The 72,089-nt window shown below is 36.6% G+C and overlaps 2 protein-coding genes across 6 annotated transcripts in view; one reads left to right on the top strand and one right to left on the bottom strand.

The window, feature by feature from the left end:
* The window catches only part of LOC145824510 (uncharacterized), a 23,972-nt gene extending 3,637 nt beyond the window's left edge, over positions 1 to 20,335 (bottom strand). For 4 of the 5 annotated variants that reach the window (XM_082924387.1, XM_082924386.1, XM_082924385.1 and 1 more), the window contains exon 1: positions 20,158 to 20,335. The gene's annotated coding sequence lies outside the window, so the exon portion shown is untranslated. The remainder of the gene's footprint in view (positions 1 to 20,157) is intronic. The other variant, XM_082924388.1, reaches the window with a different exon arrangement.
* A 30,957-nt stretch (positions 20,336 to 51,292) lies between these two features.
* Positions 51,293 to 55,742, top strand: LOC114304094 (uncharacterized). Its single transcript, XM_082924382.1, has 5 exons — positions 51,293 to 51,796; positions 52,906 to 53,068; positions 53,167 to 53,224; positions 55,163 to 55,271; positions 55,394 to 55,742. Exons 2-5 carry the CDS (start codon positions 53,012 to 53,014, stop codon positions 55,635 to 55,637), a joined length of 468 nt encoding a protein of 155 aa, XP_082780508.1. The 5' UTR covers positions 51,293 to 51,796; positions 52,906 to 53,011; the 3' UTR covers positions 55,638 to 55,742.
* The last annotated feature ends 16,347 nt before the right edge of the window (positions 55,743 to 72,089 follow it).

The raw sequence follows: 72,089 nt of genomic DNA, 5'->3' as shown, positions 1-72,089 counted from the left end.
TAACACTAACATATTATTCTAGTGCAAAATTCTATGTAGAAATTTTGTAGAATGGCATTTTCTTTTCTAAAACTAACAAGAGAAATGCTATAAAAGCACAATTCACCCACAATGACGTGGCAATTGAGTTGGCTTTAGAGCATCTCCATCAAATTAGTTAATTTTTTTGTTATATTTTAGCTTAAATGTTACACTCGCTTTTTTTTCATATTTTGATTATGTAATTTTTTAACACACCATCCAACAAACTCTATATTCATGCCATTATGGGTACATTAGGAGACTTTTTAGAGTTGTCATTCTTTTTTTTTTTTCCAATTAAAACATAGAAATAAATGGTTAACTACACATTCAAAGAGTACTATATTAGTTTAAGACAACTAAAAAATTACCTCCTAACATATGGAAGTTCAACAGTTGGGCACTACACAACCCATCTAGAAGAAAGGGGAGAAAAAAAAAATCCTAAAAACATAATTTACACATAAAAAGAACACATATTTTTATCTTTATTAAATAAAGAATTGTAATTCTATGGTCTTTTTTGAGTAAACAAGGTTCATCAATATACACTGTAATATTTACATATTTGGCTAACGAAATAGCCTTGGATAGAGTCGAGTGGAAAAGAAGAATTCATGCAGCCAATTCCATTTGATGGGACTTACGGCTTGGTTTGGTTTGATGATCACTATTTCCTAATTTATTTTGTAGTGACAAAACATGGGTAAGCATTTTTAAACTACATACTAGATGACTATATATATAGTCTCACTTTTTTAATGACCAAGCATTGATGCCTGTGTTATTTCTTTCTTCAAAGAGCAAATTTTGCCAAATGTGTACTGTACACTTTTTTTGTGAGATTTTCTTCAGAATAGAACTTTGAAGAAGAATACAATGTCACCTTTCACTATAAAGCCAATCAATTATAGATTACATATATACACCATTAATCCCTAATATATAGAAACAAAGCATTTCACATACAATATTGTGTTTTTTGTTTTTCCTTTCACAGAGGTCAATTTTACCATTCCCAAGTTTGGTTCCAGAGAGAGATCATAAAAAACTAGGGCAAAAGAAAACAAATTGAACACTCAAATAATCTACTCTTTCAGTTCAACATTTCAAAATCAATGTGGGATCCCTCGTTTCATATTTGAGAGAGGAAAAGGATGGAGGAGAAGAGAGAAATTAAGGGAGACCCAGAGAGAGAGAGAGACAGACAGAGAGACAGAGAGACATAGAAATTGCACCCACTGGAGAAGAAGAAAGTGATCTGAAGGAAATGGCAGAACAGAGAAAGAGAAAGTGAGGGAGATTGATATATATATATATATAGAGAGAGAGAGAGAGAGAGACAGACAGAGAGGAAGTGCTTACCCGCAGGAGGACAGTGGGCGGTGTTGGTGGTGCCAATGAAGATAGAGAGTCGGTGGTGCCGATGAAGAGTTACATGCTCGTTGATGAACCAAGATGGAATTTAGGGCAAAAAGAACAAAACAAAGGAAGGATATATATATATATATATATATATATATCAGGTTTTAAAACGATGACGTTTTAAATTTCTTTAATAACTTTTCGCGACGGCATACAATGTAGACGCAAAAGCAACATGAAACAGGCGCAAGAAAGAGGCGTGTGAGGGAAATTTAGAGCCAAAAAAATGATACAAAATTAAATAATTTTTATGAGACGGAAAAAATCTTGCCGACGTAACTAATATATTTTTGAGACAGTATAATCTACCGACTCAATAATAAATAGCAAGCAGATTTTTTTGGAGACAGTCCTATTTTGCCAACGCTAATAATACATTTTTGAGTTGGCAAGTGTTCCTTTCACGAATAATTCGACTCAAATAGTCCCTTTTCTTGTAGTGAAGCCTAATTATTTAAAAATCAATTTTCTAATCTAATTCACAAACAATGCATCCCGTGCATGTTATATAAATTTCTACAAGTTATATTAGTCACTGTTGCGGTGTTTGTGTTGGTTCTAATGCACATTCGTGACTATTTGAAAATGTTGCTCTTCGTTGGCCATTTTTCAAGCCTAAGTATAGGAAAAAAAACACATTTTTTTAGGTTAATTCACAAATGGTGCATCATGTGCATGTGCTGTAAGTTCCGACAAGTTACATTGGTCCCTCCTAAGGTTTTTTTGTCAGTTCTCATGCACATTCATGGTTGTTTGATAATATACCCCTCCAACGGACTTTTTCCAAGATTAATTACGGAAAAAGTGTTTTTAGGCTAATTCACAAATGGTACATCCCATTCATGTGCCGTAACTTCTTACAAGTTTTATCAGTCACTTCCAATGTGTTTGTGTTGATCCCATGCACATGCCTAGTTGTGTGATAATTTAGCCCTTCAACAGCCCCTTTTTGAAGCTTAAATTTGGAGAAAAAGCATTCTTTTGGCTAATTTACAAGTAATACATTATATTAGTCCATTTTGAAGTGTTTCTACAACTTTTTTTGGGTAATTAAGTCATAAAATAGAATAGCGAAAACCCTACTACACAGCTACCAAACTAACTAAACTTACAAGAAAAACAACTCACTAAAAGAAAGCCATACAAGGAAAAGCAACAAAGAATAAAGAAAAAACAAAGGGAGCCAAACCAAGCATAATGACAAAGCCAAGTATTTCGTATACACACACACACAAACACAAAAAAAAAAAAAATTGCCTCATCTATGAAATATAACTTTGTTTTATGCGGCTGGAATGCTTCAGTATCAATGCCAACAGAAGAACTCGTATTATCAAGGACTCTTTCCAGATTGGGTCCAGCAGTGTTGGAAGTAGTGTTTGTGAAATTCAGTCATCTAGAATTGAGACCAGAGTTCTAGCTTAATCTGGTTCTCTTTTTGCCTTTGTAACTAAATGTATTATTCTATTAATGCACCATTTGCATCACAATCTAATTGTACATAGACAGAAAAAAACGTTCTTTGCCCAAAACCAAGCACTAAAGAACTAAATCCAAGTGTAATAGGTGGGTCGCGTCATAAGTTCTCAGCAGCAAGCACTTCCACAGTCCAGAAAATCACTCTCCATAAATTTTCTTTTGCAAATATTACAAATTTGGTTTAGGGTGTTAATCTCTTCTATATCTTAAACGTTCAACTAATATTTATATCACATTGTCCACAAATTATAACTTGTCTTGCTGTGAAACTGACTTCCAAATATACCTTTAACTTTTGCTCACAAAATACCACTAGGGTTTCTAAAAATTCTCTCAATCAATATTCATTGAATCAAAGGTAAAAATCTACCTTTCACAATCCCAAATATATATGTTCCATAACCAAATTAGGAGATTGAGACAAAATGAGAAATAAATAAAATTATAAACTAAAAATCTCCTAAATTATTATTTGGCTTCCTATAGAAGTGGCTTGCACCTACAATAGGTCTTCAAACCTTCTCTTCCTTAATCCCCATAAAAAATCCTCATGTAAAATATCAAACCATGCACTGCATATAAAATTATTGCACTAGATTCTAACAGTAGTCAACTAAAAACGCATAGCTGTGTCATTCCTAAACCATCTAGAACAAAGCGAATGACATAAAAAGTTTAGATAAACTATTAATAATTCCTAATAGTTGGACTTAATTTTTATAAAATTTTATTGAAAATATGTCATAATAAAATCATGGCTAAAAATTATTTTTTGCGACGATTTTTAATATGTCATTAAAAATTGACAATTAGTGATTTTTTTGTCACGATTTTTATAAATTATCACTAAAAACTTACAATTATTGACATTTTTCTATGACGAATATTTCAAACTGTTACTAAAAATTAAAAATTAATTATATTTTTTTGTGATGATTTTTTTATACTATTGCTAATAATAAACATTTTTTATGATAATTTTCAAACTGTCGTTAAAAATAAACAATTAGTGACATTTTTTAATATTGTTTGATGAAAAACGTCATTAATTATCATAAGACCTATTGGACAATAAGTTCACCTATTAAGATCTACACGTAACTCTCCTAAAAAAATTTTGGTTTTTGTAATTATTATAATTATTATTTTTACAAATGACAAAATAGTTGCCAAAACAATAGATTAAATTACACTGTTCACATAGACTTGTAAGTCCAACCTTACGTACCATTTAAACATGTGTCCCTTTATAGTTTGGAGACTTACAACTACAGTAGCTAAATACTTGTTCTCGGAATCAAGCCAATACAAGCCAAGGCTTTTATTTGAAAACTACATTAAGAGTTTCTACATACAAACACACACCCCTACAAAGTTTCATATAAAAAAAATTCCTATACATTGGACACCATTGCATTAAACTTTGATTCTAAACAACTTCGTCGTTCACCAAATTTCTTCTCTCTCTCTCCTCTCCATTCCTATGGCTGCAGCAACTACAAGAATCAACAATGTTCTTTGATGACTTGTTGGCTTCAAGATTGAAAAGAAATTTCCCAGCAAGTATTAGCTATGAAACATGAACCTAAGGGTAGTCCAATAATAACCTTATATGCAAAGATGTATTCAACCTGCTTATGTCAACAAATTTAAAGAAATCATAGCATTGTAATCGATTACTAGCCCACAATATATGAATAAAACTAACCAGTGACTCAATCCAAAAGGCTTATAAATGCTTTTGGTCTTTATTACAATACACTAGAAACCATTTTATATAACTTGTAAATCAGGAAAAAGTACCAATGAAAATATCTCTAACTAGTTTACAGTTAAAATACCATAAATAGTTGTATGACAATCTCTGACATTGGCAACTGTGGGAGCCGAATATTTGGCGGAACCGGAAGCGCACTCTACAGGGGATTTACTCGGCTCAAACCTGTGCAATTACGGGGCCGAATACAATAATTATGCCGAACAGATATTGAGCTTTGGGGCCGAGTGAAAAGGAGGGTATTGAGCGAAAAGTGGGCCAGGTCCCGAGGTCCAAGAAACAAGTATAAATACAGGAACGACAGAGTAGGAAAGATATGTGAGAACCATTACACAAAACTTAAAGTAGAAGTAATCCAAAGTGTTGAGACTGATTAGACCGTCAGAGTGTTAGGTCCGAGACCCCAGACCGGAGTGTTGATTTCTCTTCAGGTGACGAGTAAAGTATCACGAGCGTCTCCCGGGATCGGAAGAGTATTTTCCAAACCACTTCCCCACAATTGGCGCCGCCTGTGGGAAATACTCAAGCACATCCATGGCGGGCGTAGCAGAAGACCCTCCACTAGTCACTGATGAAACCACGCAGAGAGACGACCACATCCCAACAAATGTGCTTGAACCAGGGACCGTCCCCGTAAGACGCGCGTTGAATTTCGCCTCACCATCGACCTCAGAACCTGAGGCAGTACAGGCGATCATAGAACAAGCACCGCGGAACGAACAAAGGTTGGAGAACATGATCGCTGAAAACCAGCGTCTCCATCAGGATTTGGCCTTAGAGGTGGCGAAGTCCAAACGAGCTGTCCGCCAAGAGCCGGAACACCCTGTGAGGACAGGAGGTCGACGTTCTCGAGCCTGACAGGAAGCCACCGAAAGTGACTCCGACTCATTATCTCCGGAACCCAAGAAGGGACGATCAGAAACTTCCAGTTCCTCCGAAGGCAGTCCGCGTGTAAGGCATAAGCGCAAACGCAACAACTCAGATAAGGAAGACCAACATGATCCCTTCATACGACGGATTGCAAAGGCAGTGCTACCTAAAAAATTCAAAGCACCGTCATTCACCTTGTACGAAGGTAAATCAGACCCCACCGATCATATCTGCCATTACAAGCAAGCCATGACGCTACACGCAAATGACGAGGCTTTGATGTGCAGAATATTTTCAAGCAGTCTGGGACCACTAGCTGTCAGGTGGTATTACAAACTGGAGCCAGCTTCGATTAAAAGCTTCCACCAACTTCAAAAATCCTTCAGGGCGAGATTTATCACTAATGAGATCCAGCCAAAATAGGCTGATTCTCTCTGGGCAATGCAGATTCAACCGGGGGAAACCCTTCGTGCCTATTCGGCGCGGTATTGGGAATGCTTCAATCTAGTAGACGATGCTTGCAACGACTCCATGGCCTGGAGCCAGCTTCGATTAAAAGCTTCCACCAACTTCAAAAATCCTTCAGGGCGAGATTTATCACTAATGAGATCCAGCCAAAATAGGCTGATTCTCTCTGGGCAATGCAGATTCAACCGGGGGAAACCCTTCGTGCCTATTCGGCGCGGTATTGGGAATGCTTCAATCTAGTAGACGATGCTTGCAACGACTCCATGGCCATCACCGCCTTCAAGATGGGGCTACATCCCGACAGCGCACTCTACAGCTCTTTGACCAGATGACCCCCCAAACCAGTTTGGTTGCTGATGAAGAAGGTCGAAGAATACTGTAAAGTGGAAGATGATGCCTTGAGGGTTAAAGTCGGAAATAAGACCACAAGTACGGCTCCTACCGAAACTGCTCAGCCGTTAAATTCGGTAGCACCCCAGAGCCCAGAACCACGGCATCGGACCAAGCGGGACGCGAGAAGGGACTCCTGCCGGTCAAGTAATCAAGGCTCCCACCGAGGAAATGAGCAACTACAAGTGGAGGGCAGGCGCATGAGGCGAGCCGACAAGAAGTATACAGAGTTGACAGAACCAATCAGTGCGGTTCTGTCCAAAATCCAGCACCTTTCGTTCTTCAAATAGCAGACGAAAATGATGAGGCCTCCCGACACGAGGAGGCGGGACAGACGGTGTGAGTATCACAAGGATCATGGTCATGATACTGATAGCTGTTACACACTGAAGGATCTCCTGGAAGAGTTGGTACAAGATGGCCGGCTACAACAGTATGTCCGAAAAAGCAACCCAACCAAGGCCATAGCCTTAAGGCAGGATTCACCTCCACTCGGCGTGATCCACATGATATACAGCCTACCAACGCCCCCAACCGTGCATGCAATTAAATCACATTCGGTATCCTCAAAACCACTCACCCCAGCGAAACGGCCACACGACGCTCCAAGCGTTACCTTTGACGATTCTGATCTTGTTGGCGTCACGGTCCCCCACATTGATCCACTTGTCATCGAACTACGCGTCAATCGATTTGCCGTTGAACGTGTTCTCGTAGACCAGGGGAGTACTTCAGAGATCATGGATTACAAGACCTTCGTCAAGCTCGGCTTCAACGAATCGAACCTGTCTCCAGCTCCGTATCCACTATTCGGCTTCAATGCGAATCCAGAGTATTCGTTAGGCAAAATCTCGCTGCCCGTTCGGGCGGGTTCTCGAACAGTGGATGTGGAGTTCCTGGTCGTCAAGCTTCCTTCGCCGTACAATCTCATCATGGGGCGAACTTGGTTGCATGCTATGCGGGCCGTGCCAAGCACCTATCACCAGCTGCTACGCTTCCCGACAGAACACGGCATCGAACAAATACGTGGCTCCCAGCAATCAGCACAGGCGTGTTACCTCATTTCTGAAAAGACGCCAAAGGGGATGCACGTCAATTCTATTGAGGTACCGGATCGAGACAGCCTCGATGACGTCGGGCGGCACCCAAATGAAAAGGCCACGGAAGACCTAGACCGAGTTGAAATTGCGGGTAATCCAGAGAGGTTCTTCATGGTCGGCGCCTCCTTGAATCAGGCCGACAGACAACAACTGGTCTCTTTCCTGCTCAGCAACCTTGATGTTTTTGCATGGACTCCATATGATATGCCGAGTGTGAACCCGTCCATTTCACAACACCGATTAAATGTCGATCCTAAGTGCAAGCCGATCATTCAGAAAAATCGACGGTTGGGCGCGGAGCACACCGCCACCGTTGTTGAGGAGGTTGACAGGCTGCTTGAAGCCGGGGCAATTAGGGAAGTGACCTACCCTACATGGCTCTCTAACACAATGGTGGTGAAGAAGAAAAACGGGACTTGGCGAGTGTGCGTCGATTTCACGGACTTGAACAAAGCCTGCCCCAAGGACTGTTTTCCCCTACCCAGGATTGACCAGCTTGTTGATGCAACGGCGCGCCATCAACGTATGAGCTTTCTCGATACTTATAGAGGTTACCATTAAATCGCCATGCATTCAGAAGACCAAGACAAAACTGCATTCCTTACCCCAAGAGGCACCTATTGCTACAAGATTATGCCTTTTGGACTGAAAAATGCAGGGGCAACTTACCAAAGACTGGTCACCGCCATGTTCAAAGAGCAATTCGACCACACTATGGAAGTATACATTGACGATATGGTGGTCAAATCCAAGGAAGAGCAGAATCATATGGCCAACCTGGAAGAGACATTTGGCATTCTGCGCAAATACAGGATGAAGTTGAACGCTTCCAAGTGTGCGTTTGGGATCGGCTCTGGAAAATTCTTGGGATATATTGTCAATCACTGAGGGATCGAGGCCAACCCCAAGCAAATCTCAGCAATCTTAAAACTCGGCTCTCCTTGATCGGTCAAGGAAGTTCGGAAGTTAATGGGGATGGTAGCTGCACTCAACAGGTTCATCAGTCGGTCCACTGATCGCTGCCTACAATTCTTTCATACACTACGGCGGGGCAAGGCTTTTGAGTGGACGGCCGACTGTGAAGCCGCTTTCAACGGCCTCAAGACCTACCTCTGCTCAGTACCACTCCTGACAACACCTGCTCTTGGTGACCCGCTCATCCTGTATCTGGCAGTTTCTAATAGGGCCGTCAGCGCCGTACTGATAAAGGAAGAACTAGGGACGCAACGGCCAGTGTACTATGTAAGCAAGGCAATGGTTGATGCCGAAACACGCTACGTTCCGCTGGAAAAACTCAGCCTAGCCCTGGTCATGGCGGCAAGAAAACTGATACATTATTTCCAAGGGCACAGTATTGGGGTGCTAATGGGTTATCCCCTCCGATCAACACTACGCAGTGCATAAGCATCTGGACGTGTATCAAAGTGGGCCCTTGAACTTGGCCAGTACGATATTCAGTTTTTGCCTAGAACCTCAGTGAAGGGACAGGTGCTTGCCAACTTCATGGCCGAGTTCACAGGTGGCCTTGCCGACTTCAGGTCTGATGAAATTCAACCGGAGCCGAACTGGAGGATTTATGTTGGGGACGTTTGGAAATTGTATTGTGATGGATCGTCCAATCAGCGGGGCAGTGGAGCAGGAGTGGTAATCATGGCTCCCGATGGCGCAATAGTAGAACAGGCCGTTAAGCTCGGCTTCAAAGCATCAAATAATGAAGCCGAATAAGAAGCCCTTCTGGCCGGTTTACGGAATACGCATATTATGGGTGCTCGGCGTTTGCTGGTGTTTTGTGACTCAAAACTGGTGATCAATCAACTAAAGGGAGACTACGCGGCAAGAAACGATCGTATGGCGGCCTACATGAAAATGACCAATTCCTTGCTGGCGAAATTTGACCATCATGAGCTGAACCAGATAACACACGATCAGAACACCCATGCAGATGCCTTGGCTTGCCTAGCCTCTGCCATCAATTCAGAAATTAAACGGACCATCGAAATAGGCTTCATCTCGGAGCCGAGTATTGGCCCTTCGAAGGAAGTCCAGATCAACGCTATAGCGTCTGCACTGCACCAAGCTGGATGGATCCCATTGTTGCATTCCTATCTTCTAAACAACTCCTAGAGGACAAAAAAGAGACGCACAAGCTACGAAATAAGGCCATGCGGTACTTCTTGGGCCCGCAGGGGAGGCTGTATAAAAAATCCCTCTCGGGTCCATATTTGGAGTGTGTGCACCCAGACAGAGTCAAGGAGCTTTTGACTGAAATACATGAAGGCAATTGTGGTGCCCACGCCGGCGGGCGCTCCCTGGCCCATCAAGCCATAACACAGGGGTATTACTGGCTGACAATGAGAACGAATGCTGAATGTTATGCGAAAAGGTGCGAACAGTGCCAGAGGTTCTCTCCATTAAATCATTTGCCTGCTAAAGCGTTGAACTCTATCACTAGTCCCTGGCCATTCGCTCAATGGGGGCTTGATATCATAGGACCGTTGCCAAGGGCCCTAGGAAATAAGCGCTACCTGATCGTCGCAACAGACTACTTCACAAAATGGGTCGAAGCAGAGGCATTAACAAATATTCGGGATGCCGATGTTAAGCGCTTTGAATGGAAGAACATCATTACACGGTTCGGCATTCCAAGAGCTCTGATCTCAGACAATGGGACCCAGTTCGATTGCGGCGTATATCGAGAGCTGTGCAGCAAGTACGGTATACGGCCTTACTTTTCGACGCCGACCTACCCTCAGAGCAATGGTCAAGCTGAAGCCTCTAATAAATCAATCTTGGACGGCATCAAGAAGAGGCTGGAGAACGCCAAGGGCAGGTGGGTCGAAGAATTACCAAGTGTATTGTGGGCTCATCGAACTACGCCAAGGAGGTCAACCGGAGAAACGCCGTTTGCCCTATGCTTCGGAACCCAGGCAATCTTACCACTGGAGATCGGCCACCCGACCCTCAAGTCGGATGTTTTTGATACGAGCTGCAACGACATGATGTTGGCCTTAGATTTGACTCTAATTGAAGAACGAAAGGACCGCGCCCTTGCATCCATGGCACGGTACCAACAGCGACTGGCCAAGTCGTATAATCAACGTGTTCAGTTGCGCCGCTACACGCCAGGAGAGTTAGTCCTCAAGAAGGTGTTTCCAGCCGACAGGAGACCGGCCGATGGAAAACTGGGGCCAAACTGGGACGGCCCCTATCAGATAGATTCCATCGCAGGAGCAGGGGCGTACCGACTGAAAGACATGTTGGGAAGGAGTCTCCCTCGGCCTTGGAATTCGACGCATTTACGTAAATTCTATCATTGACCCGACTTGTAGGACTTGATATTTGTACAAATTTCACTTCAGTAATGGAAAGTTTCTTATTTCTTTGTCACGGAATTCAATTACTGAGCTCGTTGTTTCGCATAAGTCTCCGGATTCGGAGCGCCCATCGTGGATATCACGATTGGCCGAATCAGCCTCCGGATTCGAAGCGCCCTTCGTGGATGCCACGATTGGCCGAATAAGCCTCCGGATTCGAAGCGCCCTTCGTGGATATCATGATTGGCCGAATAAGCCTCCGGATTCGGAGCGCCCTTCGTGGATATCACGATTGGCCGAATCAGTCTCCGGATTCGGAGCGCCCTTCGTGGATGCCACGATTGGCCGAATAAGTCTCCGGATTCGGAGCGCCCTTCGTGGATATCACGATTGGCCGAATAAGTCTCCGGATTCGGAGTTGAGTACATAATGTTCATGCAAACATTTAAGACAGGTCCACACAAACGTTTATACAATGAAATACAATGAAAGGCGGCACACGACAATGTTCGAAACGAAATATTTTATTGAGCATATAAAGATTCCAACAACGGGGTACAGACGTCTACAATAGAGCATTTTATTCAATTAAAGCAGTAAATACATAGTTGTGGACGCGATTCGCGTCTTAAACGGTACAATGCGTAGTCTTATACGGCGTCACCCTCATCCTCACTCTGCTCCACCTCAAAGGCGGAAAACGGAAAATGATTGTGTTGGTAAAGCGAGAATGCCGAATCAATGCCAGCTGCTCGGAGAGCTTCCTCGGCCTGAAGTTCCTTGATCCAACCGTGCTTGAATCCACAGTTTTCACATCGGCAAACCTTCTCGGCAAGCTTTTTCTTGGTTTTTTGTATCCCAATTTTCCGGCCGTCGTGGAAGCCCTTTTCATAGGCCCCTCCATTCGCCAACTCCATCGCAAACATACTCGCTGTGTCGCGGTCGGCAAGTGCAGTGCTGATGAGCCGTTGGGTCACCCTTTCGTCCACGATTGGGTTAGCCTGTTCGAGAGGCTGTGTCTGAGCAGCCTTGACCTTCTTTAGCTCGCGCTCAGCCGCTTCCGCGCGTACCTCCAAACTTCGAATGCATTCGTCCTTCTTCTCCATCTCTCGGCGGGCAGCTCGAAGACGCATGCCAATTTCGTAGGCGGTGTAGAGCCCCTTCACCGCCCCGTGGACGCCTTCACGAAACACTTCGAAGTCTTGCCGGCCTACCATTGATTGCTGGAAATCGGGTGGAAAGATTTGTCGAGTGAACTCGACCACCACAGTTGGATCTCGAACGATCGAATCTGCTTCTGTCATCGGTCTATTTCCTACAAAGACTGCAAAACTCAATGGGCGCGGGCTTGTGTCGGGCTCTCTTCCAGCACGAGGTTGCGGGATTTTGCCTTGTGGCTGCTTGTCCCTCCTGGGCGACCTACTTCGACAATGAGGTGATTGGTGTCTGTCCCGATCCCTCGAAGACCTACCTCCTGCACGGGAAGGTTCGCCACTGCGATCCATGTTTCCTCCCAGCTCAGCTAGCGTCTTCGTCTCCCCTTTGCTGTTGAAAAAGAGTTTAGTCGACATTCACACTTGCTTAATCTTCCTTACAGGGCTGGACAGAATTGCTAGCTGAGCACAGGACCTTCATGCATATAATATACGCGGGCAACACTTCCGAGGCGACCTCATTAATATGGCAACTCATTAATACCGCAGCCTCAACAGTCCGGTGCCGATTGAAACAGCGTTCCCCCTTCACCCTATCCGGCGTTAATCGTTCATGCCCCAGCTGGGGCAGGGCCAAGGCATCAGTATATTCGGCTGGATTCGGTTGCATGCCCCAGCCGACCCATGAATCGACGGAGAAATTAAACCTCGGCTGGATTCGGCTGCATGCCCCAGCCAGCCCATGAATCGACGGAGAAATTAAACCTCGGCTGAATTCGGCTGCATGCTCCAGTCGACCCATGAATCGACGGAGAAATTAAACTTTATTTGATTTAAAATTAATTCGGCGTTTATCATTACAATCATACCAGTGAAATTGGAAGGAAATTTTCATTCGCCAATGCTCAAACTCCTCATGTACGGCGTTATTCGGCATCAATTCATTTTATTTAATTTAAAGTTAAACTTAAATCGACGTGTGCCAGGACAACCGTTATACTAAATCGTGTGCGATGTTAATCGTTCGTGAACCAGCTGGGGCAAGGCAAATTGGTCAATCTATTCGGCATAGATTCACTTGGACGGAAAAATTCACTTCGACGGAGAAATTAAACTTTATTTAATCTAAAATTAATTCGGCGTTTATCAGTACAATCGTTGTACAAAATGGTGAACTTGGAAGGAAATTTTCATTCATAAATTGCGCACTAGTAGTAACTAATTTATACATGAAAATTACCTTGAACTAACAAAATCTACTAAGTCAAAACGTACATTTGAAATTGGAAAATACTTAGCATAGCTAGATAGTCTCTCGATTCAATCTTCGGGGTCAGACTCGAGTGGCTCGACGTCCACTTGCTCATACGGGATTGGCAAGGCCAATGTAACCCTAGCAGCAACAAGGGCTTTGAGCCACCCATGTTTGAATCCCCGATTTTCGAATCTGGGGACTTCATCTACGTATTCCTTCAAGGCGGCGCTCTTGCCAGCCTCGAGCGCCGTAGAAGACTCGGCCTCGGCTTTCTCCTTGGCATTCCTCATCTCTTCTAGCTCGGCCTCTAGCTTGGCAATAGCCTCCTTGGCAAGCTTGAGCAACTCCTCGCTCGCATTTGCCCTACCCTCGGCCTCGGCCCTGAGCTGGTCAGTAGTTCGAGCCCTCTCATTTTCCGCTTCGGCTCGAGCACTTTCCATTGCGGCTCTCATCGCCTCAAATTCGGCCCTGCTCCTTTCACCTTCGGCTTCGGTCTTCAGGTGGCCAATTCTTTCGATGGCATCAAGCTGCCGGCGGCCTAGTTCGGCTATCCTTCCAACCGTCTGTAAAACAAGTTGAGATTGTTACCCCCAACAGATAAGGTATCCAGATCAAACGAAACAAAGGTCAAAGTCACATACCAGAAGAGCTGACCGAGCGGTGAACACGATAGCCACCAAATCAGGCTCCTCTCGAAAGGTGGCCTTGTCAGCCGGTAGCGAAATTGAGGCGGCCATGCTCAACGCTACAGCTGGATCCTTGATGGCGGATGCGTCAGAAGGGATTAGTACATCTTTGATCCTTGGCTGAATAACGAAAGGAGCTACCACGTCCGGCTCCTTTAAGCGAGGCCGTTTGTCAGCAAGGCTACCCTCGGAGTCGGCTTCTGCCTCGGCGGTACGCTTCTCACCTTGCTCCGTTGAAGCCGGTCGTTGTTCTGTAAGCTGCTGATCCTCCTTCTCCTTCTCGGCTACAATAGCTTGAGCCGTTTCTTCTCCAAGTGGTGCAGGCTCAAAATGCGTGACCTCGACTTTCATACGGGCGGCCATTCGCTCGACATTTCTCTTGCGAGCCATCTGAGTGAGGCTTTCCCCAGCCATACCTACGGAAAGAACGCCGGGTAGGTCTCCTAAATTTGCAAAAATGTCTTCGACGGAAAACTCCGCCCTGGCAGAAGTGGACGGCGAGTCGGACAGGTTACCGGCTGCTTCAAAGGCTGAGTTGAGAGCTTCGTCGACCTCTTCGGCCTCCATAGCGAACTCTCTTCTGTTGATCAGCAACCATTTCGACCACCAACCCTACGTCTTCCTCCAAATCGGTGGCTTCGAGACCAATTTACCTAAGGGTCTTGAAATTGGGGAAGATAAGAGCCGTAAGGTGTTGTTCGCCGGTTGGGATCAGAATGTTGTCCGCGGCCGAGAATGTAGTATACGTCGACTTGTACCGCAGTAGAATATGGGCGGCTCTCCCTTGTTTTTGTACGTTTGGATGGCCAACATACTTTAGTGCAGTCTTAATATCCGCAAGGACTACGTCGTCAGCCGAGGTCAAAATCCTCCTCAACCTACTGCCTGCAAAATCAAGGGGGTTAAACTCGAAACAAGAGCCGACTGGAGAAACATCAATAAACAGCAATGAGTTATGCGGCAACCTGGGTCACCCCTCCGTCTGGGAATAGGGTCTAGGCGGTCTTCGCCTTCGCCGAATTCCCAGTTGCCTCGGACATTGACCATTACGTCGTCAACTCGTTTGCCGGAGCTGGCCAGCATGGTTACCAAGTGATGGTCCGTGTCCTTAGCCTTGAGAAAGTAACAGCCGAGCCAACCGGAGGATTTGGCTAAGGCGTAGCAATGCTGAATCACCGGGATGCCAAGGTTGATCCTAAGGCATCGGTTCAATTCTACGATCCCCATTACGATTCGGAAGAAGTTTACATTGGGTTGAGACGGAATCAAACCCCAATGGCGGAGGACGGCCCTAAGGAATGGGTGTAGGGGAAAACGAACTCCGCCCTCCGCAATGGCTAGGAGAGGAAAGACGATCGTATTTTGGTCCTCCCTCTCCATATCCAGGGTATTGTCCGTTACTAAGGATATATGGACATCATCCGGGATAGAATAGTGTCGTCAGAACCCCGAAATTCGACCCTTGGACAGGAGGTCTTTTAAATGCTTAGCCATTTTAATGAGGACCCAAGGATGTTTCAAAGCAAAAATAAGTACAAAAAATAAGATTACAAAGAGAGAAAAAGAAAACTTACGAAGGGCAAAGGAGAGAAGAAGAGACAGAGTGGAGTTGCAGAAAACGCGAGTCAAAGAAAGAACACCGACTTGCAGTACAAGAGGCACAAATATTCTAAGAGGCATGAATTTGAAAAGACTGAAGTTTCAAATCATAATAAATGCGAGAGATACACGAATGAGGCGGGAAAGCGTTACAGTGTCCAAAAAACGTGTCTGCGCTCTGACACGCATTGGGAAGGGAGTAAACTGCCGAATACGTGACTTCCCAGCCTAGAAACCAAACACGCCGACTAACAGATACTAGTGGGGTGTTTGGGGAGCAATTATGAGAGCCGAATATTTGGCGGAACCGGAAGCGCACTCTACAGGGGATTTACTCGGCTCAAACCTGTGCAATTACGGGGCCGAATACAATAATTATGCTGAACAGATATTGAGCTTTGGGGCCGAATAAAAATAAGGGTATTAAGCGAAAAGTGGGCCAGGCCCCGAGGCCCACGAAACAAGTATAAATACAGGAACGACAGAGTAGGAAAGATATGTGAGAACCATTACACAAAACTTAAAGTAGAAGTAATCCAAAGTGTTGAGACTGATTAGACCGTCGGAGTGTTAGGTCCAAGACCCCAGACCGGAGTGTTGATTGCTCTTCAGGTGACGAGTAGAGTATCACGAGCGTCTCCCGGGACCGGAAGAGTATTTTCCAAACCACTTCCCTACAGCAACATAGAAGCTTTTCTTTTTCTCTCAAAATTTAGATATACAACCACAAATATGAAACCAAAAATGAAAGGCATAATAAAAGAATCTGAAGAAACAATTCAACTATTCCAAATCGTGGACACATTTAACTGACAAAAAACTATCCACACCAAGCACCTTGTAAGCAGCCTTGTTACATTGGACACCATCACACCATAACATTTAGGGTGTGTTTGTTTTAAAGGATTAGAGGTAGGATTGGACTATTAGTCCCACCGGACTAATAGTTCATTATTTGTTTCATTTTTTTTGTTCCGGACTAATAGTCTCCCTGGACTATTAGTCCCACAAATATGGGACTATTCTATTCCATGAGAGGAGGTGGGATAGAAACCATGGGATTGGTATCCCATAAGATTATTTTGTGAAATGTCCATTTTACCTTCCATGCTATTACTTAACAAACAATTAGAAAATGATAAAATAGTCTTTCGAACATTTATAAATTATTTTTTTAGCGTTGTTAATTTAAAATTATATATTAAATAAAAATTTAAATTATAAATTAAATTTAATTAAAAATAATAAATTATAAATTATGACCTTATAAATTAAATTTTTTTAGTGTTGTTAAAAAATTAAATTTACATATTAAATTAAATTATTTTTTTAGTGTTGTTAATTTAAAATTATATATTAAATAAAAAATATAAATTATAAATTAAATTTATTTAAAAATAATAAATTATAAATTATGGCCTTATAAATTAAATTTTTTTGTGTTGTTGAAAATTTGATTTATATATTAAATAAAATTATTTTTTATTATCGTTAATTTAAAATTATATATTAAATAAAAAATATAAATTATAAATTTAATTTAATTGAAAATAATAAATTAAAATAATTAAAATATTGTGCAAAAAATAAAATAAAATAAAATAAATTTTTATTTTAATCTAGCTAAAAATAATTAAAATATTAAAGATATGTTTAACAGTGTTATTACTTAGTAAATAATTGAAAAGGATAAAATAGTCATTTGAGCATTTATCCTTCTCCATAATATCCCAAACAAACATTGGATAACTAAAAATAGTCCAATCCAGACATCTAATCACATGACTAAACAAACATAGGATACAAATTTAGTCCAAACATTGGATAACTAAAAATAGTCCAATCCAGACATCTAATCACATGACTAAACAAACATAGGATACAAATTTAGTCCAACCAAATAGTCTCAGGACAATATATCCCAAAACTAATAGTTTGATAGATTACAATCTCTCCTATCCAGTCCGTCCAAACAAACGCACTCTTAGTATCAAGAGTACAACAACAAAATCAAACCAACTGTGAATGAATCATAGAACAAAATTTAGAATAGGTGACGTTTTAGAGTTGGTTTGGAATGTCTTAAAAAAGTGTATTTTTTGTCTTTTTACGAAAAGATGTGCAGAAAAATAGAAAGGTGATGTGATGAAAAAAAGATAAAAAGATGAATTATATAGGTTATGCCAAACGAGGCCTTAGTCATATGTGGCATCCATTTTGCAGATTAATATGTTGTTATTATTATTATTTTTTATTTTATTTTTTTATTTTTTTTTGGGGGGAGGGTACCAATGACCACATAAACACAAAACAAAACTAAAAAATATAACTATTCCCTTAAGAGGCAAAGTTGGGTGGTTGTGTTTCACTAGTCCATAATTATATTATTTGCCATCTATTACGAGATCACCAATTCCTCTTTCATCCTAAACCAAATCAAACTTTACGTACCATCAAAAAAATGTACAAAAAATAAATAAATAAAAAAAAAAGTAGTTGAGTTTTTGTATTTACTTTTTAACCTTTTTATTTTCTGCCAATGAGTTTTTCTTTATTGGGCCCTTTTAATGACTGCTTTGATGGGAGCTCGATCAGCATTGATTTTCTTTCTGGTTGTGATTTTAATTCTTGAGAAATGTTTGAGAGTTCTAGGGAGAGAGCTCTAATGTGTATGTAGAGTCTCATCTGATGTGATGTTTTGGTTTTGAATTTTATTTTTATTTTAATTTTTTTTTTCACCTCACTAGAACTCAATTAGAGCTCAGTTTTAGGAGGTTGTATCATTGTTGGTTGTGGGTGTTGTGGCCAACTCCTGCGCTAAAGTCCACAAGAAAAACTTCAAAATCAAAAATCCAAGTGCTCTGTAGACAAAACCCCTAGATTATTTCTATTGAATTGGATCGGATAATCAAGAACCAGAATTTAAAATAAATAAATAAATAAATAAAATAGAACACAATATTTTCATTGACCCTAAAGTAAAGAAATGTCTGTATTGTATAGGTAAACATCCAAAACATCAATAATTTCAAAGCATCCCTCAAAGTATCAGGAAAACCCCAAGATTCAACAAAGAAAAATCTGAAGTAACCTTAATCAATAATCACGAGTCACAGACAAAGTAATCCTACTCGTTGTACACATCTTATCAAAATTGCGATGTAATTGTACTATAGTTGGTATCAGAAAGATAAGCCACAAAATGTTGGTTCTGTTTGATTTAGTTTTAAAATTATAATTTGAGTATGGAATTGTAACTTGAGTGTGAAAATATGAGTTGAGTTTTGAAAAGAGAAAATTTATTTGGTTATGAGTTTTGAAATGTGTTTTGAAAAGAATTTTTGAATTTTGAATTTTAAAAAGAGTTTTGAGTTGTATTTTAAATTTTTTGAATCTATTTCATTTACATATTAAATAATGTTTAAGAAAAATTTATTTTTTTATTTTAAATATATCACTTTTACTTAGATATTTTTTTAAAAAAATTATTTTAAATATTTTATTTTATTTTGTAAATATTTTAATTTTTTAAACTCAAAACACACTCTACGCTCAAATCGTAACTAAACATATGACTCAAAACTCAATTCAAAAATTATTTTCAAAACTCATAACCAAACACATAATTCAAAACTCAATTCAAAAATTATTTTTCAAAATTCATAACTAAACACATACTTAAAACTCCACACTACTTTCAAAACTCTACGCGCAAATCGTAACCAAACACATAACAAAAAAATTAAAACATTTAAAAATATTTTTATAAAATAAAATAAAAATTATTTAAAATAAAAATTATATATATCTAAAATAAAAAATAAATTTTTTTCAAAACTCTTAATATTTAAAAAAATCCAGCACAAAAATGTAGAAGTATGGTACACATTAAAATAAATAAATAAATAAATATTTATCCAAAAAAATAAAATTAAGAAAACTTTTAAATATTTAAAAAATATAAATCCAAAATCTTTTAAAAGGCAACTCAAAACTGAAAATACAACACATAACCAAACAAATTTTCTCTTTTTAAAATTCATAATTTAAAACACAACTCTACACTCAAATTATGATTTTAAAAATAATTTTTAAAAACAAAATAAAAATATATATTTTTTTAATAGAGTTTTGAAAAGAGTTTGGTTTTTAATTTTAAAAAAGAGTTTTGAATTAAATTTTGAGTTGTATATTTGGTTATGAGTTTTGTTTGAATTGAGTTTTGAATAATTTTAAATTGATTGTTTGGCTATGAATTTTGAAAAGTGTTTTGAAAATTTTGTCTTGTAATCATGATTCCAACACATAACCAAACGCAGCCGTTGATTTTCAGAATACTATGATAAGCTTTCTTGGTACAATTTTCACGTAAATAAATTTCGTGGATAGATTCTTATTGAAATCATTCACAGTTAGGTGAATCAACCAAAAGCCTCAAAAAGCATATCAGAATTTCAACTTGATACAAAACCCTCCAATAACAATCCACAAATAGCAGCATCAACAAGATAAATCAGAAAAAGAATTTTACACATGAGGTGTGATTTAAAGAAAAATTCAAAATTTAAATCAAACGAACAATTCGATCTAAAGGCGTGAACTTGACTTCGAAAGCAAACCTTACAGAGAGACGATCGAAGAAGAAAGAGGAGTGGCAGTGGCGGAGGCGGTAGTGGTATCGTTGTCGCCATGGAAGAAAGCTTGGGTGCTCGTTCTCGACTTCTTCTTCAAGACAGTAGCGCCGCTAGGGTTTTGAAAGAGAGGGAGGAGAAAGAAGATGGAGCGAGAGAAGTGAAAATTTTATTTTTAAAAATTTTTTATTTTTTATATTTTTAGTGAATTTTTTAATATTTTAAATATTTTTTAATTTTTAAATATATCAATATAAATATATTTAAAAAAATATAATATTTATAAAAAAAATTAAAAATTCACTAAATATAAAAAATATTTAAAAAATGCAAAATTTTAATATATTTTTAAAAATTTTGTGTACTTATTAATTTTTTAAAATATTTTTTTACAAATATTTTACTATATAGATATATTTAAGTAAGGTCTGTCTAAAAAAATAAAAATTAAAAATTACTTAAAATTTTAAAAATAAAAAATATAAAAATAAAAAAACTTAATTTTTAAAAAATTAAATTTAGAAAATTAAAACCAAATTTATCCTATTTTTTTTCATAAATATAATAATAATAGTCCAATTCCAATCAACCGCGCCAACCCAATCCTATCCTAATTCTAGTGGGAAAGAGTTTTCCTATTCTACTAGAAATCAATTAAAAAAAAAAACTCAATCTATAAATACACATAAGACCAACATATGAGAGAGAGAGAGAGACAGAGAGAGAACGAACGAATATATTGGCTTAAGGCTCTACGATTGATCTCTAAATTCAAGACAAGTAGTTGAAACTCTCAGTTTGAGGTAACTTTCAGATACTGTGTTTTGATTATCGAAAATGCTAGAGGACTTAAATTTTTTATCAAATAAATGATCAAATGTCTCACATGGGTGTGGGGTCCACAAAATTACATGGGTGTGGGCCCACAAAATTGCGGACCCCACACTCATGTGAGACATTTGGTCATTTGTTTGGTAGAAAATTTGGTGTCCCTAGTATTACCCTTTGATTATTGTGTTGTGTTTGTAATTCAAAATTCTAAATATTTTTATTTTTTTTTTTATATAATACTTTCATATATTCTCGGTTGATTTATTAGTTATATATACGTTCATTCTTACATTTTAGAAAGAGTTATATGTATTGCATATCTCAAGTAAATTTATCAGAACTTTATATTAATTTTAGAGCATTGTTATTTATGTATAAAAATTAGACCTACTTTTTAGACTCAATAATGTGTCAAGAAAATATTGGTTGATAATTAATAAATAAGCCTTGATATTGACATAAAATGTTTCATATGTCTGGTTTTTCCAAAATACTCTTATAGTTAGTGTTTATGTAAAATTATTTGAATCAATTTAAGAAATATTCTTACGACTTAAACAACATACAAAATATATACTTTTAAATCAAATTAAAATTGATATTTTATAAGTTTAATAGAACACCTATCTAGGCACACACCCAACCATGGTTTATAATGTGTGTACCCTAGGAAGTTATACATGTATATTTATATTTTTTTTGTTTTTTTGTTGGGAAAGTAGTTATGCAAATTTGTGATAAAAATTATTAATGAAAAATTTACAGTGTATATGAAATTATATTTTTTTTTTGTAGTGGGTAAATAGTTATATATGGGTTCGTTTGGGATGTGGGTTGATTTTTTGACTTTTTAAATATTTTAGTTTGAAACTAAAAAGTCTTGTTTGAGATTTTTTTATTTTTGTTTTTTTGACTTTTGTGAAAAAAAAATAAAATAATTATAATTTGAATATGATATTTTGTCTTATTATACTAAAAATTCTATTTTATCCTTTTGTAATTATTTTAGTCCCAACCCAACCTAATCCAACCCAACTTTCCAAATGAGTGTTATAAATATTATGTTATTTTAAGATTTGCGTTCTAAATTTTTGTGGATCACTCTCCTAAAAACGAAGAGAATAAATAATTTGAATCAAATTCAGAATTTGTGTTATTATGGCACGAAGCCATCTATTTTTTATGAGCCATTTTTTGGTACGAATAATATAAGCTTTATACTTTCATCGTCTCTATCTTTTGCATAACTTATCTTGGATCAAATTCTAATTTTTTACTATGAATTTGTCAATTTAAACTTGTTAATGTGTAACTATTTTTTTTCTTGTTTTATGCAGTGATACGGAGGGCCTGCTTTGTTGTAGACATGAAGCCTGTCTCTAAACTACATGAGGACAATGTATTGGATATATTGTTGGAAAAAATAGTTTTTTTTGGTGACTTTAATTAAAGATTAAAGTCGGTCCCAATCATCTATTGTGTTGGGTCCAAGTGGGTCTAGATACTTTGCATTGAGATCTTTACACCACAGATAGAATGGCCAAAAATCATTGAGATTTGAATGAGAAATTACCTCATGAAGTTAGCTTCATGGAAAAAAAGGTAATGAAGTTTGTAACTCCTGCATTTATTACAGAATTTAATAGAGCATTAATGGGGTTTGTAACTCCTGCATTAATAGGGTTTGTAACTCCTGTCTTTATTGCAGAGGTTAATGGTGCATTATGAACAGCCATAAAGGCTGGAGGCTCTTCCTCTCTCCCCTATACATGTATAAATTGAGACCCTCCTGTCAAGTCTCAAACACAGAAATTTTTGCTTCCATTTTACAAGTCAGTTTCCCAGAAAGTTCATATTGTGAGAGAGTGCTGCCACTGTTTTTGTTCGTTAAGCTAGACAGAAAGTGCTTCTGCCGTAGCTGGTTTTGACCGTCGTATTCTGGGAGACAGACTCCGGGTTTCCTCAAGCACTCGATCCGTGAGGCGGCGAAATATGTTTTAAGGAAACTGCTACCGTGCAGGCTTCGATTTCGTTTCTTTACCCTTTTATTATTTTGTGTATTTCTGTTGAAATTTAGTTGTAATTATCTGCATGTGTTCTTGATATATAATTTGATTTCTTCATAAATCTATTTATTTAATTTCACAATTTGAACAACAAACTTAAAACAGATCTTATATATTTTTTCTATGAAATTGATCGAATAGATTTATATAGACTATTAGGTTAGCTTTGTATAATGTTACTAGGAATTGTTGCAGAATTGCTCACTATTTCAATGATTGTAAATTATGCAATGTTATTCTTTAATTGCTTAGTTTAATTAGAATGCTCTATTATAATTTGCATACTTAATTGTATTAGTATGATCTTGTTTTATGCGTATGGTTCATCATTTCCCTACCATGATTTGCATGAATTTTAAGGTTATAAAATATAATTTATGAATGTTGCAATTTTGACATGCTAATTCTATTCTAGCCTCAATTTGTTACATGCTGATTATTTTCTAGGCTAGATTACATAATTTAATGTATTTGGAGTTATAGAGTTTTATGAATTATTTAATTAGGTGCATTAATCTAAATTATTTAATTAGGTGCATTAATCTGAATTATTTAATTAGGTGCATTAATCTAAATTATTTAATTAGGTGCATTAATCTGAATTATTTAATTGAGTGTATTAACTTTGAATTTGACTTATCTATTTGGAGTTATTAGTTTAAATGTTTATTATGAATTAATTTCATTCATGGCTCATGTGTATTGAACTTTATTTTAAAGTTTTAATTAAATTGGCATTTTAATTCATTAGTTAATTTTATAAATAGTTGGCTAGATGGTTTCAATTATTTATTATAATTAAAATTTTAGATTATTTGTTTGTATTTTGTTGTGGTTTGCTACTAACTTTCTTTGTAGGGATACCAATGCGAAAAATAAATATAAAACCAAATGAATAGAATTTGGGATGTAAAAACAAAAATGTTTGGACTACTAATTTTTATGTTAAATAGGAATGCCTAAGCGTGGAAAGGCTTTTGGACTAAATAGAATCCTTATGGATTAGCTATTTTATTTAAATGCTTGAAGCATGTTTTTTGCTTGAGATTTAGTTGGTTTGTTTATCAATTTGTGGTAACAAGTTTTATTTGCTTGTTTTGTTAGAAGCATTTTACATGCGTGTAATTGTTATAGCAATTTTTAAATTGCTTGTAAGTTTGGAACTTGGTTTGGTTTTCTGTGATAGAAACCAAAGTTTTAGCTTTGGCTAAAGAGTAGTTCTTATTTGTTCAGAAATGACAACTAAGACGGATTTGGTTTCAAACCTTTTGAGGAAGTCATTGGGTTTAATCATTTTATTCTCAAAGTGTTGGAAAACCAAGTTTGGAGAAAGTCTTTGGTTATAATCTGATTATGTCCAAAGTGTTTTAGTTTTGAGAAAGGAAACCAAATTTTAGCATTAGCTAAAATATTTCTGATTTTATTCAGAAATAATGGACTTAGTTCCGGGTGTAATTCTGGTAGCAAATTTTATTTGCTTGGAAATCGGTTTGTTATAACCTGATTTATCCCCTAGAAATCTTAATTTTAAAATTGTTTCCTATGGACTAGGAGTCAACATGCTCTTGGATGTTTTGTCAAAAAGTTAACTGGGTTTTTAGTGGGACCGATGTGACCCCTCCAGTCTTCCTGGAAACATTCCTGACCATGTTCGATTCTAGGTTAATGGTGAGACTAGTTTTGAATTAAATTTCCATCTAAGGGATTTTCTAAGGGTTAAGTTTAATTTCTGAAATCACAGATGTGAAATTCTGTTGTGATGTTTCAGAAATAGCTTCAAAATGTGACAAATAGAAATATTGTTCCACCTGACAACCTTTGCCTCACGAGATTCTTAAAGGAAGATCTTGAGAGATCAAGTATAATTAAAGGAAATCATAAGATTGCTTTAAAATATCTCTGAATTGATTAGAGACAACTAGTATGGTATCCTTGTGTTATTTATAGCATTTATGATTGTTATGTGACTTTGCTTGAAAGCAAAGTTGAGACAACCTGTTATAGTAGGTGAATATTTTTTGGATATATTCTTAAATTGGTGGCTCCTAGTGAGTTCAAGATCACTGATCACAAAGATAGAAAACTGGTGGTTCTTAGGAGGTGTTAGACCACTGGCTACTCAGTTATGAGATTGTGGTTCCTAGTAGTGAACAGATTACTGATCACATGTCAAGACATCATGATTCCTAGTAGTGGAGAGGCTACTGGTCATATGTCAAGACATGATGATTCCTAGTAATGAAAGAGTTTATTGATCATATGTCAGGACGTTGTGATTCCTAGTAATGAAAGAGTTTATTGATTATATGTCAGGACGTTGTGATTCCTAGTAGTAAAGTGACTACTGATCACAGATTAAGACATTGTGATTCCTAGTAATAGAAAGTCTACTGACCACATGCTGAGAAATTAGTGATTCCTAGTGATGAGACTACTGGCCATGTTATGAAGTTCCGAATAGTAGACTATTGAACACTGGATTTGTGTTTCCTAATAGTAAGACTATTGGCTTCAGAATGATAGGTTGGACCAAATATATTTGGGTGCCTAATTCGGTTGATGACATTCTGGGAATGTATTTACTGTGATATGATTTTGAGAGTTTCATAATCATTGTGACACAAAGATTTGTTTAAAACTTTGTACAAATTCTACAAAGAAGACCTGATTATCTGACTCCATAATGAGGAGGATAATAGAAAGAAAGGAGGGAGTACCTCCTCAGTGAAGGTCAATGTCATTGAGCATGGCAAATTTTCTGTGATAAGGAAGAAGCCCCCCCCCCCTTGAACAAGGGCTCTTAGCTGGGGCCAAGGGGTGGTGTTGCAAAGAAGTTGGCATACAAGCCGCGGGAACCTGGTTCTCGGTTCTTTGGGAAGTGCTACAACTGTGGTAGCGAGGCTTTTAGTTTTACTAGGGTTACACGCCACATCTGCTCCGAGAAGGAGCTGTTTACAACTTTCAAACCGATTACAAACGGTGAGAAGTTGTTTATGAGAAACTCTACTACCTCATTTGTTGAGGGAAAGGTGGTCCTGATGTTAACCTCAGGAAAAGAGCTAACTTGAACGAAGTCCTGTATGTTTTGGACATTTGTTAGAATCTTGTCTCAAGGTCTCTTCTCAGTAAACATGTAAATCGCATGGTTTTTGAGTCCGACAAGGTCGTTCTGACGAAACACAAGTGTGAAACTTGTGTTGAAGCGAAGTGGACAAGATCCCGTATGAGTTATGAAAATGCGTTAAGCCTTTTTATAAATTCTTACAAATGTGGGGGTGTCTTGCAATTGTGGCGATTCCTACACCCTAACGGGTTAGGATAGGCCTGAAATCCATGGATTGTATATTCATTGGTTATGCACATAATAATAGTGCATATCGGTTTCTTGTTCATAAGTCTGAAATTCCAGACATACACAGGAATACCATCATGAAGTCAAGGAATGCATGTTTCTTTGAAGACATTTTTCCTTGCTAAACCCATGCAGGGGTTCCAAGGTCTTTGGAGCAATTTGATGAGCTTGCTAGTGAGGATGATCATGTTAATGATCCAGGTGATGATCAAATTGAGGTTTTAGATGAGCCCAGACGGAGTAAAAGGGCTAGGACATCCAAATCTTTTGGTCCAGACTTCTTGACTTATATGGTTGAGAACGAACCTCAAACTTTCCACAAAGCTGTGACTTCTCCTAAAAGTGCTTTATGGAAAGAAGCGATCAAAAGTGAGATTGACTCCATCTTACAGAACCACACCTGGAAGTTGGTAGATTTACCTCCAGGTTGTAAGCCTTTAGGCTGCAAATGGATGTAAAGACAGCTTTCTTAAATGGGGATTTGAATGAAGAAATCTACATGGAGCAACCTGAAGGGTTTTCATCTCCAGAACAAAGCAAGAAAGTCTGTAAACTTGTCAAATCTTTGTATGGTTTGAAGCAAGCGCCTAAACAATGGCATGAGAAGTTTGACAATATAATGTTGTCAAATGGGTTTCGAATCAACGAATGTGACAAGTGTATTTATGTCAAAGACACTGACAGAGGTTATGTCATTTTGTGTCTATATGTTGATGGTATGCTCATTATAGGTAGTAACGATGAAATGATCAAAACTACCAAGAAGTTGTTAAACTCTAAATTTGACATGAAGGATATGGGCATTGTAGATGTTATTCTGGGAATTAAGATTACCAGAATCTTTGGCGGAATTGTACTTTCTCAGTCTCATTATGTTGATAAGATACTTGAAGTTTAGTGGATCAGATACGAGTGTGTCATCGACACCTGTAGACTTAAGTCTACACTTTACCAAGAATAATAAAGAGAGTGTCTCTCAGTTAGAATATTCTCGGGTAATTGGAAGTTTAATGTATCTGATGAGTTGTACTAGGCCAGATATAGCTTACTCGGTTAGCAGGCTTAGTAGATACACAAGTAATCCTGATGCTTCTCATTAGAAGGGCATTGTGCGGGTGTTAAGGTATTTACGCTACACTTGGGATTATGGGCTGCATTATACTCGATATCCAGCGGTGCTTGAAGGATATAGTGACGCGAATTGGATATCAGATATAAAGGACTCAAAGTCCACTAGTGGATATGTGTTCACTCTTAGTGGGGCAGCCGTGTCTTGGAAATCTTCCAAGCAAACGTGTATATCTAGATCAACGATGGAATCAGAGTTTATTGCTTTGGATAAAGCAATGGAAGAAGCAGAATGGCTTCGTCATTTCATTGAAGATATTCCACGTTGGTCTAAACCTGTGCCAGCTATTTGTATTCATTGTGATTGTCAATCTACAATTGGTAGGGCACAGAGTAATATGTATAATGGAAAGTCTAGACATATCCGTCGTAGACATAATTCCATACGACAACTACTCTCGAATGGAGTTGTCTCTTTAGACTATGTAAAGTCTAAGGACAACATTGCGGATCCGCTAACCAAAGGGTTAAATCGAGTGTTAGTCGAAACGTCGTCAAAAGGAATGGGATTAAGGCCTTTGGAAGTTACCGGAATGGAAACCCAACCTAGTTGACTGGAGATCCCAAGATCTAGGTTCAATGGGACAACCTAATTGCGTGTAACGGTGGTATGTCACTGAGGAGGTTAAACCTCCAGCCATTCCTTCTATCAGTGATACCTGCAAGTGTAGAGGTTAAGCTGAGCTTTTAATGACTCTAGTGTGTTAAGCTATTGAGCTGAGTATAGCAGGATACTCAAGTAGAGTCACCTATGTGAGTGTGAAGTGGGGCCGCTTCTAGAAGAATTGGGCAGGCCAAGATTCTTTGAAACCACTCGCTGAACCAGGCTAATGTCCAGGGCCACACAAGGCACACCAGTGAGAACATAATGGTGGTAGGAGTAATTCCCGTGTGAGATCTATTGTCTCAGTTTACATAAACGGTAGAGCAGTTCAAGATGTCTTATTCACTGATCTGCCAGTAAACTCGATAGGTTTTCACTGGGAGAGGTTCAAAGTCAAAAGCTACCTTCTCTGATGTCGGGGTTAGTCCGTTGTACTCTCTCTCAGAGTCTTTACTGTTGAACGATGTCCGTTTGTTGAGTCATTCGGTCAATTTTTATTCATGTGGGGGATTGTTGGAAAAAATGGTTTTTTTTTGGTGACTTTAATTAAAGATTAAAGTGGGTCCCAACCATCTATTGTGTTGGGTCCAAGTGGGTCTAGATACTTTGCATTGAGATCTTTACACCACAGATAGAATGGCCAAAAACCATTGAGATTTGAATGAGAAATTACCTCATGAAGTTAGCTTCATGGAAAAAAAGGTAATGAAGTTTGTAACTCCTGCATTTATTACAGAGTTTAATAGAGCATTAATGGGGTTTGTAACTCCTGCTTTAATGGGGTTTGTAACTCCTGTCTTTATTGCAGAGGTTAATGGTGCATTATGAACAGCCATAAAGGCTGGAGGCTCTTCCTCTCTCCCCTATACATGTATAAATTGAGACCCTCCTGTCAAGTCTCAAACACAGAAATTTTTGCTTCCATTTTACAAGTCAATTTCCCAGAAAGTTCATATTGTGAGAGAGTGTTGCCACTGTTTTTGTTCGTTAAGCTAGACAAAAAGTGCTTCTGCCATAGCTGGTTTTGACCGTCGTATCCTGGGAGACAGACGCCGGGTTTCCTCAAGCACTCGATCCGTGAGGCGGCGAAATCTGTTTTAAGGAAACTGCTACCGTGCAGGCTTCGGTTTCGTTTCTTTACCCTTTTATTATTTTGTGTATTTCTGTTGAAATTTAGTTGTAATTATCTGCATGTGTTCTTGGTATATAATTTGATTTCTTCATAAATCTATTTATTTAATTTCACAATTTGAACAGCATATATTACATAAATTACCAGCAAAATCACTTGCTAAATTCAAGTGTGTGTCGAGGCATTGGCGCGAATACATCTCTAGTCCCTCTGTACACGATTGCTGTCGTTCCCGTAGATGGAAACCCACACCACACATGATGGGTTTCTTCTTCCAAGAACAGGAAAGTCGTAGGCGACTACAAATTCGATTTTTATTCAGTTCCACCAAAAAAGAGAAAATGGATAATGATTTAGATGAATCTGTTAGTTTCCTTGGCAGGACCGCTATCTTAGTTGCTTCTTCTAATGGTTTTCTTCTCTGCAATCAGAACAGAAATCATCAGATGCGGTATTATTGTTAGGATCAAAGACACCCAGAGAATTATCTCACACACACAGAGAACACAATATTTACGTGGTTCGGCCCAATGCCTACATCCACGGACAGAAATGAGAATTATCACTAAAATGGAGCAAAAATACAAATACAGAGGAGGAGAAGAAACTCACTCAACTCACAGCTCTCACACTCAATTTCTGATGGTTCTCTCTATCTGTACATTTCAACTCTCCCCTCAACCTCTATTTATACACCAATGAGGGAGAGTCTCATTGGTCACCACCTACCCTCTTCCACTCTCTAATGGGGTTGGTAGAGTGGGAGAGCCACTTCCATTGGGTGGAGAAAGTGGGTTCTCCAATGGGAGCTCACATGGGATGATCCAACAAATCACCCCCTCAACTCATGTGAGGTGATCCAGTCCACACACTGCTGCTAATCTTGTCACGCCCAAAAGACCAACAGAATCTTCATCTCCTCACTGAGATATTGCATCCCCTGAAAGCTAGAGATAATACACCAGAGATACAAGAGGAGGAGGGAATCCTACATCCTCAACTCAACTCACACCACTCTCTGATTTGGAGAGAGCCTCTGCTCCTATCTCCCACAAATCTCTTCCACGCTTCCTGTCTCGGATATCTTCACTTGCTATGCTTGAACTTGCGCAACCAAGATATCTTGACACCCCCTGATTGGATGTCCTGCACCCCCTGCTCGGGATACCCTTGCATTACCGTGCAACTCCTTGCATGATGAACACTGGAGCAACTAGAAAACTTCAGAGTTTGACACATCAACATCCTCAATTTTCCTTGCTCGGAGCTTATTTCTGAACAACCAGCCTTTGCTTTCTGCACTTCAGAACAACTTCCCAGCGATCTCATATGCCCGTTGTCTGTGCTGCAATCCCTGATGTTCGGTTCTGTCTCACTTGTACGTCCGTACTGATGTTTGACAGTTAGCCCTTCTGCCAAGACAACTTCCATCGGTCTGTACAAGTTATCACTATGCAACTCCGTGCATAGTGCTCGCACCCCCTTATTGGAGTGCATTGCAACGCTCACTTTGCGACTCGAGATTGCATCCCTCCTTTCCATGCATCTTTTGAGAGGTTGCAAAATGTCTCTAACACGGAAGCAAAAGAAACTCTCTTCTTTACTGGCATAGTCTCTACAGACTTGGTTTCTTTGCTCTGAACTTTCTTCAAGATTGGCTTCACTGGCTCAGCTCTGTGCACCTTTGAACTGCCTCCTTGCATTCCCGTGCACCGTTTTCGCCATTCCTGATGAAAGCCTTGCTCAATCATACGCTTTGGTTGCGTATGTTCTCTCTTTGTACCCTTCGACTGGCATTTGACAACACTCATCTTTGTCAAAACTTCTCCTTCCAGTCTGTACAATTTGTTGCACAATTTGCCTTGCAACATTTCTCTATCACCTCTGTGTACATGAAGAACCCCGCCACTAGATGAGAAACAATTTCCTTTTAGATCTAGCATACTCAGGGAGATTAGATTCCTCCGTACTCCTGGCACATGTCGGACCTCAGATAAAATTACTTTTCTTCCATCCTTAGTAAGGAATCGCACTGTCCCTATGCCGACAACTCTGTTCACTGTGTTGTTGGCCATCCGGATAATGCTACCGCTGACTCTTCGGTAAGTGGAGAAAAGCTTCCTATCCGCACATATGTGGAACGTACACCCTGAATCCAAAATCCAGCCGGGTGTTTTCAACTCTGACGAGACTGTAAGCATCACCTCTTCATCGTCAGAGAAATGCACTGCAACTGCTGTAGTTGAGGGACCTCCGTGTCCCTTAGCCTTCTCTTTGGCTTGTCTGTCCGCCTTCTTCTCCGGGCAATCTCTTATTACGTGATCCTCTTGATCACAGTAAAAACACCTCCTCGTGTTGTCCTGTCTGGACTGTGAACGCCCTCTGCTTTTACTTCTTCCTCTACCTCTGCCCCTTTCTCTATCTCTGCCTCTACTTTCTGTGACAAGGGCATGAGACTGCTCTCCGTCCATCTCTTTCTTCCTTGCCTCCTCGTTGAATAAGGCGTCTGTGACCATCCCCATGGTCAGCTTCCCTTCGGGTGCAGAATTACTGAGAGAAACCACCAACGTCTCCCAGCTGTCTGGTAAGGAACTGAGTAATAATAATGCTTGCATCTCATCCTCCAACTCCATTTTGATAGATGCAAGCTGGTTCACAAGGCTGTGGAATTCACTGGTGTGTTCAGCAACAGACACACCATTCTTCAGCTTCAGGTTTATAAGCCTTCTCATTATCAAGGCTTTGTTCCGTGCGGTCTTGGACTGGTACATGCCCTCCAATTTCATCCATAGGGCATAGGCGTCTGTCTCTTGGGCAACATGGTGGAACACACTGTGGTCAATCCACTGTCTGATTTGACCGACAGTCTTCCGGTTATTTTTTATCCAGTCCACATCCTTGTCTCCATTTGGTTTGACCCCCTTTAGCGTTATAGGATCAAACAAATCTCTACAATACAGGATGTCTTCCATCCGCGGCTTCCATATCGCATAATTAGAAGCGTTCAACCGAATCATCGGCCCTGAAACTGATGTGGATTCCCCCATCATCCAGAAAATAATCTCTGTTTGAAAAACAGGCTTTGCTGTGAAGTCCGGACTACTCAAATTAGCCGGAAAAGCACTTCGGATTGCCAAAATAAAAACTGCAAATTTTTGAAAGTTTATTTGCAAAATCTGACCGTACGGATGTGTCCGAAATATTCCAAATAGTTGGAAAGTACTATTGGATCACCCAAATCGGACCTCAAATGGCTTAGATGTAGCCAAAACAATTTTAACGGTTCAGATCGGCAGAATCTGGTGCGCCTGCGAAGCACCAGATTACTCCTCCGGTTATGCTGACGTCAGGCTGACGTCATCGGCTCAGTCAGCGGCTCGGTCAGCGGCTCAAACTCGGTCAACGCGGCTCCGGCTCGAGCGGCTCGGTGCGCGCGCGTGCGGCGCGTGTCGCGCGTGAACTCACGCGTCTTCTTCCTTCGTCCGCGCGTGGAGCGCGTGGGTGAGAGTGGTATCACGCGCCGTCTGCCTGATCGGCGCGTGGCGGCGCGTGGCGAGACTGGGACTCACGCGCCAACTTCCAGGGGCGCGTGAGGGCGCGTCCGGCCTCCGTTGGGTGTGTGCTTTATGTTTCTGGACTCCTCTCGTCGAGCCCTTGCTCCTAGTATGCTCAAAATCTGATTTCGAGCAATACGATTTCTGGGCAGTTTCGAAACAACGCTCTGTTTTTCCGAAAAACGTACAACTTGGCTCTGATACCACTTTGTTAGGATCAAAGACACCCAGAGAATTATCTCACACACACAGAGAACACAATATTTACGTGGTTCGGCCCAATGCCTACATCCACGGACAGAAATGAGAATTATCACTAAAATGGAGCAAAAATACAAATACAGAGGAGGAGAAGAAACTCACTCAACTCACAGCTCTCACACTCAATTTCTGATGGTTCTCTCTATCTGTACATTTCAACTCTCCCCTCAACCTCTATTTATACACCAATGAGGGAGAGTCTCATTGGTCACCACCTACCCTCTTCCACTCTCTAATGGGGTTGGTAGAGTGGGAGAGCCACTTCCATTGGGTGGAGAAAGTGGGTTCTCCAATGGGAGCTCACATGGGATGATCCAACAATTATATCTATAATCCAGCCACTAAGCAGTGGGCAGCCTTGCCAAAACCCCCAAAATGCTATAGAAGCGTGGCTACTGGGTTTGTTTGTAACGACAACACATGTGACCCATACAAAGATTCTATCTGCTACAAGGTTGTGCGGTTTGGGATTCCAAAATGTTTCATTGATATACAGTCGATTGTAACAATTGAGTGCTTTTCTTCTGAAACTGGTGCTTGGATGACCGTAAATCTTATACCCGATGTGCCTCTTCCATTGTTCCCAACAAATGATCCAGCTGTTGTAATTGATGAAGTTTTCTACTGGTTAGATATTGGGCCGAGGATAATTGCTTGTGATATGGTACAAAGACAATGTTGGGTTATGAATTTTCCAGGAGAGCCCAAGGAAGTATCCTCAATGTGTCTAGCTGTGTTGAATGGGCATCTTCACTATGGAATAGCGGACGATGTATCCATCGAGATATGGAGTCTTGAGGGCGATTTTCGCTGCAGATTGGCTCGATGGCATATGAAGCATAGAGTTAGGGTTGTGAGCTTAGCTAACAGGTATCCGGAAATTTTTGGCTTGGTTGATAATCTTATAATTTGTGCTGTGGTTGGATTTCATCCTGCTGATGAACACCGGATTGTTTATTTAAATTTGCATGGTAAAGTGATCTCCTACCATATTGACAATGGAGTAGTTGAAGTGGTGCATGATTTTGGTGTTCCTGAATGGATGACAAGAAATTATAAGTTCTTTCCTTACGAACGGCACGAGTGACCGCGTGTTATTTAGATTATAAAATACATTAGAATAATTACTATATGCTTATTTTTAAAGAAAAATAGTTTTTGAGTTGGTTATTTTTTTTCCACTGACGATAATGGTGTGAACATTTTTTTCCTTTATTATTATATCAGAACTGTGCTCTTGGAGTAGAATATTGTAATTTTATACTAAAAGAAATTGAAATGGACAACATAATGCTTGTTTCTATGCATGATTCATAATTTATCCCGAAAGCGGATGTGGGCAATACTCACAATGTATGTATTTTATTTATTTAGTCTTCTGAATAATTTTTTTGTAGTATTATTGTTTCCAAATGTTATCTAAATGGTGTGACATGTTCATTTACGTAACAGTTCAAATACAAGTATTCTCATTCTTGATCCTCTGCTTAAATGTCACATTGATCGGGCTGGGCTCGGGTGGGCTTGTACTGTCTAATAAAAGACTTTGTGACTACTCAAGTCTGGCCCAACTCAAATGTTTGGTCTATCGGATCAACCCCAGCCCAGGCAAAAAAAATTATAATTTTCAGTTCTATTAATCGGATATCTATATATATAAGGAAATGTATATATATTGGATTGTTAAAGAAAAATGAAATTAAAGTTATTAATAATCTAACATTTCAAGTTCAAAATAATCTAGTAGGTTCATTAAAGTACTTTATATTACATTCAAAAAATATTCCCTCTTTATTTAAACAAACTTAAATCCTAAGTCCAATCCATTCATTTATCAGGTCTAAAATATTAATCCAATCCTTCCTTGTAGACTAAAATAATATTTCAAAGCCTAAAAAAAATAAGATCGAGTTTGATAGCGAGTCGATATCAATCTGTGTAACACCTAGGCTTTTTTTTTTTTTTTTTTAAAGGATAGCAATGATACTAATAATCATTTAGAACAACCCTTTTTCTCTTATTAGTTTCGCAAAATAGATCCCATAATGGATCACAAAACACTCACAATGGCGTGTGTCTCATGCTGTGGGTCTTACAGTGAGCCCCACCTCTTGCGAGTGTTATATCATTTGAATTATTTATATTGTAGGGTTCATCGAAAAAATTATCTTTACAAAAAATCAAATTACTGGAACAATAATAACCAAATGATTAAATTACATTTGTTAATAAAAAACATTAAAAAAAATTTGAACAGCAAATGTAATTTTAAATTTAAACCATTCATTATTTTGAAGATAAATATAATCTAATAATACATACTATATTTGATTAATCTAATTTTTTATATAAATAATTTTTTTAACAGACCTAACAATATAAATTATTTGAATTATCAAGATGTGCCGTAGCCGGCAAGAGCACCTCCAGTTCTGAACCTCTCCCTTTTAAATATCATCATACCTAAGTGGGCAAGGTTTTCATATTTAAAGGATTAAGACCCATGTTGACTTATCATGGAAAATTCTTTGTAGTATTCCATTTTTGTTCTTTCTTTTTCGTTTTTGGTCTGTGCAATATTGTTATTGAATTGTTAATCACCGATTCGTTTTCATTTTCACTTATTTCTTCTTCTTTTTTCTAAATTTTTACCCAAATATTTGATTCAAATACTACTTTGTCATGGGAAAAAAATAGCTAACCAATTTGAGTTGAGTTACAAGCCTGTAAATGAAAATAATTGTTCACAAGCTCAGCTCAGTTCGTTAAGTAAATAAATGATCTCAAGTTTGACTTTTAAACTCGTCTAATAAACAAACTAAGTTTGACCTCGAATAAGTTCGATTTATTTACCTTTTTTTAAATTATAAAATAATTATTTATATATTTCAATAATATAAATAATAAAAGTTAAATGGAACAAAACATTTGTTGGAAATTATAAGCTCTCACACCTTATAAACTAAAATATAATAGACCGTACATATTTAGGAGATTATAGTATAATTAACCAAACTTCTTATTATTTCTATGCTACCATCACCCTCTATTTTATTATAGGGAAAATTACATCCAGTGAGATTAAAAAATAAAAAATAAAAATTTACAAAAATATGGAGGGATCACAATTTTTTACTTAGGAGATTTAGTCAAAATCCCCTTATAATTAAACTTTAATTTATTAAGGAAAAGCACAAAATGTTTTTTTTGAAAAGTTTAACACATACCACTATTACCAAAATATTAAACTTTAAAATAATATAACTTTTGATATAGATGTCGGTTTTTTATAAAATTATTATTTTTAAAATCCTCTCATCAAAATTTATTAAATAAGATCTATGTTGACTATGAAATTCTTAAAAAATATATATATATTACCATCGAAATTGATGTAAATAATAGCATGTTATTCTATCTCATAATAATATGTTACTTTAATTCATAGCAACATATTACTTTGGCAATCTTGTTGAAAAAAAAAAATTATGATATTTTACTTTATCCTTACTCAATTATGTACTTCCTTAGGGGGTTTATGAAACAAAATAAATTGAGTTTTACTTTTTACCAAACAATGGTCAAATAGATGGGCTTTGGCTAAATTTCCCTTTTATGGGCATCCCACCACATAATAACTTGTATCCCACATATTTTTGTAATTTTTTTCTCTTCCCCTGTAATTCTCCTTTTATTACACTATATAAAACAGAAACACAATCATGTGCTTTCCTGACCTTTTCAATAATTATCAAATCCAATAACCACTCAACAATTCTTCACATTCGTCAAACTTCCCAAAACTATTTGAGAGGGAGATTTTATGAGCTGGAAATGGGCTATGGTAAGGACCGGGCAAGTTAAATGCCTAGCTCGTTTGGGCCGGGATAGCTTTGGGCTTGCTCGGAGATGGGGTTGCTCCGCTAAAGCCCAAGACCGAGCTACTTGAACTTGCATAGGTGGAAGCCGTGCAACTTGCGTTGCTCGGCAGGAAGGCTCGCGGCTTTAGCTCGGTAGGAAGGTTGCGCGCCTTTAGTTCGGCAGGAAGGCCTTTGTTTTACCCCCGTGACCTATGTCGAGCTCGGCTCTGCCGGAATGCAACTGAGCTCGGTTCATACGGAGCTCGGCTGGTGAGCGTTCGGGTGTGTGGCGCAGCACGGCCGTGTGATGCCGAGGTGATTCCGCCGATCTGCCGAGCTCTGCCAAGATATCCTGACAGTTTGGTTAGGTGGTGATTGCTGGATTTGTGCTGACGGATGGGGTAGCAGCACCACGTGTCGAGAGACTAATGGGAGTAGATTTGGGGCGCAGAAGGTATATAAGCATGTCTGCGCCCCCCATGCTGGACAGATGATCATTTGGTGAGTTACACTTTAGACATACAACTCTCTCCCCTCTCTCTCTCTCTCTCTATCCCTGAGTGTGTGCTAACTTGACCGTCGGAGAGGTTTTCCGGCCGCACACCGCTGGGTAGCTCAGCGCCGTTGTGTTCGCAGATCGATCGGACGGACAGGGAACTTGGAAGAAAGGAGTACGGGCTTGCCGAAATATTTGCTCTCCGTACACTATTAAATGATTTTTAAAATTCATAAAACCACACGCTTAAATCATAAAAAATAAAATAAAAAAATTTAAATTAAATATAAATTTGCAAATGCGGATCTAGAATGGATTAGTCGAAAGCAGAAGTTCTAAGCTCGGTCAAATCATAGATTTTTAGTTGATACAATCTTTTTTAGATAGGACGTTGTATTTGAACCCTCTATTTAAAAAAATGAAAATGCAAGTGGAAACAGCAGTAAATTGGTACCCGGGTAAATTGCATGAAGTGGGTTGCCATCTATATTTGAGATAGAACATGTCAGGTCGACTATTTTTCTGGCAGTTGAATGGCTGCTCTATGAAAGGACAATCTGTAGAGTTGTAAAGTGGATTATAAGAATCATCAAGTATCCATTTTCCTTGGAAAATATTGCACCCATCTTCCTTGTTTAGAAACTGTCCGTGTACTTGGTGCAGAAGATGAAGGACAACCACTACTGCAACCCCAACAACAGCACTAAAACCACCCATGCATATCAGAGAGAGAGAGAGAGAGAGAGAGAGAGAGATTAGAAGTTAAGAATATGTAATGAATATGGATTTATATACAGGTGAGTTAAGTGTTGCATGTGCAGTGGCTAAAAGTTTAGAGTATACAAGGCTATATTGGCGGTGTTTGGGAATAATTTTTTTGGATTTTTTCATTAAAAGATAAATTGGTTATAAAATTAAAAAAAAATAAAACCAAATAAAATATCACATCAAATCCCATAATCATTTTACTTTTTCTCTTACAAACATCATATCCAACCACAAAAAAACCTAACTATCTTTCCAAACACAAAAAAAAATTTCTCCAATAATATCCTACAACTAAAAAAACCTACAAAAAAACCCACTTCCCAAACTGTTTTTACTTTTCGTTTTTTCTGTATATTTAGTTTTTATATTTTTAATTGGTTGAATTTAGATTTTAAATTTTAAATTTTCATGTCAATTTAGTTCAATTTATAACATCACATAAGATTTTTGACAAAAAATAGTTACTGAATTAGTTAAGGCTAACCCATTGAGTTAAATAATTTTATAATTTTTTCTTAAAAATATGACATGCGTCGCTTGTGTGTGTATTTTTGATCAAAAACACTAATGAGTATAATCAATTGAATAATTCTATATGTACCAATTAGTCTACTAACTAATGTACCAATTGATGATGTGGTATAATTTAAGATATTTTTGATATTTGTAATTTGTATAATGAGTGGGGTTAATAATAATATTATCACTAGTATTCGTAAACTAGTTAGTACACTAATTGGTACATGTAACACTACCGCAATCAATTAGATTAAATTGAAACAAAATTATAAATTCAAAACCAAAGCTAAACCGATTAAAATTACAGAGATTAAAATAATACAAGAGTCAAAATCAGTCAAAATATGGAAATTATAGATGTAATTTACCCTATATACAGTGGGGGGGGGGGTTTGTGGGGATTATACAAGCAGTTTATAACTTATTTTAATTTACAAATTTGTGTTAGACCGTTTAATACAGTTTCTGTTTATAGCTTATTAGATAAAAATAATTTAAATAAGCTAAAAAATTCGACTTTCCAAAAGAAGTTAGAGGAGGGGTGGTTTAAACTTCTGCTTTCTGATAATCAACTTTTAATTTAAAATAATCTCCTCCAAACACTCCAATGAGAAGTGGCTAATTTTTGTTGGACTAAAAGTTTAATTTTTGTTTGTCAGCATATAATGAGAGAGAGAGAGATGGCATTGTCTGGAACATAATATTTCATGATTGCAGAGAGATACAAAATTTTGTGAAATTAGGATCTTCCTATGTTTAAGATTAACCTAGTTTTGGAACAAGCGTACAGATTTTTAGATCATCCCAGGAAGGCATTTTTTACAGCCTGGATAACATATTTGTAACATGAATTAGCACGATAGCAAATTTATGTAGTAATTTGATCATTTATTTGATAGTGAAATGATAATTTGAATGATTTTTTGTGGTTGTCCGATCAGCTTCAAAGATCTGAGCCAGCCCAACTAACATTATTGATTGATAATATTATTGATTTTTTTTATTTTATTTAATCGTCACATGATTATTAAGTAATTATTGATCTTGATTATAACATGCAAGCCACCTTCTTATAAACCATTCAAGTTAGTCAATGATGGAATTTAATAAGAATATTATCTATTTCATTTTATTTTTTTTGAAATTATATTTCATATTTTATTCATTCCATACAATTTCCTCATTGCCACACCAACAGGTTGCTTTAGAAGAAACAATGATGTTTGCATTCACCTTTAAAAAAAAAAAATAGTAATTTTTTCCAAAATTAGGTTAAAATATTTTACTTTTCGAGTCTTTCTTATGTAGATGAATTTCAAAAAAAAAAAAAAAAGCAGCAGCCAAAAACCAACTACTTTTAGTACTTCTTTTTTCCCTTTCTAAAAAAAATTCAAATTTTTTAACTTTTTTTGATCGGTCTAGGAGAGCAAAACTCAAGGTCCGTTTGGTATGTCTATTTGGGCTAAAATAGCCATATAAGATAAAATTGGCTATTTTAGTCAAATAGGATAAAATGTCACATTCAAATCATAATCATTTCATTTTTTTCTCACAAAAGTCAAAAAAGTTAAAAAAAAAACCATCCTAAACGAGACTTTTTAGTCTCAGGCTAAAATAGTCAAAAAATCAAAAAGCCAACCAACATCCTAAACGAAGGCTCAAAAGTAAATTTTAAAAAATTCAGTTAAAAAAAGAGTGTTGCTAAATGATCTACCTATTTACTTTGAACCCCCCACTTGTTTGAACTGCCACTCACATAATTGAAACATTCTCATCTTCTCTGTAAACTCTCACATTAATACCAACTATACCTATGTTTTTTGAACCCCAAACTCTTCTTCTTCTGGCAACCCCTTCCACTGCGGGCAAACCTCCACCGTTGGCGACCTTTTTTTCCGGTGACCTCCACTCTTTCCATTTCTAAACCCTAACCCCCCCAAACCCAACCCAAACCAACCACCATGAAAACCCACCTTACACTCTCCTCTCTAACACTCCTCATCATGTTCTTCTCTCTCTATATCTTCAACACTGCCATTGAAGACAATGTCAAAAGGGCCTCGAGGCTTCAAGATGTTGCCTTCTTTTCTTCTTTTTCTTTTTCTTTAGATCGCGATCCATTACCGACCACCTACATCACTACCGCCTCCTCCTTTTCTTCTTTTTATTCTTATTCTTCTACTCCCCATTGCGACCCGTCATTGCCTTCACTGCCTAAACCCACTATTATCACCGCCCACCATCAATTTCTGAAAACCCTAGGTCTAGGGTTAGGGTTTCGGGAGAGGTAGAAGATGACAATCGGCCAAGAGAGATGAAAAGGACTATCGAAGGTGATGGGGATGGCTGTTGAAATTAGGGTTTGGAACTGTAACGCCGCACTACTTGCTGGCCCAAGTAACCTATGGGTCAACCAACAATACCCAAAAACTTAAGTACAAGTTACTTAGTAGCAAGGTAGTGGTGCTTTATATGCCCAAGATCACCCATGCAAACTTCCGATGTGGGACAGGGTGTTACAAACTCTTCTACTTATAAATTCTCGCATCCTTACGATGGTCTATAATCAATCAGAATACCACGATGAGCTCATGGCCAGCCCAGAATAAGTGGCCCACATAGTTGTGTGTATGGGTCGGCTCTGATACCATTTGTAACGCCCCAACCCTTTACATGTCATCGATATTGTTCGCTTTGGGCCACGCCTACACGAATTTGTTATTCTCAATGGGTCACCCATCCCAGAACTACTCCAGCCTAAGCATACTTAACTGGGGAGTTATGCTAGGGATTCCATCACGCGGGAAAAGGCCTCGATGCTATATAAGGGTTCAAGTTTTTACTTTTATAGCCTAGGAACTCCCCCTCCATTCTCGATATGAGACACCGGGACCTTACAATCCACCCCTCTTAAGGTTACACGTCCTCATGCAGTAGCTTGCCAACTCACAAGCCCGCCCACAGGCTACAAATGGTATCAGAGCTGACTCTCCAAAGTACCGAATGTGGGCCCCCGGCGCCTCTCGGTGCATATGGGCGGGCTTGTGAGCTGGCCAGGAGTGTGGCTAGTTCGTGGGGAAGAGTTGTGTCAGTGGTTAGTCGTGGCGGCCTAAAGAAAGTCGCAAGAAGGAAATGAGAGTTTTTGGTAGAAGAAGGACTACAATTTGTAGGTCAGAGGTGTCGACAATGGCTGCCGAAGTTGTTGACGTTAGAGCGACAGCGTAGGTGAGCGGAGACAGACGACAGTGGCGTAGGTGGACAGCGACAGGCGACTGTAGTGGTGGTTAAGTGAAGGGACTCAAAAGATGACAGGTAAAATAAGAAATTAGAGTTTGTAGTTGTTAAAGTTTGAGGATTTTTTAGTAATTTTAATTAAGGTTAAAATTGTAATAATTTTTTTTGAAATTTTGGGGTGTAATGAGTTAGAATGGTTGTGTAAGTAAAATTTCTCTAAAAAAAATGAAACAGTCAAGGTCCAACAAAATAAGATTAGTATAAATAGGAGTTATACTATTAGCACCCCATAAATTATTTTGGGCCCCCCAATTTTTAACTTTTTTTTTATTACAATAATAACTTCAAATAAAATTACTAAAAATGACATCATTAATTTTTAGGCACCCCATTTCACAATTAAATTTACACACCCACTACATTATAAATTAGGGTTTATGAGAACACCTACCTCCATCACCACCCATCCATCTTCCCCAAATCTCATCTTCAAAACCTACCCACCCTCAAAATCTTGAAAATCCTTTGGCGGCAATATTCCGGCAGTAACAGTGGTGACCATTTGACTATCTACATTTCTCAAGCAATTACAATGAGTGGAAGTTTATCTAGTAGCCACAACTCCATAAGACGAGAGGAGTACAACAATAAAAATTTAGAGGAGATTCATAACTTTGATGTTGTTCTTAGCTCAGAGGAGATTGGCCTTGTTAGGGTAAGTTTCTTGAAAAAAAAATGGCAAAACTAATAAAATATGTTCGTCATTTTTTCAAAACTGAACTCCCGAACATATGACTGAAATTCGGGAACACAAGCCAGAACATTACTTATTTGTTTGGGAAGGCATTCCCGAACAAATAAGTAATGCTCGGGAATGCAGGTCCGAACATGAAAATTTCTTGGTCAAAATTTTTAACAATTGCAGAAGTTATCAAAAGTAGCTCAAATCCGTTATCATGTTCAAAGGTAATTCTTTCATTGCATAACTTTGATAATATTGCTGCGTAGTTCTCTGCTGAACTCACAATTTTATAATTTCTACTAGCAATACCAACCAAATAAATTATTATAACTTTTTTCCTGCAAGAGAAGAAATTATTATGAAAAAACTAAGAAATTATATATATATATATATATATAGAAAGAGGGGGAGATAGAGCAGCAGAGACAGTAATTACATTAACTCTTCTTTTTCTTGGTGGGTTTTGTTAAGGTTTTTTGGAAGAGTGTTTTTTTGGTGTGTGGGGGTGTGCATTCAATGAGTGGAATGTTTTCACAAAGATAATTTTGGTATTATCTGGAGGGGAAAAAGAAATTTTAAAGATTTTAAAATTTATAAGTGAGAACCCAAAGAAATGGAGGTTTCAAAATAGAAAAATGTTTGAGGGCCCGAAATCGTTTGGCTCGAAATTGGCTCGAAATCCAAAACGATGTCGTTTTGGATTCTCTTACCGGTAACATGTAATAAAATTCTCTTACCGGTAAGATATATTACAATTCTCTTACCGGTAAGATAATCCAAAACGACGTCGTTTTGGATTCAGGGCAAATTCGAGCTTGAAAATTTCGGGCCCTGTACCAGTGTTGTTCAAAATAATTTATAAGATGCTAATAGTACCGCAAATAAATAGCAGCCGTCTAAAAAAAATAACAAAAATGCCCCCAAAAAAAGCCGACCTTATAGAATCCTCACATTGATCCAATTGTTCAAATTCAAAGTACTACTTTTGTGGTCATGTTTGGTTTTTAAAAACTATTTTTAAATAAATTTTCATTTCTCTTTTTTCAACTTTTTTTTTATATTTTGATTAATTTTTTACATACATCAATATTAGATACATCTATAAAATAATATATATATATAACTAAAATATGAACTAAAATTATTTGGTAATCACTCCAGAGGTTACATTCTTGACTAATGCTATATGTACTAAAATTATTATTAAAAACATATGTATCCAAACATTAAGATCATAAACACATGCATTACTTTTATATTTATTTTATGTTTAAAAACTTTAAAATCTCATAATTTAAGCTTTACAAATTCGGTTTGGAAATTAATATATGTGGATTCATTTTTTCAAGATCCTTCAAATAAGATCAATATTAAATATAAATATTTTTTAAATGAATAAAATAATTTTTTAGTGAAATAAAACAGAAAAATGAAAATTTTTACAAAAATAAGCGCTCGAAATTGCCTTTGCTAGTTTTAGATGGATAGATCTAAAACAAATACATGAACTAAAAAAAAAATTCATCCAAAACGAACTATCAAGTTCAAAATTTGACACCATAAATGATTTTTTTTTTTTCCCTTCAGCTTTAGGTACCTATGTCCCAAGGGATAGATTAAAATAAGGACAAACTTCACTTTACTCCTCTTTGATTTGAGACGGGTGCGGATTATCCCCATGATATTTGAAAATCACCGTATAACTTCCATGTGATTTATGAACTAAAACGCACAATTAACATTTCTGTCCAAGATAATAGACTATGAGAGCCACAGGTCTCTGTGGAGAGTAAATTAATTTTTACGACGAAAATACCCTTTTTACATCTTTAAATTTACCAAAGATGCCATTATTTTTCCTCTCCCCTTATTTCTATTATTTCTCTCTCTACTCTTGCAGTTAATCATTGAACTATATATATATATATATATATATGTGAGTGCTATCATTTTCAGAATAAAGGTTAGTATCAATTGTTTAAGAACAAAACCCACAATCATAATGCATGTTGACTCACTAAACCCTAGGTGTAAGATTAGCATGATCTCAATTTCTAGTTCAGAATGCCTATTGTTCAGGAATGGGTGTTCAATGATTAACAATCATATATATATTATATACAGCAGAATTTTTATTTTTTTTAAACATGACACAGACATATCTATATAATAAGGGAGGAAGGTTTTTGAAAATGTGTAAAAATGTATGAGAGATACATTTGTATCAATGGTTGAGATCTTTCCTGATCAGCATCTAACGGTTGTCTCTCAAACACTCCTCTCATTTCTACCCAAGTGTATCAAACACTCCTCTTCTTCTGTGTCTCACAGGTCTGCCTCCCACCTAACCCTTCTCCCTCTCTTCTTCTTGATTTCAAATGGGAGTCGAGTGTTCTGTAAATCCTTCTTGGTACCTTCACTCTGTAAATCCTCATTCGATTCAAGTTTTTCAGAGCTCGAACTTCCTCATCCAACCCTTCTAGGGTTTTTCGAATGGCCACCGAGCCTCCTTCTTCATCCTCATCATCACCATCACCACCACACTCCGATTCATCCTCGGTCCCCGCTTCTTCTGCCATCGATTTTCTCTCTCTCTGTCACCGTCTCAAGGTATTCCTCATCCAACCCTTCTATGTATATATTCTATGTATATATGTATTGATTCTCTCTCGAATATCATTGCCTAAATTTGTGATTTTATTTTTTGGGTTTGGGGGTTTTTTGGGGTTTGATCAGACGACGAAGAGAAAGGATGTTGAGAATCCAGAGTCCATAGCCGATCGTATGTATCGAATGGGGTTGATGGCTCTCAAATAGGAATGCTGATTGATCTACATCAAGTTGGAATGATGCTAAGGTATAGTTACACAGTTTTCTCTACATCTACCCCCCGCATCCTTGGTGTTTGGTTCTGGTGATTTGTCTACTGATTTTTTTATTTTTTATTTATTGTTTTTTTGTTAGCTGTTGGCCACATTGGGATTGTTTGGGTTATTTGATTCAACTTTTCATTATTTAAAATACTGTTATTCAAAATCCATAAAAAATTTCCTCTCTTTTTTGTTTGTTTGTTTAAAATTATATGTGGTGAGGTCAGATTTTTTGTTGGTTTCAGATTCTAATTCTGTCGGAACTGCTCGCTCCCCTTCTCTTTTTGTCTCGAGTCGATCACTTCGCTCACTCTTTTCAAACTAAAGGTAAAGACCACTCTGTTTAAATAGATTAGAAGTGAGTACCTATTTAAATGAGTATACCATCTGCTCCCTACGTTGTTGTCGCCGCCGCAGGTAAGCTCCATGTGCATGGAGTTCATTGTTTAATAAAATACCAATTGTGAATTTGTGAAATTTTATAATAATTATAGAAATACAAATTTCTATATAATATGTCAAGTATAAACGTTGTCAAGTATAAAATTTCTATATAATATGTCAAGTATAATAATTATAGCTATTTGTCCCCAAGGTATAAACGTTGTTGTAAACTATGTCAAGTTGTAATTCAAATATTGTTTTGCTATGTTTTTTTGTCTTCACTAATAGAATTCAAGTGTTTTCAGCAACAATTTCGTCAAAACACATCTATTGCATTAAGTTCTGTATTCGTTACATAATCTGCGATCAAGTTGGTTATTGACTTTGAATTTTGTATTCATTACATAATATGCATCTAAGTTGGTTGGTCTGAAGCTCACTTTGAATGTCCATATCATTCTTCTACACAAGTCAGAATATACAATGACAAAAGCAATTATAGCCTTTTTTTTTAGGAGGCAGTTGTAATGGGGACAAAGGCGGCTTAACTACTAGACCACTTAATTCATTGTCTAAGGCTTAATTCATATGATTTCTACAGAATTCTGCATATGATTTCGACATGGTTTCAGTTTTAATTTTGATTTTGAAATGGATTTGAATGATTTCGGTTTTGATTTTGAAATGGGTTTGTATGATTTCAGTTTTGATTTTGAAATAAGTTTTCAAATCTCTGTATTTTGGTATTTATGTATTTCTATGTATTTCTATTTATGTATTTTGATTTCGGATTTGTATGATTTCGGTTTGTATGTTTGCGGCTCTATATTTTGGTTTTGAAATAGGTTTCTAGATAAATACCAATCACCAGGAAGCAAGGCTAATCTTTTGGTCAGTTTACCAAGGCTAATCTTTTTTAATATACTCCAGGAAGCAACTGAATTAGCTATATACATACCAATCACCTTTCCAGATTATTTCTAGATAAATTGTAATTCCAATATTCAAAAATCATCCCATAAGAATGTCTACTCCTACAGTATTAACTCAATTACTCATCCCTAGCAAACTCTAAGATCATGAAAATAATAATAATAATAATAATAATAATAATAATAATAATAATAATAATAATAATAATAATAATAATTTGAATCATCAACTAAGAAAATATTAGGTGTATTATATAAAAAGATTTTGTATATAAAAATTGTGCATAAATTCAATTTTAAACAATTTGGTTTGTTTGTTTACTTAATTTGTGTGCGTGTGTGTTTAAAAAAAAAAACGGTGTTCCTATTTTTGTGTTTATGTGTTTATAATTTATTATGTTTTCATATAATTTATTATGTGTTCGTATTTTGGTTTGTTTGTTTGTTTGCACTATCACAAATGTTCGCAATTTTTTAGACTTAACCAACAAGAAAGAGGTCGGTAATTTTGTGTTCGTAATTTATTGCACTGTAGATCGCTAGATCGGTCGACGCAACCAACAAGAAAGAGGTCGGTATCCTCTTCAAAATTTTCCTCCCTTTTCTACGCATATCTAAGGTTTCTCTCTTTGTTTTATGTGTGTCTCTTTGTGCCTTTAGAGATCGGTATCTAAGGTTTCTTTGTTTTATGTTCTGTAAAATGCCTCAAAATTTTTATTTGGGTTTTCGTTGGGTGTCTAATTTTTTATGTGATTTGTTTCTCATTCGGGTTTGATTGTGTGATTTATATGATTTATGTGATTTATATTATGTGATTTTTATGTGATTTATATTATGTGAACCTATTGTGTGATTTCTGGTAAAATTTTATGTGAACCTATATTATGTGAACCTATTATGTGATTTCTGATTTACAAAATGGGTTCAGATTATCAAGTAAATTAAATAAGGAATGTTGAAAAATATTTGATTGTGGAGTGAATTATTTTATTGTTCCAAATTTTATACCGTTGGGTTTAGTGATTGTGGAGTGGATTTGATTTTATCTATAATTAAATTTTATTGTTCTTTAATTCTGTATTTGTGAAAGGAGATTATCTGAAGTACGGACCGAGCATGGCAGAACTGAGCCTGGGTGTTCTTATAGATATTATTGATGAGGAATGGATGCAAGACACTCTTTCTGATGATGGTAAATGGCACTACAAGAAAACTGGGTATATGAGACGGAACTATTTGCGACGGCACACTTGCCGTCTCAAAAAGTCACTTTTTGCGACGGCAGAAAATGCCGTCTCAAAAAAGCAGAGTATTTGCGACGGCATCATTTGCCGTCTCAAAAAAGCAGAGCATTTGCGACGGCACTAAATACCGTCGCAAATACTCTCATTTTTTGAGACGGCAAATAGTGCCGTCGCAAATGCTCTGCTTTTTTGAGACGGCAAATAGTGCCGTCGCAAATGCTCTGCTTTTTTGAGACGGCAAATGATGCCGTCGCAAATACTCTGCTTTTTTGAGACGGCATTTTCTGCCGTCGCAAAAAGTGACTTTCGTGTTTTTTTTTAGTGAATATTTTTAAAATTTTAAATATTTTTTTTAGATGTACCTTACTTAGATGTATCTACAAAATAAAAAAAATTATGAAAAAATATTTTTAAAAATTAATAAATACATAAAAATACAAAAAAATGTATTGAATTATTGTATTTTTAGTATTTAGTGAATTTTTAAAAGATTTTTTTTACAATTTTTTTAATTTTTAGGTGTATTTATGTTAGGTGTGTCTAAAAGTTTTAAAAAATACTTAAAATATTTAAAAAATTCAGTAAAAACAATATAACACGGAAAACAAGAAAGTTTAATTTTCTCAAAAGAGTTTTTGGAAAACTCTAACCTAGCATAGTGATTGTGGTTTTGAGATAGCTTCATATATATACAGTCACAAAATGGTTTGAATAAATTCAACGGTATTTTTCTGTCGCAAAAAAAATTAAAAAAAACAATGTCGTCTTACTCTTTTGATATACCATTTCTCTTTTCATTCATTTTTTCATCTTCCCGTCTCTCTGTCTCTGTCTCTATCTCTCTCTCTCTTTCACTTATCACTCTTCTTTCTATGTCTGCCTGTTTCTCTCTCATTCTCTCTGTGTCTCTCGCCTATCTCTCTTCTCTCTATCTCTCTCATTTCTTTTTTTTCTCTCTCTCTATCTCTCTCGCTCATTTTTCTTCTCTTTCTGTCTCTCTCTTTTTCTGTGTCTCTCTCTCGCTCATATCTTTTCGCTCTATTTCTTTCTTTTTGTCTATCTCTCGCTTATCTCTTGTTTCTCTCTCTTTTTCTATCTCTCCATCTCTCTCTCTCTATCCTTTTTTCTGTCTATCTCTCTCTTCCTGTCTCTCTCTCACTCATCACTCTTCTCTCACTCTCTCTCTGTCTACTTGTCTATTTGTCTATTTTTCCCTCACTATGTTCGCCTTGTTCACTCTCTTACTCTCATCTTCTCTATTTATCGAGCTCCTTATCGATTTATCGATCCACTATAAGAAAATACACTTTTAGCAACCACTTTGTCTATCTCTCTCTCTCTCGCTCATCACTCTATCTCTGTCTCTCTCTCTCTCTTTATCTCTCTTCTTTATCTGTCTCTCACAAAATTAAAATATTTTTAAAATATTTAAAAAATTGATTTGAATTAAGTTTTGAAAAGAGTTTTGAATTATCTGTCTTCTTTATTTATTGAGTTCCCTTTCGATTTATCGATCCACTACAAGAAAATGCATTTTTAGCGACCACTTTGTCTCTTTCTTGCTCATCATTCTGTCTCTTTCTCTATCTCTCTATCTCTTTTCTCTATTCGTCTCTCACTCATCTCTCTTTCTCACCACCCATCTTCTCTACCACATTTACCACTACTGCAAATGCCATTTAACTACCACCACTCTTCTCTTTTTCTCTTTCACTCATCACTCTTCTTTCTCTGTCTGTTTGTCTGTCTGTCTGTGTGTCTTTCGTTCGTCTTTCTTCTTTCTATCTCTCTCATTTGTCTTCTCTCTATGTCTCTCTCGCTCATCTCTCTTCTCTCTATCTCTCTCATCTCTTTTCTCTCTCTGTCTCTCTCGCTCATCTCTTTTTTCTCTCTCTATTTCTCTCGCTCATCTCTCTTCTCTCTATCTCTCTATTTTTCTATTCTCTGTCTCGTTCATCTCTTTTCGCTTTCTTTCTATATGTCTCTCTCATCTCTTGTTTTTCTCTATTTTTCTATATGTCTCTCTCTATCTCTTTCTCTCTTTGTCTCTCTGTCTCTCTATATCTCTTTCTCTCTATATCTCTTTCTCTCTTTATCTCTCTCTCACTTATCACTTTTCTCTCTTTCTTTCTCTCTCTGTGTCTGTTTGTTTGTCTCACTCTTTTGTTTCTCTCTCTTTCTCTCTATGTGTCTGTCTGTCTGTTTGTCTCTCTCCCCCATTGTGTTCACATTACTCACTCTCTCCCTCATCGCTTCTCTATTTACTGAGCTCTCCACTACAAGAAAATGCACTTTTAGCGACCACTTTGTCTCTCTCTGTTCTTACCCCCCTCTCTCGAGATAGACGGCGACGGCGGAGACAACCGGTGACTCCACCACCGTTCCTAACCTAAATGACTTCCCGGACCTCATCCTCCTTCTCATCCTCTCATTTCTCCCCACTCTTGATGCCATTCGAACCACCTGTCTCTCTCACAAATGGCGAAACCTTTGGTTCTCTCTTTCTTCTCTCAACTTCGACTACCCTCTCTTCCCTCCCTCCGACTTTCCCTCCGACACCCGTCGTCTCTTAGGTAGGTGAGGATGGAGGGTATGGTGAAGAAATATCAGCAAAAATTTAGAAAAGTCGTCTTCTCTATCTGTCTATCTCTCTCTTTTTCTCTATGTCTGTCTATCTCTCTCTTTTTCTCTATGTCTCTCGTCTATCTCTCTTCTCTCTATCTCTTTCATATATCTTCTCTCTCTGTCTCTCTTCTCTCTCTCTTATTTTTTTCTCTCTCGCTCTCTCGCTCATCTCTTTCTCTCTCTCTCTCTCTCTCTTATTTATCTATTTTCGCTCTTTTTTTTTTCTCTTTCTCTGTCTCTCTCTTTGTCTATATCTTTTCACCCATTTTTTCATCTTCTTCTCTCTTTTCTTTCTCTCTCTTATTCATCACTCTTCTCTCTCTCTCTGTCTATTTGACTCTCTCTCTCTCTCTGTGTCTCTCATTCATTTATCTCTTCTCTCATCTATCTTCTCTGTTTTTCATTGACCACAAAAAATTAACTTTATTTTAATGGAAAATATTATTCCTACTTTTACCAAATAAAAAAATAATAATAATTTTTTATTCATTAAAATAAATATAAAACAAATAAATTTTAACTTTACCAAATAAAAAAAAAGAATTCACCAACTATAAAAATTATTTTAAATCTAATATTATTCCTACTTTTTTTTGATTTTTTTGTTCCCCCGCTTTTAAATCTAACCGTCCATCTCTCACCATCTCACTCACCTCATCTATGACAAACAAAAGAAAAAACCCTAATTGCTGTCTATACCTCACTCTCTCTCAGTCTCATCTCATCTCATCACCGTCTCTCTCACTCTCTCGTTTCGTTGTTAATCTTCATGTTTTGCACCGATCGGCGATCACTCTCATCTTATCACTGTCTATCTCACTCTCTCGTTGTTCATCTCATCGCACCGATCGTCTCACTCTCTCATCGCACCGATCTACTCACGGGTAAGCCTCTTATCTCTCTTAATCTTTGTCTCTCTCTCTCTCGCCCCGATCGAATCTGAATCTGTGTTTTGTGTGTTTGTTTTGGTCTGAATCGCATCACACCGATCGTCTCACTCTCTCATCGCACCGATCTACTCACGGGTAAGCTTCTATCTCTCTCAATCTCTGTCTCTCTCTCTTGCCTTGATCGAATCTGAATCTGTGTTCTGTGTGTTTGTTGGACCAACAGATCTGAATCTGTGTTTTGTGTGTTTGTTTTGGTCTGAATCTGTGATCTGAATCTGTGTTATGTGTGATCTGAATCTGTTTGATCTCAGATCAAAGGTAAGAGTATACGTCTGTTATCTAAAAATCAAGGTCTGAGTTATGATTCTAGATTCTTTACAGTGATTTTTTAAATGATGAGGATTTAATGTTATAAAACTTGAAAATTAAATTTGAATGTTTGTGTGGTTTGTGTGTTTTGGAATTAAATTACAAGCTGCAAGTCTTCTTCTTAATTTTGGTCTCTATTATATTCATTTGCTTGATTCTGTGTTCGTATCCTATTTGCGTTCAAATTGTGCTTTTCACTGTGGAAATTTTATATAAGATGGTGAAAGAGTGAAATTTTCATTTCTCCCCCCCTCCCCATTTTTTTGCTAATTGGAAGTGAACAAGTTTTTTGTTGGCTCTGTATTTGAAGGTTTTCGGTTCTTATAGCATGTTTGATTCCATTACCAGGAACTGTATTTTTAAAAAATAAATGTAGGAAATAAAATGACATGGAAAGATGGAGAGAACAATCTGCTGATTGAGCCAAATGAAATCAAATGTTTGAACACAGTAAGCAATTTAAACGATGATGCAGACTCCATCTACGAGCTTTATGCGCAACCAGACCTACACAAGCCCGGTTCAGTCTAGAAAGACATTGTTTTGGTACCTTCAAGAGCCAGCCTTCAAATGGAGCTTAAGACTGCCATTCAAAAAGTAGAAAATTTAAATAAATAAATAAATAAATAGTTTTTGCTGGGGTTAGATCCACTGAGTTTCACCCACATATATATACACAAACCTCCTCAGAAGCCCTAGCTGCGTCTCATCGTTCCTCTTCAGATTAGGGTTTGCCGATTCTTTCTCCAGCCATGGTGAGTTCTCATCTCCAATTCACACACACACTCTCTCTCTCTCTCTCTCTACCTGAATCCATTCATCAATTTTCAATCTTTCTCTCTCTACACGTGTCTGTATACGCATGTGTTTGTTAGGCGGATGTTGAAATGGAGATAGCAGCAGGACAACCGAAGAAGAGGACATTCAAGAAGTTCAGTTTCAGGGGCGTCGATTTGGACGCTTTGCTCGATATGTCCACAGATGAGCTTGTTAAGCTCTTTACCGCTCGAGCTCGCAGAAGGTGATTTACATTTGTATGTATGTATGTTTTGTGTTATATATATATATTTTTTGTTGCATTGGTAGTTGCTTTGATTCATTTTTTATTTTTTATTTTTTGTGTTTGGATAATTTAGGTTTCAGAGAGGTCTGAAGAGGAAGCCCATGGCCTTGATCAAGAAACTCCGCAAAGCGGTAATGATTTGTTATGTTACTTTGATTTGATTTGTACTTGGATGTTGTAATTTTGACCTGAAATCTGTCGTTTGAGTATGTGATTGTGATTGTGATTGCTTCAGTTTTGTTCTAGGTATAGGTCTCTTTTTGATTTGGTAGTAAGTTTTAGATTAATGCTTGTTTCACACTACGTCTTGTGTTATTTCAATATGTGGCGAGATGAATGCTTCTGTTGTTGTCAAAAGCTTGGATATTTCGGTGGCTGCATTCTTTAGGTATTGTCTACGTCTGTCATTCTATGGACCATTGTGAATCTGTGGTGGACATTACACTTTATTCAGAAATAATTAAATAATTAAGTGGAATTGTTTCTGGTTTTGGGGTTTTACTTCTGTCTTGAATATATGTATGATCTTTCTATGAGCTGGTGTCTCAGATGAAATTGAAAGGTGCACTCTGCAGACTAGTGATTAGTTATTGCAACGCTTGGACTTTCATTTTGTTTTTTATTTTCAATTATTATTTACCAAGAAAAATTGAAGTTAGATGTGAACTACTTGTTAATGTAGGAACACTAAACGCATGAGATTTTTTCAAGCGCATTTTTAACACCAAAAAACTTATTGATAAGTATGTTATGATCCAATTTATCAAAATTTGAATGTTTGTAATGGTTTTAATCAATGTTGTGCACCTAAGAACATGTTTTCTAGATGTTATTGAATTTTAGGTTGGTTTTAAGGCTTAAAAAGTGGAGAATTTCGTCTAGTAGGGAATTGCACTATCTAGAGTATTTAGAAATGCTAGTAGAATAGATTAGATAATTCATAAAAATATAGTAATTGTAAGTCAATATTTGTTGTTACAATGGTAATACAAGTAATATGACAACACTAGTGGCTAATATAAGGTATGCTATATGTATTACCTCATTGATTCATGAGTTTACACGTAAAACAAATGACGTATATGACTCTTAATTTTTTGAATTAGTAGATTACCATTTAAAATTCGTAGTTTTTATTTTAAATCAATAAGTTAGTAATATAGATTAATGAAAATAGGATTTTCAATTAAAGAATATGAAAATGAAGAATTTAAAAAGAGGAAAATAATTTAAAATAAAAGAATAATTTGAGTGTTAATGTTTAAGGAAGAATAAGAGATTTTCAGTTTAGAGTTTTACTTTTAAACATTTTTAATGTCTTAACAGAGGTAAAATTGAATATCGTACCATAACAGTGATGTAATGGCTTGTAATCTGCAGTTGCGTGCAGCTTTGACTTTTTTTGTTATGGAGCTCCAAAATCCCTTTATGTAACAGCTATGACATAATGTAGTGGCTGTTTTTTAAACTCATGGTTGTCAGTCTTGATTGCACAGAGCCAAAGCTTTCTGGTTAATTCTGGTTGATGGCTTCAAGTTTAATATATAATGTCATGAGAACTAATTTGTTTACATTAGAAACACCTTGCATTGTATCCTCTTGTTTAGAGATTGAAAAACTTGGGCAAGTGATTGAATGTTTCCTCTTGGTTAAGTCTAAGCTTTGTTATGTCTTTTCTGTTTTGGTGGTAATAAAAGCTTACTTACCAAAAAAACAAAAAAAGAATGTTACAGATTACTTGACAAAAGCTATGATATGGATAAATTAAAACATAGAAAATGATACATTGTTTATTTTTCAGATTTAAAAATTCAAGTATTGTCATGTTGACAAAAATTCAAAACCTATTGCATATTTTTGCGTGTCATTTGTTATTCTCCAATCATGAAACACTAAGTTCTGCTGTTTTGTTTACACATGCATGTCTATTACTTATTATTTTTTTTATACATGATTAGGTTCATGCATGTCTATTACTTATTATTTTTTTTATACATGATTAGGTTCATGTATGCCTGTTATATCTTATCTTTTATGGATTTGTTTTATCTTAGCATCTTTTGTTTTAGTATGGCTGAAAAAATATGATATATATATATATATATATATTGTACCTGTATCTGCGCCTGCGTTTGCACCTGCACCTGCTGCTGCTCCTACCTCTACAGTTACTGCCATGTGAGTATTTTTCTTCTTTGGTTAACTTGTGAAGACTGAAGAGCATGATTTTTTTTTGTCTGTTTATTTAATTTGGACAATACTGGTTACCTTTGTTAATCCAATAATGTGTGTTCAACCAGACCAGAGTCTAATGTCTATGGTCAAGCAACATCGAATTTGGTTGCTGGAAGTAACCTTGATGGAGCGGTCCGGCAAATTCTTGATATGGGTGGAGGGACTTGGGATAGGGATACTGTTGTTCGAGCTCTTCGTGCTGCTTACAACCCAGAGAGAGCTGTTGAATATTACTTGTATTTGATCTCTTTTGTGAATTTATTTTTCAAATGGGAAGTGCAGAAGCATGACGAAAATTTTTGTTTTTGATTTACGTTATTTAGATTTGTGAACAACATTATGTATTGGATAATTTTGTTGATGTATTGTTATGAATGGAAGAATATTTTAATTATGGATGAATTATTATTTTTATACTGGACTTTTTTTTATTATTATGTAATTAGTGGTTTTTTTTTAGTTATTTTTCATTTAATACAGGTTATTTTCATATATTTATTTATTTTTTTTTTGAGAGGGTAGTCCACTCACCTTCTCAAATAGGGGTTTTTTGCGACGGCAGTAATGCGTCGCAAAAGATAGGGCATTTGGTTGAAAATGAGGACTTTTAGCGACGGTGTAATTTGCTGTCGCCAATAGTGCTTTAGCGACGGCACCAAGTGCTGTCTCAAATAACCCTTTAGCGACGGTACTTGTGCCGTCGCAAATACCCCTTTTAGCGACGGCAAAACAGTGCTGTCTCAAAAAAATTTCAGATTTTCACATGTTAATGGCGACGGCATTTTTTCGTCGCAAAAGGCTTCTTTGCCGTCGCAAACCAAAGGCGACGGCGTCATACCGTCGCTAAAGCCCTTTTGCAACCCCCTCTGTTGCGACCCCCCACTTGCCGTCGCAAAAGGCCACTTACCGTCGCAAAAAACCTTTTGAGACGGCGTTTTGGGTATTTGCGACGGCATTTTACCGTCGCAAAAAATCAATTTTTTTGTAGTGTGGGTTATAGATATTCTTATTAACTTTATTCTTCATTTTTTCGTTTCCCTGTTTTCAAATTTACAAGCATACTGTCTTTCAGTCTGTCTGCATGATTTTTTGAATGAAAATTTTGTTGAAATTGCATTTACTTCACTGTTACAGATCTTGCATTACCACCAGTGATGATTTCGCGAACTGACGACACTGAAGAGTCAAGTAATGTCTTCCAAGTACATAGTAACTTTCATTTGTCTGATTGCATTTGGAAATTTGTGGGTTTCCATTATTTTGCTGTTTAGGGTAGTATGCTTTAGTGCTTGATCATCAAATGTATAATGTTATTGATCAATTGAAGGTTTTGATTGCACAATATGATTCTAACCCGAAGATGGGTTGGAAGATTCTATAGGTTATTGAGAAATGCTAGAGTCCCACAATTTATCCACAATGACATGTGGCATTGTGTTGTTTTGGTTTTCTGGTATGGGCTGGCTGGTTGATGAAGTCCTTATCTTTAAGAGTTGTAAATGCTAACAAGATAGTAAAAAAGGAAAGGTAGGTGGAATGGTTAATTTGGTTACATTGAGGGAACCAAAATCTGTAATGAAAATACACCAAGGTGCTAGGGAATTACTCCACGCACTATCTCATTATTTACTTGCGTATGCAACATGCCTCAATACAATGGTAAGTCCCAACAAAATAGGAAAATTCCTTACAAGTAGTTGACAAACTTAAATGAGTTACAAATCAGGAGATAAGATAACCTACCTGAATAATTAAAAATTAGGAAAGAATAACTAAAAATCTAAACAGAAATTGTGTAGACCTCCTAATAAAAAGAGAATGTATCAACTCCTCCCCCTTAAAATTTGTTTGTTATTTCTCGGCTGATTTGATTTCCGTCATGTGAATGGTCATGAGTTGATTAAGAAATCAAATGGGCTTTGCTTTTTTTTTTTTCACAATTAATCTATATAATAATCATGGCAAATGATACCAAATAGGTTCAGAATCCCAAGTAATTTTGAAAAAAATGTGATTTTGTGGACAGAATATATTGTTTCTGTCCATACCTCATCATTTTTTTCCTTATGTATTTTGATTTCAGTTTCACAATTTGAAACTACAGCATCTGTTTGAGTCTCATCTTTATGTTTATTTCATCTCATCTCAACTGTCTCTCTCAATTACAATTTGTTATTTTGATTTTAAAATTTTCAATACTTATGTTTCTTATGCAATTTGTTTCTCATTTATATTGCCTCAATTAAAATATGTCTCTTCACCCTCTATATTTTGTGTGTGTCTTCATGCATACACCATGTTCGGTAAAGTGGCTCAATTAAAATAGTTTATATAATTCTAAACTTATGAACACCATGCTAGCTGCTTATTTTAAAATAGTTTATATAGTTTATTAAAATAGTTTATATACCATGCTAGCTGCTTATATAATTCTACTTGAGAACATATAATCTTATGAAAATCCCTCAAAACATTTTTTTTTTTATTTTATGAAAATCCATCAAAACATTTTTTTTTTAATTTTTCTTTTTTGGCTTTTTTTGTTTTATGTCTCTTCGTATGCATTCACTATGTTCTGTAAAATGCCTCACATAGGTCTCTGAAATATTTTTCTAAAATGGGTCTCTAAAATGCCTCAAAATTTTTATTTGGGTTTTCGTTAGGTGTCTAATTTTTTATGTGATTTGTTTCTCATTTGGGTTTGATTGTGTTTCTCATTTATATTATGTGACTTGTTTCTCATTTGTATTGCCTCAATTAAAATGTCTCTTCACCCCTCGATATTTTGTGCGTGTCTTCATGCATATACCATGTTCGGTAAAATGGCTCAATTAAAATAGTTTATATAATTCTAAGCTTATGAACACCATGCTAGCTGCTTATATAATTCTACTTGCGAACATATAATCTTATGAAAATCCATCAAAACTTTTTTTTTCTTTTTCGGCTTTTTTTGTTTTATGTGTCTCTTTGTATGCATTCACTATGTTCTGTAAAATGTCTCACATAGGTCTCTGAAATATTTTTCTAAAATGGGTCTCCAAAATGCCTCAAAATTTTTATTTGGGTTTTCGTTAGGTGTCTAATTTTTTATGTGATTTGTTTCTCATACGGGTTTGATTGTGTTTCTCATTTATATATTGTGTTTTTCATTTATATAGTCTCAATTAAAATATGTCTCTTCACCCCTCTATATTTTGTGTGTCTTCATGCATACACCATGTTCGGTAAAATGGCTCAATTAAAATAGTTTATATAATTCTAAACTTATGAACACCATGCTAGCTGCTTATATTAAAATAGTTATATAGTTTATTAAAATTGTTTTAGAAAATTTACAAACCAAATAATTTTTTTAGAAATTTTTTCCCAAAATTACTCTACAAATCCAAACCAAACATACCCATAATCTTATAAAAATCCATCGAAACATCTTTTTTTTTTCTTTTTTGGCTTTTTTCGTTTTATGTGTGTCTCTTTGTATGCATTCACTATGTTCTGTAAAATGCCTCACATAGGTCTCTGAAATATTTTTCTAAAATGGGTCTCCAAAATGCCTCAAAATTTTTATTTGGGTTCACTATGTGATTTTTTGTTTTCGTCAGGTTGTATGAATCGCAAATAGCCATGAATCGTAGGTGAATCGGTGAACCAAATCGGTAAATCGTGAAGTGAATCAATTCGATTCGCTAAAATCGATGTTTGAATTTACTTTTTAGTTTTTTATTGTTGGAAAAGGGTTCACACAACCCTTTTAAGGTCTTTAAGATTACTATATGCCATCTTTTGACTTTCTCCCCCCCCTCTTTTGTTAGTTTTTCATATCTCTTTATCCCCTTAACATTATATCCATAAATCAGTGGAGCTTTGTTAGTTTTATTTATAGATTTATTTATTTTTGTTGTTGTTGATGAAATATATATAAAATTAAGATAAATCTTCCTTTTGAATTCTGCAAACCCTTCAGCTCCTTCATCTGTGTTGGGCACACCCACCTTTTATTGTTGAGTTTTCTGTCTTTTTTTTATTTTTTATTTTTTTTTATTTTATCAGGGAATTAGTTTTAGTATGAAAGATCTTTTCTCCTAACATCAATGCACAATTTTTTTGTTGAGTTAGAGTGTTGTAGAGAAATTATCAATTCATGTAAGGCTGATGTTTTTATTCTTAATGCTTTGTATATGTGACGGAGGCATCAGAATCTGGTGAGGAGAATAGTTCTAAAGGCTCATCCCTTTTTTTACTTCTATTTTTTATTTTTTATACATTCATGATGTTGTAAGTTAATGATTTAATCTTTTACTCGATTTCCATAGTTCAAAGACCAACTTCCTCATGTTACTTGGAATAAATTACAACCTATTTCCAGTTATTTTAATTAAATTTATTGTTATTCATTTCATTCTAAAGATTTCAGTATGGTTTGCAATAATTGAAGTTCAAAATAATTAGTTTTACCACTATATAATTTCTGCTACTACAATGTTCACCAAATGCTTGATAACCTGTTTCTCTATTTGATGGGTTTATTAATTCACAGGGAATGGAAGGTGAGGGAGAGATTAATCGAATGATCAAACTTTTGGTTGAGGAAAAAGTTCCCATTTGCTAAACTTTTAAACTGGGGTAAGGAAAAAGTTTTCCTTTGCTTGACTAGGTTGAGTTTATGAATTTATCTATTTTTTGGATAATGTTCTCTTTGCTAATTATTTTTATTATTATTTATTGTTTTTGGGAAACACCAAAAAAATTAGCAGTTTTTTTATTTTTTGGTTGCACTACTTCTAAATAGGTTGAATGCTCTCAATTGGATCTCAGTTGTGAGTTTATGAAATCTTTCTTTTGAGATTGTGGTTTGAAGATTTTTGAAATGATGCTCCTTGCTTTGCGGTGCCAAAGATATCCATGAAGGTTATCAAAGAAAGAGCATTTTTCTTGGTCAGTAAATCTCTCTTTTTCCCTCTATATGGATGTGTCTCTGAAACATTTTTTTTATATATAGTAGTTTCTCATGTGAACCCCACGTGTTTGGATGCATAAAATATTTGCTATATAGATTAAAAAACAGAGAGGGTGTATGGGTGTGGGATGAGGGAGAGTAGAGATAGAGGGAGGCAAAAAGTGCAGATAAATGAGTAAAATGGTGTGAGGCAAATTGCATCTTGAAAAGTTATCTACCTATGTGCTGAATTGCTGATCAAAAAAAAAAAAAAACCTATGTGCTGAATTCCATGTCTCAAAAAGATTGACATTCTCAATTTTAGAAATTAAATATATTTGCTGAATCATTAGTGCTTGATGATTTTTGCTTTTTCAACTATTATAGATAATGCTTGATGTTTTCAAATTGGTGTAATCCATAGACATATATGCTTGATTGGAGGGTTAGCTGATTGCCCAAAGAGGTGGTTTTGTTGATTAAGGTTTAGTTTCTTCTTTTTTTTTTTTTTTTTTTTTGGTTTTTACTTTCTATTTTTCTCTTCCTTAGTAATTAGCAAGAGAGAAGTGTAATATGAAGAGTTTGAGACTTAAGCTTAGTAAAGTGAAATGAGTGTTGTAACTAACTAATACTACTAAGACTTGAGTGTAATATGTTCATGAGTTTGCTAATCATACATTTTATTTAACTAATTGATACATTTTTCTTGCTACATTTTGGGCTTTGATACACTTTAATTTTGCAGAATGGGAGTGAGTAGCAATGCATGATTTTTCTTTCCATGCCTTTTCTTTTTAAACATTACCTATCAATAGTTGACATGAGAGATGGTTTGTTAATATTGCAATCACTAAAATTATATTCTTTTTAAATTTTAGCCGAAGTTCAAATGAGACCAACTCTCCTCAATTAGAATAAGAAAGATTGATAGCTTGGGTAAGTATAACAGTGATGGTATAAGAAATGAACAATTTTTCTCCGAAATTATTTTGTGAATAAATTTTTCACGTACTACATAAAAGATTGGACAGAAGAAGATTAATCTAACATTATTTTCACCGTGCCTTTAGGCACGGGCATACACTAGTATATATATATATATATAGATGTAGATGTATAATGAAGATTGAAAAAAAACTTTATATGCTCATGTTTTATCCCCACACACATACATACACACACACACATATATATATATATATATATATATATGTATGTAAAATCTAATTTTGGAGATGTTTACGAACTAGATGATTGGGTGATGTTTGATGAATCAGAAATTCAAAATTGTATTCTTTGATTCACTGTGCATATATATGTGTGTGTGTGTAAAATATAATTTTGGAGATATTTAATAAACCAAATGATTTGATGATGTGTTTGATGAATTGTAAATTCAAAATCATAATCTTTGATTTCAGTTTCTTCACTGTGCATACACATAAGAATATATATATATATATATCTTTGTGTAAAATATAATTTTTGTGATGTTTGATGAATAAAAAATTCAACAATTTGAACAGTTGCTGGAGGGAAACAGGAAGGGTGGAGCCTACCGAAAATGGATGTTTCTGGAAGCAAAGATGAGGTGGAGTAGGGGACTGCCCAAGAGGAAGAAGAAGAGTGTGGGTTTCGTGAAATGGAGGCTATTGGTGTTTCTCTGCTCTCTTAGATTGGGAAACATTAAAAAAAATAAAAATAAAATAAATAAATAAAAAAGTTGAAGATGATGATATAACTGTCAATTTACCACTTCTATTAACAGAAGTTAATGTGCACTTCAATTCAGTAACCATATGGGAGTTATGAGGTGATTCTAAATGTCATGGAATAATCTGCACCCGACTCAAATCACATAAGGTAAAATAAAGTTTGCCCTTAAAATAATTTGGATAAATAGGTGGGAATAGATAGGTATCTCTAGTTGTAAAAATAAATAATAAAAAGTAAAAATCTTTATAATGTTAAAATTTCAATAGGTGATAACTTTGCAATATGTAGTTCATTTGGAAAATTTTTATTTTATTTTATATATTTTTTTGGAGAAATTATATGGCACACTTGCAACTTTGGTTACAAATTTTGAATCGATCGTAATGATTTACTGTATTATTAGTTATGATATATTGTAATGTTAATTATGACAAAATTTTGGTTATAATCCAAAAGTTATTTAGTTATATCTCATTTGATATTTAATAATAACTCAATTTATTTATTTTTAATTATAACTCTCATAGTATTGAATTATGTCATTTGTGACAATCAAACTAACAAATAGCATAACTTTCATATAATGCATACCCTAGTATTTCTCTTTTGTTTTTTAGATCGATCCATCTAAAAGCAAAAAAGGTTGTTTCGCTGTTTTGATTAATCGAAAAATCAATCTATTTATTTTTTTTAATTCATTCAATATTAATCTTGTTTAAAAGATTTGAAAAGACAATCTATATATGTATATAATAATTTTGTTAAAAATAAATCTGTAGAACTTAAATGATGAGATTTTAAAAATTTTAAGCACAAACATAAAAATAAAATAAAAAAAGGAGTAAAAATGTCAAAAATTGCCATTGTCACTACATGTTTAGACTTAGGCCTGGTTTGGCATGTCTTGAAAAAGACAAAAAGTCAAAAAATTATTCAAAAAGTTAAAAAGTTATCACTATTTTTCTCAAAAGAATATTAAAAAATTAATTTAACACATAATTACATTTCAGACAACTCTGCGATCCAACAAGCGGAGGTGACTTTTTGGAAAAATTGCATGGTTTTAGGTGCACAAATAACACGGTACTGTTTAGCCCGTAGGGGCCCATCAAGGGTCCCGTTTTAATCATCTGAACCGTTGAATATATAGAACTCGTCGAGTACTATATGTCGGTAAAAAATCACATTGATCAGATATCGGTAAGTATATGATCAAATCAGTTAAAATTTATAAAATGGATGGTGTCATAATTAACGGTTGAAAAAACAACTAATTCAATCAGATACCTATCAATATCCGATCAACGCGATTTTTTACAAGTATATAGTACTCGACTAGTTCTACACATTGCACGGTTTTGATTAGCAAAACGGGACCCGTGGTGGGCCCCCACGTGCCGAACAACACCTCCAATTCAATGCCTGAAAAGTAGAGAATCATATTGTCACGACCCAAATCTGCCCCTATAGGTTTAGCGTCGTAACCGGCCAGTAATTCGTGATTACCGAAGGCTTGTTTAACAATAATGACAATAATACAATATAAAGGGGCTGGCGGAAGCTAATCAATAATAATATACATCGTCCAATAAGCTGTGAAGACCTGAATGAAAATAAACTTTCATGCACATAGCCATATTCACAACCACTTATAACAAAAATGCAAATACAAGATGTGGACATAATCCCATCACCAAAAACTGTACAAGCAAAAATCTTAGACATTCTTTACACTTAGCTAATGGGTGGATAGTATCACCCAAAAAGCCTTGACTCGTACAGGTTCGGAACCTCGATATAAGGCACAATAGCTGGCTTGGCAAAACATGAGTTTGGGTCGGCACCTCTACTTTTGGTCTGGTGCTTGGCCACCTACATATATATAATAAACTGTGAGCTATAGCCCAATGAATAACAAATGTGTAAAGAGTTTAAGAATGATGTCCTCCAATTTTTGAAACAATCGATTAGCATTAGAACATTTTCAATCAATTTCATTGCCGATCTATCGTTCGATTTTATCAATTCAATCAATCGATAATTATATAAGTCATACGTGGTACATCCGATAGCAACGATACACTTGGTCTTAAAAGACCGAACAATCAATTAATTGTCATCATACAATAACAATAGTTCCAAGATTTGGAACTAACAGAGATCTCTGTAACAATAGCGATATCAATAACAATAACAATAACAATACGCTATAGATGCCATGAATACAATTCAAAAGAGGATCATCATTCAATCGATAAAAGTAACCATTTCACAACAATATAATTCATCAATCAGAAAATAAATACGATTGAACATATCTTTACAACAGTGTTACTCACAGATAACAGGGCTGCAAGCAGGCTATTCAGTTTCCTTGAGACGCGTAACCTATACAGTTATAGAACAAACGCATACTAAATTACACATCCGGAATTGATAACTTAGTCCTTTCTACTTGTTTTGGTGTGGTTCTACTTCATTATCCTCATTATGATGTCTTAATCATGGCCTAGTATAACAACCCACATTAATGTCCTAGTCATGTTTGCATGCATTTGTATGTTTTGCCATGTTAAGTTGCTGTGACAACCCATATTCATGTCATGGTCATGTTCATGTTCATTTACATAACCTTGTCTTGTTAAGTTTGCATTCATGAATCTTGTCTTGTTTGCTTAAGTGTTGCTTGCATGCTTTGTCCCTTCCCTGCCATGTCAAGCCTAGGTCATGTTAAGCCTAGATCATTCCAAGCCGAGGTCATCTTCAGTCTAGATTTATCTTGGAACCCCTTTGTTTGACCTCCACCTTCGCCCTGGCATATTGGCCGAGATGTCATTATCTAGGCCGACGTGTTCATCACCCAAGGCCGAGATGTGTATTATCTAGGCTGAGATGTTACCTTTGCACCTAAGTGATCTTGTCCTGGAGTAGTATGACCTAGACCGAGGTGTTGCACATCTAGGCCAAGGTGTGGCACAGCTTAGTCAAGTGTTGTCCTTCTTGGCCGAGGTCATTGTCACCTTAGTTGCCGAAGCTTTGTCCTTAGCCGATGTCACCACTTGCCAGGGTGCCTTACCGAGTAGCTTGTTAGATACACTTTGTCATAGTCTTGTCTTGTCAATCTATCACCTTTTTTAGGAGAACCAACCAGCCGTTGCCACGTGTCTGAGCTGAGTGTTAAGTCAGCCGGCAGAGAGAGAAACCTATCATTTCTATATCTTTGTTTTGAAGAGGAGAGAGAAGCTCTAAGTGAGGAAGATGAGTTCTTGAGAGGAGGTAGATTTCCAAGCTTGATCCCTAGAGATCGAACCGTTAGATCCGTGTTCTAAGGTTAGATTCTTGATCTGCTCTTGACATTCTTCATGTTCATGTTATTGCATTGCATGATTGAATATGACTTGTAAGCTATGTATTGCTTTGAAGTTCGGTTTTAGAAAGAGAAAATAGCATTCATGTGTTCTTCAAGAAAAGTCATGTTTTGATCCGAAAGCTCATGCCTAGATCCATGTTTTTGTGTTTGTTTTCATATGATTTTCAAGTGTGGGTACCCAGGTCCATGTTTTTGAATTCATAGCATGAAACCTCAGATTTTGTAATAGCAAATTATGATCGTTGCATTCATCTTCCTCATGTTCATGTTTTTCATGTTCTTCACGGGTGGAAACCCAGATCTCCAGACCTCACTTCTCTAAGTGTAGTCGCCGAGATCATTCTTACCTAGACCTCACACTTAGGCCAAGCATCGTATCTCACCTTGGCCTACCTTGCATGATCACTTACACCTTTAGTTTGTCTTGTGCGCACCTCGGCATGCAGCCGCACGTCGAAGCCTAAGTAGCCACACCTCGGCCTGGAGGTGTAGGACCTCGGCAAAGATCTGGTTGGTACCCAGCATGTCTTCCTCACATGTAAAACAGTGCTTTGACTTCCAGCATGTTTTCCGAGATCATTTGCATACATGTAAGACTTGTTTTGAGAAGTGCATTCAGTAGACTTTGCCATGTGTTTGTAGGACTTGGACCTTTGCCTTGATCCCGACATCCCAAGAACTATGTGAGTGATATTTTTAATAAAGCTATGTTATAAGGTTTTGATAAAGCTTTGCCTTGTTTTGATAAAAGTATTTGTTAAGCATGAATGATATCCCTATTTTATGTATCAAATATAAGCCTTGTTTTGGATGACATTCTTGGAACCGTCCTTTCGTGTTAGGGGACGTTAAGCCTAGGTAACATAGTCCGTACGTGCCAGGGGACTTTAAGCATTTGTGGCACAAGTCCTTCCGTGCTAGGGGACTTTAAGCCTATGTAGCATAGTCCTTCCATACTAGGGGACTTTAAGCCTAGGTAGCACCGTCCTTTCGTGCTAGGGGACGTTAAGCCTAAGTAGCACCCTTGTTAGATATCGGCCACCGACGGACTATGAACGGGTGTGCTCGATGCCGAGGTTATGCTTTTGTTTTGCCCGGAATGTCATCACCCCATGTTTTAAGTTGACGTATGTTAAGTAAGTATGTAAGTTTTGAAGGACTAAGGTTCGATTGATGTTTCATTTCAAGTCAAGCTAAGCTATGTTATGTATGATTTTGATAAAGATATACTATGTATTGTTTTGGAAAGATCTCGGGTATCATTCATTTAACCCCTTTATTTCTTGTACTATTCACTGAGTATCCAAGCTCACCCTCCCTATGTATATATGTAGGTAACAAGCAAGAAGTTGGCTACACCAAGATGTGTGTTTTGTATGCATGTTATGTCGGCAGTGAGGATGTCGGCAATTTTGAAGCTTATGTATTTTGAACATGTCGGCTCGAGAAGCCTTTTATCAAGATGTAATATGTATTTTTGTACTTCATTTTATTTGTATTCAAGTTGTAAAGCTATGTAAAGATGTATGCCGTTCCATTTGACTTATGCACAGCTCTTATGGACTAACTAGATTTGTATATATTGCTTCCGCACTTGTGAACCCCATATATTTATACTCTGATTGTGTGTGAATTTTGAAAGTTGGCCTTCAGTAATCTCGGATTACTGGCCATCACGGCACCATTCTACTAGGGGCAGAATGGGGTCGTGACACCTAGGAATGCCTAGGATAGAAAGAGGATGCAAAAATGCACTTGAAAATATTTTTCAAAACTTGCCGAAAACAGGGGTCTCGCTCGAGCGTAGCTTTCTTCGCTCGAGCGGACATACTGAATGTGACCTTTCACTCAAGCGCACACTCATTCGCTCGAGCGGTCTGCAAAATGTGGAAAAACTTCTGGTTGCGTGCAATTTCTGCTCGATGGTCCCTCGACGTTCACTCGAGCGTGAGACACGAGTTCTCGCTCGAGCGCAAGTCTTGTCACTTGAGCGTGCTTCCAAACATGCAAACTTCTGAGAGCATGCAATTTACGCTCCAGCCAACCTTTTGTCGCTTGAGCGAAAGTGTGAAAATGAAGGTGGTCGCTCGAGCGTGGAAGCAAAATTCTGGGTCTTCCAGATTTGCTCCCAAAGTTCAAAACATGAATTCAACATTCCAAAACTCATCCTTTTGGGCCAAAATTCTGGAAAACACTTAGAAACTCACAACACATCATGATTAAAGATCATTTCATAAAATCAATTCCCAAAAGCATGCCAATTATACATAAATTCAACTTAAACTTTATGAATGTTTCGAGAATATAACATGCATAAATTCTTTTGAACTCCACCACTTCAAAACATGATCAAACTTGGCAAATTGATAGAAAACATGATGATTCCCTACAATTAAGCTCAATCTATGACATGCATGAGAGAATTCTTAGCAAACATGCTCCAAATGTAATGAAATGAACATGCATGCATGGATTAATCTTCCTTTCTACTTCTTAAGCTTAATTCTTACATCTCATAGCTCAATTCACTTAAATTCATAGATGAATCAACTTAATCTCAAGACTAGAGACTTGACTTCTTACCTTAGATGTTCAATTGGGCCTTAGGTGCTAAATTCTTGAGCTAGATTATCAAATCTCCAAAGTTTCTTCTTTTCTCTTAGCAATTCCTTTTGTTTGAGTTCAATTCTCAAGCCTAGGACCCAAATCTCCCTACTCTCTCCCTCTCTCACATTTGAGCATCAAGTTAAGGAAGAATTAGATATAAAGTTGAGCTAGTGGGGTCAAAAATGGCTCACTTGGTAGTAAATGAACAAAGTTAATCAAATGGCATTAAATTAATCTAATTTAATCATTCCGAACCAAATTTTAATTAAACCTACCATAAAATTTCATAAATCCTAATTAACATATAAATCAAATCAATTTCTGAATCGGTTGCCGATAAGGCTTTCAATTCGCAAATCGAAATCAAAACATGAACAGATTTTTTTACATCAAACAGATAGAAATGCATTTAAAGCAACACACTCAAGTAATTAATTTAGGATTTCGTCTTAATCATTACTTGGCATGCTTAATCATGAATTAGCGTTAATCATGGGTCGGGGTGGTCACACATATCCCAGGCTGCACTCTGCGCACGTTGTCCTGAATTATCACACCGTACCGCCTATTTCATCACAATTTTCTCCTATACACTAATTTATACAATTTTTTAATATAAATTTTTTCATAAAAGGTCAAAAAGTTATCCTAAACAACCATATTTTTTTCCTCAACTTTTTAGTCCAAAAAGTCAAAAAGTGCACTTATTTAGGACACCCCAAACAAAATTTTACCAATCAGTGAATGTTATGATTAGACCTCCGTCCCAAAACATTCTATGTATTGGACATTTTACTAATTTTCCTTAAAAAATGTACAATATCAAAAAATCTATATATATATATATATATATATATACGCACACCATGTGTAAGCCCAATTACAGCCATTGGATCTAAAAAATCTAAAAAATGAATTTGAATAGTAATTAATATCAATTTTGGTCATAATTGAATACCATTTTGATGGTAACTAAAGCTATCACAATAAATCATAATCAACACGACATAACCAAACACCATAATGAATTATAATCAACACCACATAACCATACACGATAATCAAGTCTAATTGTTTAAGTGAGAACCATACAAATCTTGACTTATATAGTCAAGACTCCGCAATCTCTAATAATATTGTGATAATATATGCTAATATGTTCATTATGGAAATATATATCAATTAGGTTGATTATATAGGGTCAATTGATTGTGTGAATATTAAGTTGATTGTATAGGGTCAATTGTTTCCTATTTCATATTAGGTTTAGTTTGCCATATTAATTAGTTGTAATCTTTGTGTTAGACACAATTGAATATAGAGATTCATTTAGGAAACTTACATGGTATCACAACCATGTTCGAAACCCTAGGTCTAGCCTTGATCATTCGAAGTTCTTCCTCTGCGTTTACGCCTGTTGTTCGAAGTCTTCTCTGGACTTCTTCAAAGTCGCGACTCAGGGATCGTTCGTCTCTCTCTCTCTCTTGTTCGTGGGTCTCTTTGGTCTTCTTCGAAGGCCTCTCTTTGTCTGGTTCATAGGTCTCGATCTCTCTCTTGAGTCGATCCATCCTCACGATCTGTTTCTTCGTCTAATGCTCTGGTTGTATCTCTCTCTCTCTCTCTCTCTCTCTTTATGTCTCCTGTGTTCGTGACTTTTGACTCTGTCAATATTGTTAGTTGGTTAAAAACACTTATTTATAGTTTTGCCCACTTATTTTTTATTATTATCCTTCCACCTGTTAATATTTGGTTTATTACAATGACGGACACCAAAAACCAAGCTATCAAATGTAAACTCACTAGTGCCAATTATGTTTATTGGGCTAGTGTTATGAAAAATTTCCTTCTTGGTCAAAAAACATGGGGCTATATTTCTAGTTCCATTTCTTGTCCATTGGACCCGAAACAAGAAGGATATCCAACTTCTTATGACACATGGAATTGTGATAATGTCGAAATTCTGACCTAGTTTCATAATTCTGTGGATGACCATATTAGAATAATGTTTTCCAAATACAGTACTGCCAAGGAAGTATGAGACAATTTATTGGGTATGTATCAATAGTCCAATTTTGCCAAGCGGCATGAGTTAGAAACAGCTATTTAGAGTGCTCGTCAACGGGATCAATCTATTCGAGACTTCTACATTGAGATGGCAGATTTCTAGGATCAGTTGGCTCTCATGGAACCATCTAGCCTCAAGGCACTAGACGCTTATGTTGAGTTTCGAGAGTAAGGTTGTTTAGTGCAGTTCTTAACTGTGATAACCCCGTCCCGTATTATTCTAATTAATCTTAATTATGATTGTGATTATGTGTTTGATATGCTTTGGTGTGCCATTTATGTGAATATATGTGGTTTTGAATTTCTATCTGTTCACCGTAGGAAAATCTAATTGATTATGTGCTTTAGAATTTAAATTGAAGGCCTTATCGGCCGCGGAACCCGAAATTGATTACGCCATTGTGATTGGCATAATTTTTCGAACCTACAGTGAAATTTAATTGAAAATTGATTCGGATCAGATTAATTAGATTAAATTAATGATATAATGCTCAATTATTTAATATTGATAAAAGTAATTAAGGGAACTTATATAAAAGGAGCACTATACACTCAACTCCTCTCTTTTTATTCATTTTGGCTGAAATCACTCTAAGGAGAGGGAGAGAGGGTCGGCTAGAGAGGGGAAAAGGAAGAATTGTGCAAGTTTGGCTCAAGGCTTGAGAATTGGAGGTTGAACTCAAGAATAAACCATAGTTTGGAAGATTTGAGCCTCTAGGTGAGTAAATTCATGGATTTTAGTTTGTAACTTTGTGAATTCAAAGTTGAATGATGATAAAGAACATGAATTGAGTTGGTTTTGATGAATTAGAAGTCAATGTACACATGCATGTGGGAAATTGCCATGAATTTGTGTGTTTGAGTTTGAAATACATGATCCATATAGAATCTTTGATTGAAGTTCATGCTTTTGATCATCTCTTCATCATTTAAGTTGAAAATGAGAGCTATTACCCACATGCATGTACAATTCATAAGGGTATGAATTTTGAATACATGAAGTTGTTATGTTGGAAACAAGTTTGGTGTAAAATAGGACATGCATGTGATTGATTCATGAAATTGAGCCTCATAATGTAATGAATTTGGTGTTGGATCATGTTAGTACATGTATATGTGAAGTTTGAGCCATAATATGCAAGATATGTTGATTTGAATGCAAGTTTGAAGCTCAAGAACAATTCTGAATTTTCCAGAATTTGGCATGTCTGCTCGAGCGGGAAAGGCGCCGCTCGCGGGGAAGGCGCCGCTCGAGCAGAAAATACGAGCTCCCAGAACTTTTTGCAGACATGGATGTCCGCTCGAGCGGAAAAGTTCACGCTCGAGCGGGGAGCTATGTAGAATGACCTTCAGCTCGAGCACCCGAATTCATGCTCGAGCGTAAAAATGAGGCAACCAGTACTTTTGCAGACCTAATGGGTCCACTCGAGCGAGAAAGTCCACGCTCGAGCAAGGACCCCTGTTTCAAAAAATTTGTAAAGGTGTTTTGTGTTTCATTTTCTGGTCTCTTTCACTTCTAAGTACTCTTAGGCATATATTGAGCATTATGAATGAATTAAAAAGAATAAGAAAGAAGCCTAAGAGGGATGTATGAATTAAGAAACTGATTGAATCGTTTGTGACCCATGTGTGCTATGTAATATGTAGGGTCAAGCTCAAGGGTGAATCCACCGGCAGAACACTGTGAGTAATATCTTAATAAAGATGTTTTGAAGTATGTTATTTGTCCAATTGCTTATTTCCCTAAAAGTCTTATAAGCTTGTTAATTTGAATTGTGGACAAATGTTTGCTATGCCAAATGAATGGGCCAGAAGCCAGTCTGACATGAATGAAAGAAGGAATGGGTGGCCAGTCTGACATGAATGAAAGAAGGAATGGGCCAGAGGCCAGTCTGACATGAATGAAAGAATGAATGGGCCAGAGGCCAGTCTGACATGAATGAAAGAATGAATGGGCCAGAGGCCAGTCTGACATGAATGAAAGAATGAATAGGCCAAAGGCCAGTCTGACATTAATGAACAGTTGGACCAAAGGCCAGTTTGACATTAATGAAAGGTTGGGCCA

This window comes from Camellia sinensis, chromosome 4 (genome assembly GCF_055761805.1).
Source record: "Camellia sinensis isolate YWXY chromosome 4, ASM5576180v1, whole genome shotgun sequence".
In the NCBI taxonomy this organism is placed as follows: domain Eukaryota; kingdom Viridiplantae; phylum Streptophyta; class Magnoliopsida; order Ericales; family Theaceae; genus Camellia; species Camellia sinensis.
This window is presented reverse-complemented; position numbering and strand designations above follow the sequence as displayed.

What these genes read in the sequence shown, in the direction of transcription:
- LOC114304094 (XM_082924382.1), top strand. Translation starts at nt 53,012, where the DNA reads ATGAGCTTGTTAAGCTCTTTACCGCTCGAGCTCGCAGAAGGTGATTTA. An exon ending in TCAAGAAACTCCGCAAAGCG is followed by an intron (nt 53,225 to 55,162) that starts GTAATGATTTGT and finishes CTTTTGTTTTAG; the next exon opens with TATGGCTGAAAAAATATGAT. An exon ending in ACCTCTACAGTTACTGCCAT is followed by an intron (nt 55,272 to 55,393) that starts GTGAGTATTTTT and finishes GTGTTCAACCAG; the next exon opens with ACCAGAGTCTAATGTCTATG.